Source organism: Leuresthes tenuis, unplaced genomic scaffold, assembly GCF_036924035.1.
Source record: "Leuresthes tenuis unplaced genomic scaffold, fLeuTen1.0.hap1 SCAF_18, whole genome shotgun sequence".
Taxonomy (NCBI): Eukaryota; Metazoa; Chordata; class Actinopteri; order Atheriniformes; family Atherinopsidae; genus Leuresthes; species Leuresthes tenuis.
The window spans coordinates 29,243,429-29,303,929 of NW_027325372.1; the positions used below are offsets into that span (position 1 = coordinate 29,243,429).

Sequence of the window (60,501 nt, forward strand, 5' to 3'; positions counted from 1 at the left end):
TTCGAATATCCAACCAAACATAATCAAAAGCGGGAGCAGAGCTGTTCGACTGCAAGTAGGTGTGAATGTCAGATCATAATTTGCAAAAAGCTGTTGAGAAAGGGTGAGAATGCCCGACTATACATCATCAAATGCGGGAGCGGAGTTGTTCGGCTGTGAGTAGGTGTGAATCTCCGACCATAATTGCTGAAAAATGTGTTAGAAAAGGTAAAAATGCCGGTCCATACATCATCAAAAGCGAGAGAGGTTGTGTTCGACTGCAAGTAGGTGTGAATGTCCAGCCATAATTACTCACAAACGTGTAAGAAAAGGTAGTAGCCAGACCATATATGATCAAAACAGGGAGCGGAGGTGGTTCAGCTGCAAGAAGGTTTGAATGTCAAACTAAAGTTCAAATATATTAACAAAAGCGGGAGGAGAGGTCTTCGGATGAGAGTGGTTGAAAATTTCCGACCATAATGTATGTATGCGGTGAAAAAAAGGTGTGATAGAACACTAAAAGGTGGAGCGGAAGTGTTCGGCTGCAAGAAGGTGTGAATGTCCGACTATATTTGGTGAAAAGCAGGTGAAGCAAGGTCTGAATGCCCAACCTTACATCATCAAAAGCGAGATCAGAGGTGTTTGGCTGCAAGAAGGCCATAGTTTGCCAAAAGCGGGTAAGGTGCGAATGTCCGACTAAATATCAACAAAATTTGGGGCGGAGGTCTTCGGATGCAAGTGGGTGTGAATATCCCACCATACAAGTATGGTGGAGAGGAAGCTGTGAATAGTCGACCATAGTTTGGAAAAAGCGGGTAAGAAAAGGTTTGAATGCCCGAACATACACCATCAAAAGAGGGAGCGGAGGTGTTCCGCTGTACGAAGGTGTGAATGTCCGACCATACTTGGTAAAAAGCGGGTAAGAAAAGGTTAAAATACCCGACTGTACACAATCAATAGCGGGAGCGGATGTGTTCGGCTACAAGAAGATGTGAAAGTCCGACCATGGTTTGTAAAAAGCGGGTAAGAAAAGGTGCGAATGTCCGACAATGTATGATCAAAAGAGAGAGCGGAGGTTTTCGGATACAAGAAGGTTTGAATGTCCCACCATAGTTTGTAAAAAGCGGGTAAGAAAAGGTTCGAATGCCCGACTATACACCATCAAAAGCGGGAGCAGAGGTGTTCCGCTGTAAGACGGTGTGAATGTCCGACCATAGTTGGTAAAAAGCGGGTAAGAAAAGGTTAAAATACCCGACTGTACACAATCAATAGCGGGAGCGGAGTTGTTCGGCTACAAGAAGGTGTGAAAGTCCGACCATGGTTTGTAAAAAGCAGTTAAGAAAAGGTTCGAATGCCCAACCAAACATAATCAAAAGCGGGAGCAGAGCTGTTCGACTGCAAGTAGGTCCAACTGAATGTCCAACCATAATTTGTAAAAACCGGGTAAGAAAAGTCTCGAAAGCCCGACTATACATCATCAAAAGCGGGAGCGGAGGTGTTCAGCTGCAAGAAGTTGTGAATGTTCGACTAAAATTTGTAAAAAGCTGGTAAGACAAGGAGCGATGTCCCGACATTGTATGATCAAAAGCGGGAGCGGAAGTGTCCAGCTGTGAGTAGGTGTGAATGTCCGACCATAATTGCTGAAAAATGTGTTAGAAGAGGTAAGAATACTGAACCATACATCATCAAAAGCGGTAGAGGTGGTGTTCGGCTGCAAGAAGGTGTGAAAGTCCGACAATGTTTTGTAAAAAGCGGGTAATAAAAGGTTCGAATGCCCGAATATACATCATCAAAAGCGGAAGCGGAGGTGTTCGGATGCAAGAAGGTGTGAACGTCCGACCAAAGTTTGTAAAAAGCAGTGAAAAGCGAGAAAAAGCTTTTGGTGAGTTCTGCATGATTTGGGATTTTGCTTATAAAATGCATTACTTCACTCAAACTATGTTAAAACTTATTTGTCCTTCATATTAACCATGTCTAGAAAGATTTAAACAAAAAAACAACGTTGTACTTTGCAGTAAAAGAAAGAGCAAATCTAAAGTTTCAGGAATCCGAGTATAAGCCTGCTTTCATGAGTTCTGCACGATTTCGGATTTTGCTATAAAATGAATTGCTTTGCTCAAACCAAGTTAAAACTGCTTTGTCCTTCCATATTCATCAATGTCTAGATCGACTTCAACAAAGAAAAACATTGGACTTTGCAGTAGAAGAAGTTGAAATCCATCTACACATTGATAAATATGAAGGACAAAGCAGTTCCCACTTGCCCATAAGAAAATAAGCTTATTCTCGGATTCCTGATCCTTCAGTTTTGCTCTTTCTTCTACTGCAAAATACAATGTTGTTCTTTGTTGAAGTCGATCTAGACATTGATAAATATGAATGAAAAAGCAGTTTTAACTTGGTTTGAGTGAATGAATTCATTTTATACATAAAATCCGAAATCGTGCAGAACTCATGAAAAAAAGCTTATTCTCGGATTCCTAAAACTTTTGATTGGCTCTTTCTTTTACTGCAAAGTACAACGTTGTTTTTTTGTTTAAATCTATCGAGACATTGATAAATATGAAGGTAAAAGCCGTTTTAACATAGTTTGAGTGAAGGAATTGATTTTATAGATAAAATCCCAAATCATGCAGAACTCCTCAAAAGGGGCGTATGGCTTAATCACAAGTGTGGCTATTTCTCATTCAGGGTAGTATGAGGAAGTTTATGCTTGAAATATATGTAGAAATGGGTACATATGAAGGACAAAGCAGTGTTAACTTAGTTTGAGTGAAGGAATTCATTTTATACATAAAATCCCAAATCATGCAGAACGTATGAAAAGAAGCTTATTCTCGGATTCCTGATCCTTCAGTTTTGCTCTTTCTTCTACTGCAAAATACAATGTTGTTCTTTGTTGAAGTCGATCTAGACATTGATAAATATGAAGGAAAAAGCAGTTTTAACTTGGTTTGAGTGAATGAATTCATTTTATACATAAAATCCGAAATCGTGCAGAACTCATGAAAATAAGCTTATTCTCGGATTCCTAAACCTTTTGATTTGCTCTTTCTTTTATTGCAAAGTACAACGTTGTTTTTTGTTGAAATCTATCTAGACATTGATAAATACCAGCCGAAACTCTGCTGCCGCTTTTCATAATTTATGGTTGGGCATTCTTACCTTTTCTTACCCGCTTTTTACAAATTATGATCTTACATTCACACCTACTTGCAGTCGAACACCTTCTCATCCACTTATGATCATGTGCGGTTGGGCTTTCGCACCTTTTCTTACCCATTTTTCAGTAATTATGGGTGGACATTCAGACCTTCTTGCAGCCGAAAACCTCCGCTCCTCTTTTGATCATACATTGTCGGGCATTCACACCTTGTCTTACCCGCTTTTTACAAACTTTAGTCGGACATTCAAACCTTCTTGCAGCTGAACCACCTCCGCTCCCTGTTTTGATCATATATGGTCTGGCAATAGTACCTTTTCTTACCCGTTTGTGAGTTATTATGGCTGGACATTCACACCTACTTGCAGCCGAACACAACCTCTCCCGCTTTTGATGATATATGGTCCGGCATTCTTACCTTTTCTAACACATTTTTCAGCAATTATGGTCGGACATTAACACCTACTCACAGACGAACACCTCCGCTCCCACATTTGATAGTGTATAGTCGGGCATTCTCACCCTTTCTCAACAGCTTTTTGCAAATTATGATCTGATATTCACACCTACTTGCAGTCGAACAGCTCTGCTCCCGCTTTTGATTATGTTTGGTTGGATATTCGAACATTTTCTTAACTGCTTTTTACAAACTTTGGTCGGACGTTCACACCGTCTTGCAGCCGAACACCTCCACTTCCGCTTTTGATGGTATATAGTCGGGCATTCGAGCCTTTTCTTACCCGCCTATTACTTACTATGGTTGGACATTCAAACCTTCTTGTAGCCGAACACACCCGCTCCTGCTTTTGATGATGTATGATTTGGCATTCGCACCTTTTCTTACCCATTTTTCAGTAATTTTTGGTCGGACATTCAGACCTTCTTGCACCTGAACACCTCTGCTCCCGCTTTTGATGGTGTATAGTCGGGCTTTCGAGCCTTTTCTTCCCCGATTTTTACAAATTGTGGTTGGACATTCAGACCTTGCAGCCGAAAACCTCCGCTCCCTCTTTTGATCATACATTGTCGGGCATTCGCCCCTTGTCTTACACGGTTTTTACAAACTTTAGTCAGACATTCACACCTTGCAGCTGAACCACCTCCATTCCCTGTTTTGATCATGTGTGGTCTGGAAATACTACCTTTTCTTCCCCCGTTTGTGAGTAATTATGGCTGGACATTCACACCTACTTGCAGCCGAAAAACCACCTCTCCCGCTTTTGATGATGTATTGTCCGGCATTCTAGTCTTTTCTATCACATTTTTCAGCAATTATGATCTGACATTCACACCTACTTGCAGTCGAACAGCTCTGCTCCCGCTTTTGATTATGTTCGGTTGGATATTCAAACCTTTTCTTACCCGCTTTTTACCAACTATGGTCGGACATTCACACCTTCTTACAGCGGAACACCTCCGCTCCCTCTTTTGATGGTGTATGTTTGGGCATTCGAACCTTTTCTTACCCGCTTTTTACAAACTATGGTCGGACATTCAAACCATCTTGTAGCCGAATACATCCACTCGTGCATTTGATGATGTATGGTTGGGAATTCGCATCTTTTCCTACCCATTTTTCAGTAATTATGGTTGGACATTCACACCTTCTTGCATATGAACACCTCCTCTCCCGCTTATTATCATGTGCGGTTTGATATTCGAAAATTCTCTTTCATGTTTTCTAGCAATTATTGATGGACATTCAGACCTTCTTGCAGCTGAACACCTCCGCTCCAGCTTTTGATGGTGTATAGTCGGGCTTTCGAGCCTTTTCTTCCCCGGTTTTTATAAATTATGGTTGGACATTCAGACCTTCTTTCAGCCGAAAACCTCCGCTCCCTCTTTTGATCATACATTGTCGGGCATTCGCACCTTTTCTTACCCGCTTTTTACAAACTTTAGTCGGACATTAACACCTTCTTGCAGCTTAACCACCTCCGCTCCCTGTTTTGATCATATATGGTCTGGCAATACTACCTTTTCTTACCCGTTTGTGAGTAATTATGGCTGGACATTCACACCTACTTGCGGCCGAACACCACCTCTCCCGCTTTTGATGATGTATGGACCGGCATTTTTACCTTATCTAACACATTTTTCAGCAATTATGGTTGGAGATTCACACCTACTCACAGCCGAACACCTCCGCTCCCGCATTTGATGGTGTATATTCGGGCATACGAACCTTTTCTTACCCGCTTTTTACAAACCATGGTCGGACTTTCACACCTTCTTGTAGCTGAACAACTCCGCTCCCTCTTTTGATTGTGTACAGTCGGTTATACAAACCTGTTCTTACCCGCTTTTTACAAACTATGGTCGGACAGTCAAACCTTCTTGTAGCCGAACACATCCACTCCTGCTTTTGATGATGTATGGTTGGGCATTCGCACCTTTTCTTACCCATTTTTCAGTAATTATGGGTGGATATTCACACCTTCTTGCAGCGGAACACCTCCTCTCCCGCTTATGATTATGTGCGGTTTGATATTCGAAAATTTTCTTTCATGTTTTATAGCAATTATTGATGGACATTCATACCTTCTTGAAGCCGAACACATCCACTCCTGCTTTTGATGATGTATGGTTGGGCATTCGAACCTACTTGTTGCCCGTTTTTCATTAATTATGGGTGGACATTCACACCTTGTCGCAGCCAAACACCTCCGCTCCCTGTTTTGATCATGTATGTTTTGACATTCGCACCTTTTCTCACCTGCTTTTTACTATTGTCGGCCAATCACAGCTTCCTCTCCACCATACTTGTATGGTAGGAAATTCCACTCTCATCCGAAGACCTCTCCTCCCGCTTTTGTTAATATTTAGTCGGGCATTCGAACCTTTTCTTACCCACTTTTTACAAATTATGTTCCTACTTGGTCAGCCGAGGAGCAAGGGGGGGGAGCAAGCGTCTCAACCAAGCAAAGCTCACCATGGGGAAGGTGGCTATGCCAACTAGCCTGATGCCCTGCTCCCGCAGTGATGGATAATCATACTCTGGTTTCTCTTCATAACGTACAAGTCTTTCGCCTTTTACTAAAGATTTCTGTGGAGAGCAGCACTAATGAGTTGTTTCTATTTTTGGCAGGCTTTACCTTTGCGGGTGAAGCCCTTTCTGTCTGTGCAAAAGAAATCTTCTTACTGTGCAGAGTGACTTCTCTGAGTAGAGTCGCCTTACTTGTTGCGACTGTGCCGATGTTCAAAGCTGGAGTGCAAAGTTGCTGCTTGAATGGTGCTTGCTGGAGCGTGCGGGAGTGCAAAGTTATACCATTTAAAAGGGCTGAAGAGTGCTCAGTGCAGCGGGTGGGCGACACTCTGGCCACCTTGAAAACCGAGGTTACATCCACTACCAGGGGCAGCCCAAGTTCTGCCGCAAGTGTGGTGAGCATGGGCACCTGGTTGAGGCTTGTACCAAGGTGTTAAGTGGGAAGAGCAGAGAAATTGGGCAAACTTTTGGAGAGTGTCCAAATGGCAGTAAATGTAATCTCTGTGGAGAATTAAATCACCTCTTCAGAGATTGCCCTAAATCTTTTGCAAACAAATTAAAGACGGTAAAGCCACAGTCAAGCCAACAAAGAGAAGGACCAAAGGTGGCAGTTGGTGAACAAAGTGAAGAGGTTGACCCAATAAATTCAAACTTCCCGCCAAAAGCTTGGATTGGAAGTGAGGAGCAAAAAGGGGAGGGGCCTGTAGAGGCCTCACCACTCAGTGTTGAAGTCTGTGAGAATTCACAGGCAGAGGGTGGAGCTACGCTAAATGAGGAGGAAGAGCAGACAGGTGAGTCTAGTGAAGATACTCACCTCCCCGAAGGTCAACAGAAGGTCAATTTGTTGATAGGCATTCATTTATTTCTTCACTTCTGATGAAGTTTCAACAATAAACAACAAACTTTGTATTATGAGAAAGAACCAGAATCATTCTTCAGAATCCGAAAATAAGCTCTATTTTATGAGTTATGCACGAATTCGGATTCTCCTATAAAACGAATTCCTTAACTCAAACCATGTTAAGACTGCTTTGTCCTTCATATTTATTCATGTCTAATCAAGTTTCAACGATAAACAACGTTGTACTTTGTAGAATGAGAAAGAACTTCTTCAGCAATAAGCATCTCTCGACATATGACGAAGTACAGATTTTGCTATAAAATGAATTCCTTCTATCAGCCTGACTTAAAACTGTTTGTCCTCCTTATTTATCCACTTCAAATCAAGTTTCAACAAATAAAAAAATGTTGTAGTTTGAGAAAGTACAACTTAATCTTCAGCAATCAGTATAAAAAGAGGTGCAAATCCCAACCATACATACCTAAAAGGTGGAGCGGAAGTATTCAGCTGCAAGTAGGTGTGAATGTTCGACTATAATTTGTAAAAAGCGGGTAAGAAAAGGTTCGAATGCCCGACTATATATTAACAAAAGCGGGAGGAGAGGTCTTCGGATGAGAGTGGGTGAGAATTTCCAACCATAATCTATAAAATACGGTGAAAAAAAATATGTGAATGCCTCATAGAACACTAAAAGCGGAAGTGTTCGGCTGCAAGAAGGTGTGAATGTCCGACTATATTTGGTGAAAAGCAGGTGAAGCAAGGTCTGAATGCCCAACCTTACATCATCAAAAGCGAGATCAGAGGTGTTTGGCTGCAAGAAGGCCATAGTTTTCCAAAAGCGGGTAAGGTGCGAATGTCCGACTAAATATCAACAAAATTTGGGGCGGAGGTCTTCGGATGCAAGTGGGTGTGAATATTCCACCATACAAGTATGGTGGAGAGGAAGCTGTGAATAGCCGACCATAGTTTGGAAAAAGCGGGTAAGAAAAGGTTTGAATGCCCGAACATACACCATCAAAAGAGGGAGCGGAGGTGTTCCGCTGTACGAAGGTGTGAATGTCCGACCATAGTTGGTAAAAAGCGGGTAAGAAAAGGTTAAAATACCCGACTGTACACAATCAATAGCGGGAGCGGAGTTGTTCGGCTACAAGAAGGTGTGAAAGTCCGACCATGGTTTGTAAAAAGCGGGTAAGAAAAGGTGCGAATGTCCGACAATGTATGATCAAAAGAGAGAGCGGAGGTTTTCGGATACAAGAAGGTTTGAATGTCCCACCATAGTTTGTAAAAAGCGGGTAAGAAAAGGTTCGAATGCCCGACTATACACCATCAAAAGCGGGAGCAGAGGTGTTCCGCTGTAAGACGGTGTGAATGTCCGACCATAGTTGGTAAAAAGCGGGTAAGAAAAGGTTAAAATACCCGACTGTACACAATCAATAGCGGGAGCGGAGTTGTTCGGCTACAAGAAGGTGTGAAAGTCCGACCATGGTTTGTAAAAACCGGGAAGAAAAGGCTCGAAAGCCCGACTATACACCATCAAAAAGAAGGTTTGAATGTCCATCAATAATTGCTTTAAAACAAGAAAGTAAATTTTCGAATATCAAACCGCACATGATCATAAGCGGGAGAGGAGGTGTTCGGCTGCAAGAAGGTGTGAATGTCTACCCATAATTCATGAAAAATGGGTAAAAAAAAGGTGCAAATGCCTAACAATACATTATCAAAAGCAGGTGTGAATGTCAGTTCATAATTTGTAAAAAGCTGATGAGAAAGGGTGAGAATGCCCGACTATACACCATCAAATGCGGGAGCGGAGGTGTTCGGCTCTGAGTAGGTGTGAATGTCCGACCATAATTGCTGAAGAATGTGTTAGAAAAGGTAAGAATGCTGGACCATACATCATCAAAAGCGGGAGAGGTGGTGTTCGGCTGCAAAAAGGTGTGACTGTTCGACTAAAGTTTGTAAAAAGTGGGTAAGACAAGGTGCGAATGCCTGACAATGTATGATCAAAAGCGGGAGCGGAGGTGTTCAGCTGCAAGAAGGTCTACATGTCCATCAATAATTGCTAGAAAACATGAAAGAAACTTTTCGAAAATCAAACCGCACATGATCATAAGTGGGATAGGAGGTGTTCAGCTGCAAGGTGTGAATGTCCACCCATAATTCCTGAAAAATGGGCAAAAAAAAGGTGTGAATGCCCAACCATACATCATCAAAAGCAGGAGTGGAAGTGTTCGGCTACAAGAAGGTGTGAACGTCCAACCAAAATATGTAAAAAGAAGTTAAGAAAAGGTTCAAATATCCAACCAAACATAATCAAAAGCGGGAGCAGAGCTGTTCGACTGCAAGTAGGTGTGAATGTCAGATCATAATTTGCAAAAAGCTGATGAGAAAGGGTGAGAATGCCCGACTATACACCATCAAATGCGGGAGCGGAGTTGTTCGGCTGTGAGTAGGTGTGAATCTCCGACCATAATTGCTGAAAAATGTGTTAGAAAAGGTAAGAATGCCGGTCCATACATCATCAAAAGCGAGAGAGGTTGTGTTCGGCAACGTGGATTCATGCCAGTCACTGTAAGAAGGTACCAGAACCAGTAGATGACTTCCACCCTGACATACATCAGCCTAACCAACACGCCCGGAAGGACAAAGATAAGAGTCAGCAGTAAAAGCTGTACTCCACCGGTGTGTTAAGTGCTAGTAACCTCTGACACCGAAGATTGAAACATCCTTACTGAGACCTGCGATGAAGATGATCATACACATGCTGTGAACCATGGAAGAAACTGTTTGTTGTTTGTATTTTCTTATTTGTAACCAGCATGTGCACATTGTATCTTGATTTCACAGGAAGCAATAATACAGGGCTGCTGTATTTTTCCCTGTGTGAAAGGCCTCATTGTATGTATCTCACCAAATGATTCAAATGACTCAAAGAACTTTTTTGCTTTCAAAATTTTTCCTCTAGTGACGCTGACTTAGAGAGGCATGAAGATAATCATATTTAATTGTTCATGTTTTGATTTGATTTGATTCACGAGTTCTACACAATTCTGGATTTTGATATAAAATGAATTCCTTCACTCAAACTAAGTTAAAACTGCTTTGTCCTTCATATTTATCCATGTCCAAATAGCTTTAAACAAAAAAGACCGTTGTGCTTTGCAGGATAGGAAAGAACAACACTAAACCTTTTCAGGAATCCGAGAATAAGCGTCGTTTGACGAGTTCTACACAATATCGGATTTTGATATAAAATTAATTCCTTCACTCAAACCAAGTTAAAACTGCTTTGTCCTTCATATTTATCCATGTCTAAATAACTTTAAACAAAAAAGAACGTTGTACTTTGCAGGATAGGAAAGAACAACACTGAACCTTTAGGAATCCGAGAATAAGCTTATTTTCACGAGTTGTACACAATTTCAGATTTTGTTATAAAATGAATTCCTTCACTCAAACCAAGTTAAAACTGCTTTGTCCTTCATATTTTTGCATGTCTAAATAGGTTTCAGGCATAAAATTCTTCATATTACCCTGTATGTGAAAGAAGCATACTTGTGATGGAGCAATACACTCCTTTTGGGTAACCTAAACTGATGGTTGGGGAGGAAAGTTAGAAGAACAATCAACTATCAACCAAAGACAGATGACGTGATGAGCGGGCAATATAACTATGTGTTTTTGCTTCAGTGGTCAGAGCAACTCTGTATTCTGTACTGTGTTGTTCTCTCTTTCAAGATATTATTATTAAAGCCTCTTATCTCCTCAGAAGAAAATAACTGACTCTGTGCGTTACTAAATTTCCACCACAATTTTGGCGTCACGAACAGGATCCCTCGACTGGTGTCTCTGGACCGGATCGCAGTGCATGGCCAGCCTGGACTGAAGTAGCTGTTCCAGCCTCATACCTCCAAGGCCTTTTCTGAGAGAGAGGACTGGCAGGTCCTTTTCTTGAATACCAGCGCTGGGATCATTTTTGAAATATGATAGTCTGAGACGATAGGACTGCTTTTTAGTTTTTATTTGAATAAAAGAGGGTTTCCCGGTTGTGTCATTAGTGAGACAGAGATTTCATGGGTAAGTGAAACTTTTGAAGCAGTCCGAAGAAGTGTGAAGTACTCCGAAGAAGTGTGAGTACAGATTAAGGTCCTCATTGGAGACGTCCTTTGAGTGAAGGAATATATTTCCCCATTCCAAGTCTGAGAATTGGAAACAGTAGGTCTCAGACTTTTGACCCTACCGGGGGACCTAAGCATGATGAAATGAAAAAGACATATGGTCCAGAGGTTTTCCACCAGAAGGTTCTTTTAGTATGTTAGAAATAAGAAAATTAGAAGAAAAGTTTTGTAAATATGAGAAAGAGATGAAGCAAAAAAAAAGAAAATTAAGTTTAAATAAGAAGTAAGAAAGGTAAAAATAAAGTGTATTAAGAGAAAGAAAGGAAAATGTTAAACAAATGCCATGACGGAATGATGATAATAATTTAGTATTAGCTGTGCCGGATCCAGACCTGGACTCCTGCCCTCCACGACGCCTGCAACAACAACAGCCAGCCCTGCCACAAGCCTCTGGCTCTCGGGAAGAAGGGACTTCTTCCATCCTCCCTTGGGAAGAAATTCCATCATTCTCACAACATCAGCTACATAGGTCTGATGATGAGGAAAAGGAAGACGTTTGGGTCTCCAGCGTACCTGCCCAAGAACTTTTAACGCAAGTGACAAAAGTCCTTTACCCACAATCTGGACTTCAGAGATCTAAACGTGAGAAAAAAACATTCTTTGCAGCTGAACACCTCCTCTCCCACTTATGATCATGTGCGGATTGATTTTCGAAAATTTTCTTTCATGTTTTCTAGCAATTAAAAATGGACATTTAGACCTTCTTGCAGCTGAACACCTCCGCTCCCGCTTTTGATCATACATTGTCAGGCATTCACACCTTGTCTTACCCGCTTTTTACAAAATTTAGTCAAACATTCACACCTTTTTGCAGCCGAACACAGTTTTTTGCAGCCGAATTTGGGCATTCGAACCTTTTCATACCCACTTTTTACCAACTATGGTCGGACATTCACACCGTCTTACAGCGGAACACCTCCGCTCCCTCTTTTGATGGTGTATGTTCGGGCATTCGAACCTTTTCTTACCCGCTTTTTACAAACTATGCTCGGACATTCAAACCTTCTTGTAGCCGAACACATCCACTCCTGCTTTTGATGATGTATGGTTGGGCATTCGAACCTACTTGTTGCCCGCTTTTCATTAATTATGGGTGGACATTCACACCTTGTCGCAGCCAAACACCTCCGCTCCCTGTTTTGATCATGTATGGTTGGACATTCGCACCTTTTCTCACCCGCTTTTTGCAAACTATGGTCGGCCATTCACAGCTTCCTCTCCACCATACTTGTATGGTGGGATATTCACACCCACTTGCATCCGAAGACCTCCGCCCCCACTTTTGTTGATATTTAGCCGATCATTCGCACCTTACCCGCTTTTGGCAAACTATGGCCTTCTCTCAGCCAAAAACCTCTGATCTCGCTTTTGATGATGTAAGGTTGGGCATTCAGACCTTGCTTCACCTGCTTTTCACCAAATATAGTCGGACATTCACACCTTCTTGCAGCCGAACACTTCCGATTCACCTTTTAGTTTTCTATGGGGCATTCACACCTTTTTTTACACCGCATTTTATAAAAACACCACAGGAACACCGTATTGAGGCTTTGTTCTGACCGCTCATTCGGTGTCGCGTTTCTTTCAAGCAATTCTCCTGGTTAGCCCGCACTCGGCTCGCTCCCAGAGCCGTGTTAAAGTCTGCTTCGCATTCACTCTCTTTTCTCAGCAGATTAAAAGAAACTTCCATCCTGCACCGCTGTTTGCTTTTTCACAAGAGCAGAGGAGAGCGCACCGTTCCCAACGGCACTGCAGTACCGGGTCGATGCTTGGAGTGAACGGAGCAAGCTCCTTTTTCAACTCCTATTGATAAAAATCCATTTAATATGTAGTCCTCGCATAGACATATCACATATTAAACTGATAAGTACAGATACTACACTTGATCTTAGCCAAAAGGCCGAGAAGCGATATCTGTCCACTGGTTCACGTCCGAGGGCCCTTCCTGGCACAATGCGCACTTGTAGCGGTGTTCTTTTTATGGCCATAGTGTCACTTTGCACCTCCGCCCACCCGCTGCACTGAGCACTCTTCAACCCTTTTAAATGGTATAACTTTACACTACCGCACGCTCCAGCGAGCACCATTCAAGCAACATCGGCACAGTCGCAACAAGTAAGGCGACTCTACTCAGAGAAGTCACTCTGCACAGTAACAAGATTTCTTTTGCACAGACAGAAAGGGCTTCACCCGCAAAGGTAAAGCCTGCCAAAAATAGAAACAATTCATTAGTGCTGCTCTCCACGGAAGTCTTTAGTAAAAGGCGAAAGACTTGTACATTATGAAGAGAAACCAGTGTACGATTATCCATCACTGCGGGAGCAGGGCATCAGGCTAGTTGGCATAGCCACCTTCCCCATGGTGAGCTTTGCTTGGTTGAGACGCTTGCCCCCCCCCCTTGCTCCTCGGCTGACCAAGTAGGAACAATCGGGCCCTATTCGATGGCAGCCTTGTCTTTTACTCTGTGCAAAAGACAAGGCAGCCACAAACAACACGGGAACACCGTATTGAGGCTTTGTTCTGACTGCTCATTCGGTGTCGCGTTTCTTTCAAGCAATTCTCCCGGTTAGCCCGCACTCGGCTCGCTCCCAGAGCCGTGTTAAAGTCTGCTTCGCATTCACTCTCTTTTCTCAGCAGATTAAAAGAAAGTTTCATCTTAGGCTCCCTGAAACTTCCATCCTGCACCGCTGTTTGCTTTTTCACAAGAGCAGAGGAGAGCGCACCATTCCCAGCGGCACTGCAGTACCGGGTCGATGCTTGGAGTGAACGGAGCAAGCTCCTTTTTCAACTCCTATTGATAAAAATCCATTTAATATGTAGTCCTCGCAAAGAGGACATATCAGACATTAAACTGATAAGAACAGATACTACACTTGATCTTAGCCAAAAGGCCGAGAAGCGATAACTGTCCACTGGTTCACGTCCGAGGGCCCTTCCTGGCATAATGCGCACTTGTAGCGGTGTTCTTTTTATGGCCATAATGTCACTTTGCACCTCCGCCCACCCGCTGCACTGAGCACTCTTCATCCCTTTTAAATGGTAAAACTTTACACTACCACACGCTCCAGCGAGCACCATTCAAGCAACAACTTTTGCACTCCAGCTTCGAACATCGGCACAGTCGCAACAAGTAAGGCGACTCTACTCAGAGAAGTCACTCTGCACAGTAACAAGATTTCTTTTGCACAGACAGAAAGGGCTTCATCCGCAAAGGTAAAGCCTGCCAAAAATAGAAACAACTCATTAGTGCTGCTCAACGTTGTACTTTGCAGTAAAAGAAAGAGCAAATCTAAAGTTTCAGGAATCCGAGAATAAGCTTACTTTCATGAGTTCTTCACGATTTCGGATTTTGCTATAAAATGAATTCCTTCACTCAAACTAAATTAAAACTGCTAAACCGCTAATCTGTTACATACAAGGCAGATGTCAAATTCACCGAAATAGGATCTAAGGGTATTTGGCCAATCGAGCTGTAGCAGCTTCGGTAAAAGAGTATAAGTTGAAGAGTTTGTGAATAAAGGTGTGCGCACACATAGTGAGTTGTAGGAAAATAGGCAGGGAGCAATGCTGGCTGGGGTATAGGTTCTTGTATGTTGTCTGACTGTTTGATTTGAATGTGTTGTGTAAGTGTCCTGTTGAATGTTACATGTTTGGGCTTTGACACGCTTCACTGTGGTTGTTAACTGTGTGGTGTGTCCTGAAATGTTATATGTTTGGGCTGTGTGACATGCTTAATGCTTTTCAGTAGCAACCCACTTATTCATATATAGCAACTGACAACATAAGAAGTCCGGACATACTTTGATAGTAGTTGTAGAAGTATCCTTATTGATAATAGATAAACTAATTCATAGTGATAGAACAGTGGATGAACAGGTGCCTGCACATGTCTCATGAAAATAAAATGGGTGTATGATTGCTGACGGCGGAGCAATACTGCCAAACTTATGAGTTCTTGTGGCAAACTTGATTCAGTGTCTTGACGTGTATACGCTGTTTGGCTGACTTGTCACAAGAAACAAAGTGTGTTTGATAAGATCCGACCATTTTATTACGGGAGGATCAGTATGTATGGATTCTGATGTGACTGATAAACCCATTCGTATCTTAAGCATAATCTAATACGTGAGACAACGCCCTGGCACACAATCAAAAAAAAAAAGAGAGAGAGCGGTTTTGTGTCCCCACAGTCCATAATGTAGAAAAGAGAGAAAAAAGCCTTTCTGATTTGGTGTGTGTGCTCACAGTGCACAGTGCACACGGTGCACAGTGCAGAGTGTAGAAAAAAGAGAGAAAAGAAAGCCGTTTTGGTGTCACGGGTGTTGTGACTTACACACACACATTTCTGAATTGAGAAAGGAAATTATTTTAGAGAAAGCACTAGAGTTTAGATCCCACATTTGTTGATAGGCATTCATTTAATTTTTCTTTTAATTAGTTTTAAAGTGAATACTAACTGAGAAATGAAAAAGGTGAAGAGTTTAGAAGCTTGGTTCAAGAGCAAAACTTGGTTTATGATCAGCTGAGTCTCTAAACAGAACAGCAAAGGGCTTCATCGAACATTTAAAAAAGATTCAGATTGTTAGAATATCCAGAATTTATAGGAATGGTGGTGATTACTCTTATTTTCTAGAATGGAAATAACTGCACCATGTCTGTTTTATGAATTTAAGGGGCTAAAAAGTTTTGTTCTCGTTTTTCTATGATTAACCGAATGTATGTGAGAGTCCAAACAGACAGAAGGGTTACGGCCGAGCGCTGGACCTTCCAAAAAAGATGAGACAGGCTGGACCTGTGCCATACTAGTTAAGACCTGCCTGTGGATAACAGGTTCTTTAAACTCTCACACACACAAACTCACACACGTTCGCACACATACACCCATACACACACATTCTTGAACTTGCTGCAAGATTAAACATTTGCATTAACTGACTCCAGCAACTCTGAGTCTCATTGAGAGACTTTTCTCAACAATTGGGTCCTCAAACCAGATCTCAACGTTTTTTCCGCTTTCCAGGGTCGGAGCTGAAACCGTGCACGGGGGAGTCCAGTACTCCTAATGAAAGACCCCCTGCTGAATTGCGGTAATTAGGGGCCAGTGTCCACTGAAAGGGGGAAAAAGGGACGAGATCGTACTTTTGAATCAATGGCCAGAAGCCATTGGCAGTGCAGGCATCAACAATAATGGTGTTATTTCACCCATTAACACTTAAGGTACCTCATGCAGTGGCTGTGATATGGTTACTTAACAAAATATCTTTACCAGACATCTCTCCTACATAACAGTTCTTCTTTCACAGCCACACCTTGTTGTCGAGAGATGTGCTACACTTAATCCATCCACACTGCTACCTACCCCACAGATGGAAAGCCTCATGATTGCATGTCAGAAATAACCATCAGTGTTTTACCCAGGCCAGACTTAACTGATATACGTTATGAAAATGCAGAAATAACTATATTTATTCAACAGGTCAAGCAAAAAACCCTGATGGCACAAATGCTACAGGATTTGCAGTAGTAACAGAAACTGAAGTTTTCTTAAAACAACCACTACCAAAAAATTACTCTGTTCAAGCAGTCGAATTGGTAGCTTTAACTGAAGCTTGTAAATTAAATAACAAAAAGGTTGTTAACGTTTACACTGACAGTCAGTATGCCTTCTCAACTGTACATGTGTTAACACAGCATTGGAAAAACAGGTATGTTGACATCCACAGCTAAATGTATAAACTACAAATATTTTAGCATTATTAGATGTTATTCAATTGCCATCTACAATAGACTCGTATGAATGACCGGAAGGAAAACCATACTGCCAAAGAATTTGTTTAAATATGCTGCAGTATTGAGCCACGGACCATGTCATGTCTCAACAGGAGGGATGGAAGCAATAATGAACAAGGTTTTTACAGCATATGGTTTTACTAATTATTGAATTTTTTTTTTTAGAATAAATAAATGAATAAAGTTTTGTCTAGCAGGTCAAATATGTGCAAAATACATTCCACATGGCAATCTAAGACCAAAACGAAGATAATTCCCTAAGCCAGTGTATCTTTTTCAACATATTTGTTTGGATTTCATTATTTCATTATTGTGTAGATTTCATTGAACTAAATTAATGTTAAGGGAAACGATTCTGCTCAGTGACAACAGAGGTTTTTACCAAATGGTCTGAAATATTTCCATGTGCACAAGCAGATGCACTCTCAGTAGCAAAATCACGCGTAAAATAACTCATTTCTAGATTTGAAATACCTGAAAAGATCTTCAGTGATAATTTGACACACTTTGTAAACTGTGTCATCTCACTGATGGCAAAGAACTTAAAATAGATCTTAGAAACCACTGTGATATAGAAGGTTTCGCTAACACATTGGAATTGTTTTACTATTTACATATGCATGTGCAGTGAAGAATTGCTTGCTGCTGATAAATGCAAAGAAGAACAGCTTACACATAGATGCTCACATATAGGCTGCTGAATGCAATGAAGACCTGCTTATCCAGTAAAGTTCAATGTCAATGTGTAATATTCAATTAGGATTTGCAAAACAGTGAAGTTAAACAATGAATGGGTCCATAGTCGGTATGAGAAGACTACAGGAATATTTACCTGGGTGTACGTTCAAACAGAGATGAGAAAATTGCGATAATTATATTGTTTGTTTGTTAGTATGTATATGAATGTTATGTGTATAAACTGTGTTGAGTTGTAGTTACTCAGTAGTGTCTCAGTGAAACAACCGACGGGGGAAGCCTTGCGGTGACAACAAAAGCAGTGTTTTACTGATCAGTCAAGTTGCTCCAGTGTACTCCATACAAACTGGTTGGCTACTGAAGGGATAGAAAATGGGGAATACTTGTTTTAAAGCAAAAAAGGAATTAGATGGGAAAAATACATGTTTTAACGGGACCCAGACAATATTATATAGATGTCGCCACTGAAGTAAAGAACATTTACGTGGGATGGTGTGAGGGTCCTCGTTTGGCTGACGTTCGCCGATATGCTCGCCATGCTCAGAACCAAGTTGAGACGCGTAAGACAACCAAAAGGGACAAGTGTGAAAAGGAGCTGCATTTGGCAACCATGACCATGTATTACGCAGTGGGTGTAAACAGAGGACGAGGCCGAAGTCGAAGACGTGGACGTGTGGGAGAGGAGGTCGAAATGGGCCACGCCAGAGCTATGATCCGAATATTTGTTTTTACTGTGGCCAGACTGGACACTGGAAGAAGGACTGTCCACAGCTAAAAAGTGATGAATTTGGGCAAAAGGCTGACTGAGGGTGGGAGGCAGGTTCTGGACGTCACGCGGCAGCGGAGCCTCCACTAATGGGTGATAGCACAAACACACTCACACATTTTTCCTGCTCTGTGTAGTGAAGCAACGCTTGCCGACTGTGATTCACGTAGTAAAGTTTTGCATGCTATTTCCGTCCTAGAGCAAAGATATATATATCTCAGAATATAGGAAATTATGTTCATCAGTAGTGACGTCAGGGGAGTTTGATTGTCCTCCAAAGTTAAGTGGAAACCACGTTTACTGTATGTCTGCATCAGGCCAGGTTGTGAAGGAGAAAATGACAATGCCCATTGCGTGTTGTCACTCCCGATGAGCTCTCCTTCAAACACTCATTTTTGTTATCAGAGTTGTGTCCCATTAACCTGATGGGCTGTGATCTCATGTGTAAATTAGGCATTATTTTAACTTCTACACCAGAGGGTGTTAAGGTTATGTTACAGCCTGACAAAGTTTTCACAGCAGTGCAGTTTGATTCATCGGCACTTACATATGCTTATGAGTGGAAACTTCCCAGCTCTCCTTTTTCACAACAACTAGTGGAAGAAGCAAAAGCGTTAGTTTCACCCCTTTCTGATTTCATGCAACCTACTGATTTGCACTGCACATCACACATTTCTTTGGGGCCTGACAATGACTATGAGAAGAAGTGAAAAAATATGTGCGCCTACTTTATTGGCTGTGTCGCTCACTCCAGAGCACTTCGATTTTTTTAATGTTTGTGGTACTCGCCCTCACATTTCCTTGGCCAAACGTACACACTGGCAGTGACAAGGTGTGGGAGAGTTTGTTGCTACATGTCAGATAGAAATGGAGTGGACTGTTTCACCTGCTGATCCAAATTTGATGTTTTCTGAACGATTGTCAGCATACAAAAAAACATTTTTGAGTACAATGCATTGTCAAAGAACTGTGGACTTAATTCCTACCACAGAATCACATTTTGAAGCATGTTTTTTATCTGAAACAGATTTGTCTTCGATACCCATGTTGGCTGAAGTGCCCAATGATCTTTGGGCTAAGAGCAAATATGATGTGGGGTTGATAAAAGGCTGTGAACCAGTAATTGTCACCCCTAAATCAGACTTTTGTCCATGTAAAAAACAATACCCTTTTAAGCCTGAAGCAATTAAAGGGATTAAACCTGTTTTTCAATCTTTTCAGAAAACAGGCGTTATTGTTCCTTTTGAAAATTCACCTGTGCTTACTCCATTGTTTCCTGTTAAAAAGATTAAAGATGCTGGCCAGCCAGATGAATGGTGTTTTGTACAGGACCTCCAAGCGGTGAATGCTGCAGTTCAGCCACATGCTCCTACTGTGCCCAACCCACACACTATTTTGTCTCAAATTACATCAGATGCACAGTTTTTCTCAGTGGTTGACTTGTCGCCAGTGCACCCTGATAGCCCATTTTGGTTTGCTTTTTAGTTTGAACAGAGATCTTGGACTTTTACCCCTTTATGACAGGGGTACTGTGAAAGTCCCACTATTTACAATGCTGCCCTCAAAGCTAGTCTGGATTAACTTCAATCAACCACAGGCTCTGCTCTTTTGCAGTATGTGGATGACATCCTTTTATGTAGTCCATCTAAACAACAGTGTGAAAAAGACCAAATGACTCAAATAACTTTCTTGCTTTCAAAATTTTTCCTCTAGTGACGCTGACTTAGAGAGGGATGAAGATAATCATATTTAATTGTTCATGTTTTGATTGTTTATCTTTGGACCCTTTATCACTATGATGCCTGCATTTTAAACTCACGTTGTGTGCAAATGCAGGCTGATGTTTTACAGATAAAGTTATTATTTTCCTTGTTTCTTTTGGGTTGATTAATATAATGGTATTATTATAATCAAAAGGGAGGAATGTAATGGAAAATAATTCTTATATGCATTGTATTGAGTGTTACTGTGTATAACCTGCAAATGACTGAGCTGCAAGGTACCACCCTGCCCTGTTTTCTTAAATTCCTCTTTACAATGGTGGGCTTGTTAATATGAGATAGCTGCACTTTAGGGGGGACAGGGTTAGGCTGGTATTTACGAGTGTGTCTGGGTAACCTCAACTAATGGTTGGGGAGGAAAGTTAGAAGAACAATCAACTATACCCAAAAACAGATGACGTGATGAGCGGGCAATATAACTGTGTGTTTTTGCTTCAGTGGTCAGAGCAACTCTGTATTCTGTACTGTGCTGTTCTCTCTTGCAAGATATTATTATTAAAGCCTCTTATCTCCTCAAAAGAAAATAACTGACTCCCCAAGTGCAAGTGTCAGGACAAATGATCAAACTTCTCCAAGCTTCAGTCTGCAGAGAGGTACAAGACAGGGTTGCCCACTTTCGCCCTCACTTTTTGCTATTTTCATCGAACCTTTAGCAGCTGCTATCAGACAAGATAGAAATATTAAAGGCATCCAACCCCAAAATATTGAGCATAAAATAAGTCTTTATGCTGATGATGTATTACTTTTCCTTCAGAACTCACAGACATCTCTCACTCACACGATCACACTCATAAATAAATTCTCAGCACTTTCTGACTACTCTATCAATTGGTCTAAGACCACAGTTCTGCCCATTAACTATAGGGACCAGAATATACCTGCGATCACTTTACAGTGAGGAAATATTAGATATTTAGGCATAAACATTTCCTCCAGGCTCTCAGAGCTAACAAAGCTAAATTATGTGCAATTATTAAAGACAGTAGAGGACGATCTCTCTCGTTTGAAGTCCTTACCTATATCACTTATGGGGAGAGTTACAACCATTAAAATGATGATACTACCAAAAGTTAACTATTTGTTCTCAATGATCCCCATAAAACCATCTGCTACTTGGTTTAAGTCACTAGGTTCATGCATCTCCAAATTTCTGTGGAAAAACAAACCACCACGTATTAGTTTAAAAACCCTACAGAAGACCAAGGACAGTGGTGGATTAGATTTACCTAATTTTCAGCACTATTCCTTAGCCAATAGGTTACAGTATATATCAAAATGGTTTAAACCTAGCCCAATAGATGAACCATGGATAAATATAGAACAAGCATTGTGTGATAATCTGGAAATCTCTGACCTGCCACTTATTAGTCAAAACGTAAAAAATCACAAATGTTTCAAAAGCATTAACATCAGCACCTCTCTGACAGCCTGGTGGGAATTTCTTAAAATAACAAAGTCTTCACTTGTCCCGTGTAAGCTTACACCCATCTGGAACAATCCTGACATCCTGCAAAACAAAAAAATGCTAAACTTTACTCTGTGGAAGATCAAAGGAATCAAACATCTGGAACATATAATCCAAAATGGACATTTTATTTCATTTGATGAGCTCATATCACAACATGAGATAGGCAGCAATAAATTCCTAGAATATCAACAACTTAAGTCTATAATAACAAAGAAATATATCCTCCACCAACCAGACTTACAACTCCCGATTAGGGTAGTAGAATTTCTAAGCATCTGCACCCCAAAACTACTATCAAAAATATATAAATTATTGTCTAAGATAGATGACACAATGTCTCTACCGTCCTCAAAATGGGAGGCACATTTATCCATCAGTTCTAGTCATAGCTTCTGGCCACATATATGTTTGAACACCTTCAGAATGACTCAAAATCCTAATTTAGAGCTCATACAATACAAAATTCTTCATAGAACACACTATACAGGACAAAGGATGTTCAGGATGGGTCTAACACACTCAAACATCTGCTCACATTGCACAGATAACACACCTGATGATTATGCACACGCTTTGTGGTTTTGTGCGCCTGTCCAGAGGTTCTGGCTTGAAGTCTGTGCGGACCTATCAACATGACTAAAGTGTAGCATTCCTGCATGCCCCACACTGTGCATACTGGGTGACTTAGACAACATCAATGTGGAATTTAGCTTAGCACACATGATCCTCACAGTGTTATGTATAGCAAAGAAAACTATTCTCATGAACTGGAAAGCGAAGAACAATCTGTGTATTAACCAGTTTAGAAATTTTCTTTTAGATTATATTAGCATGGAAACAATGTCTGCTTCCTCAAAACATCAATTGGCTGAATTTAATTCTCTCTGGTCCCTTCTGATTAGCTTGATCACATAGTGGTGGTGGTGGGTTGCTGTCCCGTCGCTCTGGGCGGTTGGGTGTGTGCTGGGGGGGGCTGTGTGGCTTCGGGCGTCTGGTGGTCTCTCGGGTCGTGGGAAAATACAGCAGCCCTGTATTATTGCTTCCTGTGAAATCAAGATAAAATGTGCACATGCTGGTTACAAATAAGAAAATACAAACAACAAACAGTTTCTTCCATGGTTCACAGCATGTGTATGATCATCTTCATCGCTGGTCTCAGTAAGGATGTTTCAATCTTCGGTGTCAGAGGTTACTAGCACTTAACACACCGTTGGAGTACAGCTTTTACTGCTGACTCTTATCTTTGTCCTTCCGGGCGTGTTGGTTAGGCTGATGTATTTCAGGGTGGAAGTCATCTACTGGTTCTGGTACCTTCTTACAGTGACTGGCATGAATCCAGGTTGCTCTCTCTGCAACTTTAACAGGGTGTGAATGTCCTACCATAATTGCTGAAAAATGTGTTAGAAACGGTAAGAATGCCGGACCATACATCCTCAAAAGCTAGAGAGGTGGTGTTCGGCTGCAAGTAGGTGTGAATGTCTGACTAAAGTTCAAATATATTAACAAAAGCGGGAGGAGAGGTCTTTGGATGAGTGGTTGAGAATTTCCAACCATAATCTATAAAATGCGGTGAAAAAAAAGGTGTGATAGATACCTAAAAGGTGGAGCGGAAGTGTTCGGCTGCAAGAAGGTGTGAATGTTATATATATAGTTGGTGAAAAGCAGGAAAAGAAAGGTCTGAATGCCCAATCTTACATCATCAAAAGCGAGATCAGAGGTGTTTGGCGGCAAGAAAACGGGTAAGGTGTGAATGACCGACTAAATATCAACAAAAGTGGGGGCGGAGGTCTTCGGATGCAAGTGGGTGTGAATATCCCACCATACAAGTATGGTGGAGAGGAAGCTGTGAATGGCCGACCATAGTTTGCAAAAAGCGGGTGAGAAAAGGTGCGAATGTCCAACCATACATGATCAAAACAGGGAGCGGAGGTGTTTGGCTGCGACAAGGTGTGAATGTCCACCCATAATTAATGAAAAGCGGGCAACAAGTAGGTTCGAATGCCCAACCATACATCAACAAAAGCAGGAGTGGATGTGTTTGGCTACAAGAAGGTTTGATTGTCCGAGCATAGTTTGTAAAAAGCGGGTAAGAAAAGGTGCGAATGCCCGACAAAGTATGATCAAAAGAGGGAGTGGAGGTTTTCGGCTACAAGAAGGTTTGAATGTACGACCATAGTTTGTAAAAAGCGGGTAAGAAAAGGTGCGAATGCCCGAACATACACCATCAAAAGAGGGAGCGGAGGTGTTCCGCTGAAAGACGGTGTGAATGTCCGACCATAGTTGGTAAAAAGCGGGTAAGAAAAGGTTCGAATGCCCGAATATATACCATCAAAAGCGGAAGCGGAGGTGTTCGGCTGTAAGAAGTTGTGAACGTCCGACCAAAGTTTGTAAAAAGCAGTTAAGAAAAGGTTTGAATATCCAACCAAACATAATCAAAAGTGGGAGCAGAGCTGTTCGACTGCAAGTAGGTGTGAATGTCCACCCATAATTCCTGAAAAATGGGTAAGAAAAGGTGCGAATGCCCAACCATACATCATCAAAATAAGAAGTGGATGTGTTCTGCTACAAGAAGGTTTGAATGTCCGACCAAAGTTTGTAAAAAGTGGGTAAGAAAATGTTCGAATGCCCGAACATACACCATCAAAAGAGGGAGCGGAGGTGTTCCGCTGTAAGATGCTGCGAATGTCCGACCATAGTTGGTAAAAAGCGGGTAAGAAAAGGTTAAAAAACCCGACTGTACACAATCAATAGCGGAAGCGGAGTTGTTCGGCTACAAGAAGATGTGAAAGTCCACCAATAATTACTGAAAAATGGGTAAGAAAAGGTGTGAATGCCCAACTATACATCATCAAAAGCAGAAGTGGATGTGTTCGGCCACAAGAAGGTTTGAATGTCCGACCATAGTTTGTAAAAGGCGGGTAAGAAAAGGTTTGAATGCCCGTACATACACAATCAAAAGAGGGAGCGGACGTGTTTCGCTGCAAGAAGGTGTGAATGTCCGAGCATAGTTTGTAAAAAGTGGGTAAGAAAAGGTTCGAATGCTAGAACATACACCATCAAAAGAGGGAGCGGAGGTGTTCCGCTGTAAGGTGTGAATGTCCGACCATAGTTGGTAAAAAGCGGGTAAGAAAAGTTCGAATGCCAAAATATACACCATCAAAAGCGGAAGCCGAGGTGTTCGGCTGCAAGTAGGTGTGAATGTCAGATCATAATTTGCAAAAAGCTGATGAGAAAGGTGTGAATGACCGACAATAATTGCTGAAAAATGTGTTAGGAAAGGTAAGAATGCCGGACCATTCATCATCAAAAGCGGGAGAAGAGGTGTTCGGCTGCAAGAAGCTGTGAATGTCCAGCCATAATTACTCAAAAACGGGTACGAAAAGGTAGTATTGCCAGACCATAAATGATCAAAAAAGGGAGCGGAGGTTTTCCGCTGTAAGAAGGTGTGAATATCCGACCATAATTGGTAAAAAGCGGGTAAGAAAAGGTGCGAATGCCCGACAATGTATGATCAAAAGAGGGAACAGAGGTTTTCGGCTGCAAGAAGGTCTAAATGTCCAACCATAATTTGTAAAAACCGGGGAAGAAAAGGCTCGGAAGCCCAACTATACACCATTAAAAGCGGGAGCGGAGGTGTTCAGCTGCAAGAAGGTCTGATTGTCCATCAATAATTGCTAGAAAACATGAAAAAAAAATTTCGAATATCCAACCGCACATGATCATAAGTGGGAGAGGAGGTTTTCAGCTGCAAGAAGGTGTGAATGTCCACCCATAATTCCTCAAAAATGGGTAAAAAAAAAGGTGCGAATGCACAACCATACATCATCAAAAGCAGGACTGGATGTGTTAGGCTACAAGAAGGTTTGAATGTCCGAGCATAGTTTGTAAAAAGCGGGTAAGAAAAGGTTCGAATGCCCGAACATACACCATCAAAAGAGGGAGCGGAGGTGTTCCGCCATAAGAAGGTGTGAATGTCCGACCGTAGTTTGTTAAAATACCCGACTGTACACAATCAATAGCGGGAGCGAATGTGTTCGGCTACAAGAAGGTGTGAATGGCCGACCATTTTTTGTAAATAGCGGGTAAGAAAAGGTGCGAATGCCCGACAATGTATGATCAAAAGAGGGAGCGGAGGTTTTCGGCTAAAAGAAGGTCTGAATGTCCAACCATAATTTGTAATAACCGGGGAAGAAAAGGCTCGAAAGCCCGACTATGCAACATCAAAAGCGGGAGCAGAGGGGTTCAGCTGCAAGAAGGTCTGAATGTCCATCAATAATTGCTAGAAAACAAGAAAGAAAATTTTCGAATATCAAACCGCACATGATCATATGCGGGAGAGGAGGTGTTCAGCTGCAAGAAGGTGTGAATGTCCACCCATAATTCCTGAAAAATGGGTAAAAAAAGGTGCGAATGCCCAACCATACATCATCAAAAGCATGTGTGAATGTCAGATCATAATTTGCAAAAACCTGATGAACACATCAAATTTGGATCAGCAGGTGAAACAGTCCACTCCATTTCTTTCTGACATGTAGCAACAAACTCTCCCACACCTTGTCACTGCCAGTGTGTACGTTTGGCCAAGGAAATGTGAGGGCGAGTACCACAAACATTAAAAAAATCGAAGTGCTCTGGAGTCAATAAAGTAGGCGCACATATTTTTTCACTTCTTCTCATAGTCATTGTCAGGCCCCAAAGATATGTGTGATGTGCAGTGCAAATCAGCAGGTTGCATGAAATCAGAAAGGGGTGAAACTAACGCTTTTGCTTCTTCCACTAGTTGTTGTGAAAAAGGAGAGCTGGGAAGTTTCCACTCATAAGCATATGTAAGTGCAGATGAATCAAACTGCACTGCTGTGAAAACTTTGTCAGGCTGTAACATAACGTTAACACCCTCTGGTGTAGAAGTTAAAATAATGCCTAATTTACACATGAGATCACAGCCCATCAGGTTAATGGGACACAACTCTGATAACAAAAATGAGTGTTTGAAGGAGAGCCCATCTGGAGTGACACACGCAATGGGCGATGTCATTTTCTCCTTCACAACCTGGCCTGATGCAGACATAGAGTAAACGTGGTTTCCACTTAACTTTGGAGGACAATCAAACTCCCCTGACGTCACTACTGATGAACATAAGTTCCTATATTCTGAGAGAAATATCTTTGCTCTAGGACGGAAATAGCATGCAAAACTTTACGACGTGAATCACAGTCGGCAAGCGTTTCTTCACTACACAGAGCAGGAAAAATGTGTGAGTGTGTTTGTGCTATCACCCATTAGTGGAGGCTCCGCTGCCACGTGACGTCCAGAACCTGCCTCCCACCCTCAGTCAGCCTTTTGCCCAATTTCATCACTTTTCAGCTGTGGACACAGCCACAGTAAAAACAAATATTCGGATCATAGCTCTGGCGTGGCCCATTTCGACCTCCTCTCCCACACGTCCACGTCTTCGACTTCGGCCTCGTCCTCTGTTTAAACCAACTGCGTAATACATGGTCATGGCTGCCAAATGCAGCTCCTTTTCACACTTGTCCTATATCTTACGCGTCTCAACTTGGCTCTCAGCATGGCGAGCATATCGGCGAACGTCAGCCAAACGAGGACCCTCACACCATCCCACTTAAATGTTCTTTACTTCAGTGGCAACATCTGGCATGAGGCCTTTAATTATTGCATTGCATGCAATACTCTCCCATGGTCCTGATTCATTACCCAAATCCCTTGGTCTCTGATGACCGCTGTGCTTGCTGACTTCCTCAAGGATGCGGTGTACAAAATCATCAGTCCCTTCACCGGGTTTCTGTTTGCAGGTGTAAATGTGGGACATATTGATTTTGGTTGGAAATTGAGTGGTGATGGCTTGACACAGTGTTTGGATGGCTGCTTCATATTGAGCATTATCATTATGTCCTCGTTCACTGTTGGTAGGTCGCAAATCCAGTTGTAGCATACTGGCCTCTATTTTGCAGAGGTCGGTCAGTTTGAACTTTTTTGCCAATATGCGACGCAATTCAACCCCGGTCGGGCAGAATTGTGCGCAGAAATCTCGCAACTCGTCAGCAAAATGGGGTCCAGAAATCTCTGGATCTGGTAAGCATTGTTATGCTTCCATGATGTCAGTCTCAGTCCAGGGTCGATAAACCAGTAATGGTCCAGTGGGAACTGCAACTTTAACCATAGGCATGGTTTGAATCTGGTTTTGTTTTTTCTCACGTTTAGATCTCTGAAGTCCAGATTGTGGGTAAAGGATTTTTGTCACTTGCGTTAAAAGTTCTTGGGCAGGTACGCTGGAGAACCAAACGTCTTCCTTTTCCTCATCATCAGACCTATGTAACTGATGTTGTGAGAATGATGGAATTTCTTCCCGAGGGAGGATGGAAGAAGTCCCTTCTTCCCGAGAGCCAGAGGCTTGTGGCAGTGCTGGCTGTTGTTGTTGCAGGCGTCGTGGAGGGCAGGAGTCCAGGTCTGGATCCGGCACAGCGAGAGCGCTCAGGGTGGGGTAAAGAGGTGCAGAAGGAGAAAAAGTGTTATCAGTGGAATATGGTGATGGTTTAAAAGAAGATTCAGTCTTAATCAGAGCTGAATTATCTTTTCGTCCACATACTAAATTATTATCATCATTCCGTCATGGCATTCGTTTAACATTTTCCTTTCTTTCTCTTAATACACTTTATTTTTTCCAACATTCTATACCTTTCTTACTTCTTATTTAAACTTAATTTTCTTTTTTTTTTGCTTCATCTCTTTCTCATATTTGCAAAACTTTTCTTCTAATTTTCTTATTTCTAACATACTAAAAGAACCTTCAGGTGGAAAACCTCTGGACCATATTTCTTTTTCATTTCAACATGCTTAGGTCCCCCGGTAGGGTCAAAAGTCTGAGACCTACTGTTTCCCATTCTCAGACTTGGAATGGGGAAATATATTCCTTCACTCAAAGGACGTCTCCAATGAGGACCTTAATCTGTACTCACACTTCTTCGGAGTACTTCACACTTCTTCGGACTGCTTCAAAAGTTTCCCTTACCCATGAAATCTCTGTCTCACTAATGACACAACTGGGAAACCCTCTTTTATTCAAATAAAAACTAAAAAGCAGTCCTATCATCTCAGACTATCATATTTAAAAAATGATCCCAGCGCTGGTATTCAGGAAAAGGACCTGCCAGTCCTCTCTCTCAGAAAAGGCCTTGGAGGTATGAGGCTGGAACAGCTACTTCAGTCCAGGCTGGCCATGCACTGCGGTCCGGTCCAGAGACACCAGTCGAGGGATCCTGTTCGTGACGCCAAAATTGTGGACATAGAAGGGCATGTTGAAGGTGTGAATGTCCGACCATAGTTGGTAAAAAGCGGGTAAGAAAAGGTTAAAATACCCGACTCTACACAATCAATAGCGGGAGCGGAGTTGTTCGGCTAAAAGAAGGTGTGAAAGTCCTACCATGGTTTGTAAAAAGCGGGCAAGAAAAGGTTCGAATGCCAAAATATACACCATCAAAAGCGGAAGCCGAGGTGTTCGGCTGCAAGTAGGTGTGAATGTCAGATCATAATTTGCAAAAAGCTGATGAGAAAGGTGTGAATGATCGACAATAATTGCTGAAAAATGTGTTAGAAAAGGTAAGAATGCCGGACCATTCATCATCAAAAGCGGGAGAAGAGGTGTTCGGCTGTAAGATGGTGCGAATGTCCGACCATAGTTGGTAAAAAGCGGGTAAGAAAAGGTTCGAATGCCCGAATATATACCATCAAAAGCGGAAGCGGAGGTGTTCGGCTGCAAGAAGGTGTGAACGTCCGACCAAAGTTTGTAAAAAGCAGGTAAGAAAAGGTGCAAATGCCCGAACATACACCATCAAAAGAGGGAGCGGAGGTGTTCCGCTGAAAGACGGTGTGAATAGCCGACCATAGTTGGTAAAAAGCGGGTAAGAAAAGGTTCGAATGCCCGAATATATACCATCAAAAGAGGGAGCGGAGGTGTTCCGCTGAAAGACGGTGTGAATGTCCGACCATAGTTGGTAAAAAGCGGGTAAGAAAAGGTTCGAATGCCCGAATATATACCATCAAAAGCGGAAGCGGAGGTGTTCGGCTGCAAGAAGGTGTGAATGTCCGACCAAAGTTTGTAAAAAGCAGTTAAGAAAAGTTTCGAATATCCAACCAAACATAATCAAAAGTGGGAGCAGAGCTGTTCGACTGCAAGTAGGTGTGAATGTCCACCCATAATTCCTGAAAAATGGGTAAGAAAAGGTGCGAATGCCCAACCATACATCATCAAAAGAAGAAGTGGATGTGTTCTGCTACAAGAAGGTTTGAATGTCCGACCATAGTTTGTAAAAAGTGGGTAAGAAAAAGTTTGAATGCCCGAACATACACCATCAAAAGAGGGAGCGGAGGTGTTCCGCTGTAAGATGGTGTGAATGTCCGACCATAATTGGTAAAAAGCGGGTAAGAAAAGGTTAAAATACCCGACTGTACACAATCAATAGCGGGAGCGGAGTTGTTCGGCTACAAGAAGGTGTGAAAGTCCGACCATGGTTTGTAAAACGCGGGTAAGACAAGGTGCGAATGCCCGACAATGTATGATCAAAAGAGGGAGCGGAGGTGTTCGGCTGCAAGGTCTGAATTTCCAACCATAATTTGTAAACACCGTTGAAGAAAAGCCTCGAAAGCCCGACTATACACCATCAAAAGCGGGAGCAGAGGTGTTCAGCTGCAAGAAGGTCTGAATGTCCACCAATAATTACTGAAAAATGGGTAAGAAAAGGTGTGAATGCCCAACTATACATCATAAAAAGCAGAAGTGGATCTGTTCGGCCACAAGAAGGTTTGAATGTCCGACCATAGTTTGTAAAAGGCGGGTAAGAAAAGGTTCGAATGCCCGAACATACACAATCAAAAGAGGGAGCGGAGGTGTTTCGCTGCAAGGTGTGAATGTCCGAGCATAGTTTGTAAAGAGTGGGTAAGAAAAGGTTCGAATGCCAGAACATACACCATCAAAAGAGGGAGCGGAGGTGTTCCGCTGTAAGAAGTTGTGAATGTCCGACCATAGTTGGTAAAACGCGGGTAAGAAAAGGTTAAAATACCCGACTCTACACAATCAATAGCGGGAGCGGAGTTGTTCGGCTAAAAGAAGGTGTGAAAGTCTACTTCGCATTCCGCACCTCCGCCCACCCGCTGCACTGAGCACTCTTCAGCCCTTTTAAATGGTATAACTTTACACTACCGCACGCTCCAGCGAGCACCATTCAAGCAACATCTTTGCACTCCAGCTTCGAACATCGGCACAGTCGCAACAAGTAAGGCGACTCTACTCAGAGAAGTCACTCTGCACAGTAACAAGATTTCTTTTGCACAGACAGAAAGGGCTTCACCCGCAAAGGTAAAGCCTGCCAAAAATAGAAACAACTCACTAGTGCTGCTCTCCACGAAAGTCTTTAGTAAAAGGCGAAAGACTTGTATGTTATGAAGAGAAACCAGAGTACGATTATCCGTCACTGCGGGAGCAGGGCATCAGGCTAGTTGCCATAGCCACCTTCCCCATGGTGAGCGTTGCTTGGTTGAAACGCTTGCCCCTGTGCAATCGACAAGGCAGCAACAAAAACACCACGGGAACACCGTATTGAGGCTTTGTTCTATCCGCTCATTCGGTGTCGCGTTTCTTTCAAGCAATTCTCCCGGTTAGCCCACACTCGGCTCGCTCCCAGAGCCGTGTTAAAGTCTACTTCGCATTCACTCTCTTTTCTCAGCAGACTCTTGGGATTTTATCTATAAAATGAATTCCTTCACTCAAACTATGTTAAAACTGCTTTGTCCTTCATATTTACCATGTCTAGAAAGATTTAAACAAAAAAAAAACAACGTTGTACTTTGCAGTAAAAGAAAGAGCAAATCTAAAGTTTCAGGAATCCGAGAATAAGCTTACTTTCATGAGTTCTTCACGATTTCGGATTTTGCTATAAAATGAATTCCTTCACTCAAACTAAATTAAAACTGCTAAACCGCTAATCTGTTACATGTAAGGCAGATGTCAAATTCACCGAAATAGGATCTAAGGGTATTCGGCCAATCGAGCTGTAGCAGCTTTGGTAAAAGAGTATAAGTTGAAGAGTTTGTGAATAAAGGTGTGCGCACACATAGTGTGCTGTACGAAAATAGGCAGGGAGCAATGCCGGCTGGGGTATATGTTCTTGTATGTTGTCTGACTGTTTGATTTGAATGTGTTGTGTAAGTGTCCTGTTGAATGTTACATGTTTGGGCTTTGACACTTCACTGTGGTTGAAAAGGTTAAAATACCCGATTGTACACAATCAATAGCGGGAGCAGAGTTGTTCCGCTACTAAAAGGTGTGAAAGTCCGACCATGGTTTGTAAAAAGCGGGTAAGAAAAGGTGCGAATGCCCGACAATGTATGATCAAAAGAGGGAGCGGAGGTTTACGGCTGAAACAAGGTCTGAATGTCCATCCATATTTTGTAAAAATCTGGGAAGAAAAGGCTCGAAAGCCCGACTATACACCATCAACAGCTGGAGCGGAGGTGTTCAGCTGCAAGAAGGTCTGAATGTCCATCAATAATTGCTAGAAAACATGGAAGAGAATTTTCGAATATCAAACCGCACATGATCATAAGCGGGAGAGGAGGTGTTCAAATGCAAGAAGGTGTGAATATCCACCCATAATTACTGCAAAATGGGTAAGAAAAGGTACGAATGCCCAACCATACATGATCCTAACAGGGAGCGGAGGTGTTTGGCTGCGACAAGGTGTGTATGTCCACCCATAATTAATGAAAAGCGGGCAACAAGTAGGTTTGAATACCCATCATCAAAAGCAGAAGTGGATGTTTTCGGCTACAAGAAGGTTTGAATGTCTGACCATAGTTTGTAAAAGGCGGGTAAGAAAAGGTTCGAATGCCCGAACATACACCATCAAAGGAGGGAGCGGAGGTTATCGGCTGAAAGAAGGTCTGAATGTCCATCCATAATTTGTAAAAATCGGGGAAGAAAAGGCTCGAAAGCCCGACTATACACCATCAACAGCTGGAGCGGAGGTGTTCAGCTGCAAGAAGGTCTGAATGTCCATCAATAATTGCTAGAAAACATGGAAGAGAATTTTCGAATATCAAACCGCACATGATCATAAGAGGAGAGGAGGTGTTAAAATGCAAAAAGGTGTGAATGTCCACCCATAATTACTGCAAAATGGGTAAGAAAAGGTACGAATGCCCAACCATACATCATCAAAAGCAGGAGTGGATGTGTTCGGCTACAAGAAGGTTTTAATGTCCGACCATAGTTTGTAAAAAGCGGGTAAGAAAAGGTTCGAATGCCCGAACATACACCATCAAAAGAGGGAGCGGAGGTGTTCCACTGTAAGAAGGTGTGAATGTCTGACCATAGTTGGTAAAAAGCGGGTAAGAAAAGGTGAAAATACCCGACTGTACACAATCAATAGCGGGAGCGGAGTTGTTCGGCTACTAAAAGGTGTGAAAGTCCGACCCCGGTTTGTAAAAAGCGGGTAAGAGAAGGTGCGAATGCCCGACAATGTATGATCAAAAGAGGGAGCGGACGTTTTCGGCTGCAAGAAGGTCTGAATGTCCAACAATAATTTTGTAAAAACCGGGGAAGAAAAGGCTCGAAAGCCCGACTATACATCATCAAAAGCGGGAGCGGAGGTGTTCAGCTGCAAGAAGGTCTGAATGTCCATCAATAATTGCTCGAAAACATGAAAGAAAATTTTCGAATATCAAACCACACATCATCATAAGCGGGAGAGGTGTTCAGGTGCAAGAAGGTGTGAATGTCCGACCATAGTTTGTAAAAAATGGGTAAGAAAAGGTGCGAATGCTCAACCATACATCATAAAAAGCAGGTGTGGATGTGTTCGGCTAAAAGAAGGTTTGAATGTCCGACCATAGTTCGTAAAATGCGGGTAAGAAAAGGTTCAAATGCCCGAACATACACCATCAAAAGAGGGAGCGGAGGTGTTCCGCTGTAAGACGGTGTGAATGTCCAACAATAGTTGGTAAAAAGCGGGTAAGAAAACTTTAAAATACCCGACTGTACACAATCAATAGCGGGAGCGGAGTTGTTCGGCTACAAGAAGGTGTGAAAGTCCGACCATTGTTTGTAAAAAGCGGGTAAGAAAAGGTTCGAATGCCCGAATATATACCATCAAAAGCGGAAGCGGAGGTGTTCGGCTGCAAGAAGGTGTGAACGTACGACCAAAGTTTGTAAAAAGCAGTGAAGAAAAGTTTTCGAATATCCAACCAAACATAATCAAAAGCGGGAGCAGAGCTGTTCGACTGCAAGTAGGTGTGAATGTCAGATCATAATTTGCAAAAAGCTGATGAGAAAGGGTGAGAATGCCCGACTATACACCATCAAATGCGGGAGCGGAAGTGTTCGGCTGTGAGTAGGTGTGAATGTCAAACCATAATTGCTGAAAAATGTGTTAGAAAAGACTAGAATGCCGGACCATACATCATCAAAAGCGGGAAAAGTGGTGTTCGGCTGCAAGTAGGTGTGAATGTCCAGCCATAATTACTCACAAACCGGTAAGAAAAGGTAGTATTGCCAGACCATACATTATCAAAACAGGGAGCGGAGGTGGTTCAGCTGCAAGGTGTGAATGTCTGACTAAAGTTTATAAAAAGCGGGTAAGACAAGGTGCGAATGCCTGACAATGTATGATCAAATGAGGGAGCGGAGGTTTTCGGCTGCAAGGTCTGAATGTACAACCATAATTTGTAAAAACCGGGTAAGAAAAGGCTCGAAAGCCCGACTATACATCATCAAAAGCGGGAGCGGAGGTGTTCAGCTGCAAGAAGGTGTGAATGTTCGACTAAAGTTTGTAAAAAGCTGGTAAGACAAGGAGCGATGTCCCGACATTGTATGATCAAAAGCGGGAGCGGAGGTGTCCAGCTGTGAGTAGGTGTGAATGTCCGACCATAATTGCTGAAAAATGTGTTAGAAAAGGTAAGAATACTATACACCATCAAAAGCGGGAGCGGAGGTGTTCGGCTGCAAGTAGGTGTGAATGTTCGACCATAATTTGTAAAAAGCGGGTAAGAAAAGGTTTGAATGCCCGACTATATATTAACAAAAGCAGGAGGAGAGGTCTTCGGATAAGAGTGGGTGAGAATTTCCAACCATAATCAATAAAATGCGGTGAAAAAAAAGGTGTGAATACCCCATAGAACACTAAAAGGTGGAGCAGAAGTGTTCGGCTGCAAGAAGGTGTGACTGTTCGACTATATTTGGTGAAAAGCAGGTGAAGCAAGGTCTGAATGCCCAACCTTACATCATCAAAAACGAGATCAGAGGTGTTTGGCTGCAAGAAGGCCATAGTTTGCCAAAAGCGGGTAAGCTGCGAATGACCGACTAAATATCAACAAAAGTGGGGGCGGAGGTCTTCGGATGCAAGTGGGTGTGAATATCCCACCATACAAGTATGGTGGAGAGGAAGCTGTGAATGGCTGACCATAGTAAAAAGCGGGTGAGAAAAGGTGCGAATGTCCAATCATACATGATCAAAACAGGGAGCGGAGGTGTTTGGCTACGACAAGGTGTGTATGTCCACCCATAATTAATGAAAAGCGGGCAACAAGTAGGTTTGAATACCCATCATCAAAAGCAGGAGTGGATGTGTTCGGCTACAAGAAGCTTTGAATGTCTGACCATGTAAAAAGCGGGTAAGAAAAGGTTCGAGTGCCCGAACATACACCATCAAAAGAGGGAGCGGAGGTGTTCCGCTGTAAGACGGTGTGAATGTCCAACAATAGTTGGTAAAAAGCGGGTAAGAAAAGGTTAAAATACCCGACTGTACACAATCAATAGCGGGAGCGGAGTTGTTCGGCTACAAGAAGGTGTGAAAGTCCGACCATGGTTTGTAAAAAGCGGGTAAGAAAAGGTGCGAATGCCCGACAATGTATGATCAAAAGAGGGAGTGGAGGTTTTCGGCTGCAAGAAGCTCTGAATGTCCAACCATAATTTGTAAAAACCGGGGAAGAAAAGGCTCGAAAGCCCGACTATACACCATCAAAAGTGGGAGCGGAGGTGTTCAGCTTCAAGACGGTTTGAATGTCCATCAATAATTGCTAGAAAACATGAAAGAAAATTTTCGAATATCAAACTGCACATGATCATAAGCAGGAGAGGAGGTGTTCAGCTGCAAGAAGGTGTGAATGTCTACCCATAATTACTGAAAAATGGGTAAGAAAAGGTGCGAATGCTTAACCATACATCATCAAAAGAGGGAGCGGAGGTGTTCCGCTGTAAGACGGTGTGAATGTCCAACCATAGATGGTAAAAAGCGGGTAAGAAAAGGTTAAATTACCCGACTGTACACAATCAAAAGAGGGAGCGGAGATGTTCAGCTACGAGAAGGTGTGAAAGTCCGACCTTGGTTTGTAAAAAGCGGGTAAGAAAAGGTTCGTATGCCCGAATATACACCATCAAAAGCGGAAGCGGAGGTGTTCGGCTGCAAGATATTGTGAACGTCCGACAAAAGTTCGTAAAAAGCAGTTAAGAAAAGGTTCGAATATCTAACCAAACATAAGAATGAGTCTTTTCCGCTGTAGAATGCCCGACTATAGACCATCAAATGCGGGAGCGGAGGTGTTCGGCTCTGAGTAGGTGTGAATGTCCGACCATAATTGCTGAAGAATGTGTTAGAAAAGGTAAGAATGCTGGACCACACATCATCAAAAGCGGTAGAGGTGGTGTTCGGCTGCAAAAAGGTGTGACTGTTCGACTAAAGTTTGTAAAAAGTGGGTAAGACAAGGTGCGAATGCCTGACAATGTATGATCAAAAGCGGGAGCGGAGGTGTTCAGCTGCAAGAAGGTCTACATGTCCATCAATAATTGCTAGAAAACATGAAAGAAACTTTTCGAAAATCAAACCGCACATGATCATAAGCGGGAGAGGAGGTGTTCAGCTGCAAGAAGGTGTGAATGTCCACCCATAATTCCTGAAAAATGGGCAAAAAAAAGGTGTGAATGCCCAACCATACATCATCAAAAGCAGGAGTGGAAGTGTTCGGCTACAAGAAGGTGTGAACGTCCAACCAAAATATGTAAAAAGAAGTTAAGAAAAGGTTCGAATATCCAACCAAACATAATCAAAAGCGGGAGCAGAGCTGTTCGACTGCAAGTAGGTGTGAATGTCAGATCATAATTTGCAAAAAGCTGATGAGAAAGGGTGAGAATGCCCGACTATACATCATCAAATGCGGGAGCGGAGTTGTTCGGCTGTGAGTAGGTGTGAATCTCCGACCATAATTGCTGAAAAATGTGTTAGAAAAGGTAAAAATGCCGGTCCATACATCATCAAAAGCGAGAGAGGTTGTGTTCGGCTGCAAGTAGGTGTGAATGTCCAGCCATAATTACTCACAAACGGGTAAGAAAAGGTAGTATTGCCAGACCATATATGATCAAAACAGGGAGCGGAGGTGGTTCAGCTGCAAGAAGGTTTGAATGTCAAACTAAATTTGAAATATATCAACAAAAGCGGGAGGAGAGGTCTTCGGATGAAAGTGGTTGAAAATTTCCAACCATAATGTATAAAATGCGGTGAAAAAAAAGGTGTGATAGAACACTAAAAGGTGGAGCGGAAGTGTTCGGCTGCAAGAAGGTGTGAATGTCCGACTATATTTGGTGAAAAGCAGGTGAAGCAAGGTCTGAATGCCCAACCTTACATCATCAAAAGCGAGATCAGAGGTGTTTGGCTGCAAGAAGGCCATAGTTTGCCAAAAGCGGGTAAGGTGCGAATGTCCGACAAAATATCAACAAAATTTGGGGCGGAGGTTTTCGGATGCAAGTGGGTGTGAATATCCCACCATACAAGTATGGTGGAGAGGAAGCTGTGAATAGCCGACCATAGTTTGGAAAAAGCGGGTAAGAAAAGGTTTGAATGCCCAAACATACACCATCAAAAGAGGGAGCGGAGGTGTTCCGCTGTACGAAGGTGTGAATGTCCGACCATACTTGGTAAAAAGCGGGTAAGAAAAGGTTAAAATACCCGACTGTACACAATCAATAGCGGGAGCGGATGTGTTCGGCTACATGAAGGTGTGACAGTCCGACCATGGTTTGTAAAAAGCGGGTAAGAAAAGGTGCGAATGTCCGACAATGTATGATCAAAAGAGAGAGCGGAGGTTTTCGGATACACGAAGGTTTGAATGTCCTACCATAGTTTGTAAATAGCGGGTAAGAAAAGGTTCGAATGCCCGACTATACACCATAAAAAGCTGAGCGGAGGTGTTCCGCTGTAAGACGGTGTGAATGTCCGACCATAGTTGGTAAAAAGCGGGTAAGAAAAGGTTAAAATACCCGACTGTACACAATCAATAGTGGGAGCGGAGTTGTTCGGCTACAAGAAGGTGTGAAAGTCCGACCATGGTTTGTAAAAAGCAGTTAAGAAAAGGTTCGAATATCCAACCAAACATAATCAAAAGCGGGAGCAGAGCAGTTCGACTGCAAGTAGGTGTGAATGTCCAGCCATAATTACTCACAAACGGGGGAAGAAAAGGTAGTATTGCCAGACCATACATGATCAAAACAGGGAGCGGAGGTGTTCGGCTGCAAGGTCTGAATGTCCAACCATAATTTGTAAAAACCGGGTAAGAAAAGGCTCGAAAGCCCGACTAAACATCATCAAAAGCGGGAGCGGAGGTGTTCAGCTGCAAGAAGGTGTGAATGTTCGACTAAAGTTTGTAAAAAGCTGGTAAGACAAGGAGCGATGTCCCGACATTGTATGATCAAAAGCGGGAGCGGAGGTGTCCAGCTGTGAGTAGGTGTGAATGTCCGACCATAATTGCTGAAAAATGTGTTAGAAAAGGTAAGAATACTGGACCATACATCATCAAAAGCAGGAGAGGTGGTGTTCGGCTGCAAGAAGGTGTGAAAGTCCGACAATGGTTTGTAAAAAGCGGGTAAAAAAAGGTTCGAATGCCCGAATATACATCATCAAAAGCGGGAGCGGAGGTGTTCGGATGCAAGAAGGTGTGAACGTCCGACCAAAGTTTGTAAAAAGCAGTGAAAAGCGAGAAAAAGCATTTCGTGAGTTCTGCATGATTTGGGATTTTGCTTATAAAATGCATTACTTCACTCAAACTATGTTAAAACTGATTTGTCCTTCATATTTACAATGTCTAGAAATATTTAAACAAAAAAACAACGTTGTACTTTGCAGTAAAAGAAAGAGCAAATCTAAAGTTTCAGGAATCCGAGTATAAGCCTGCTTTCATGAGTTCTTCACGATTTCGGATTTTGCTATAAAATGAATTGCTTTGCTCAAACCAAGTTAAAACTGCTTTGTCCTTCCATATTCATCAATGTCTAGATCGACTTCAACAAAGAAAAACATTGGACTTTGCAGTAGAAGAATTTGAAATCCATCTACACATTGATAAATATGAAGGACAAAGCAGTTCCCACTTGCCCATAAGAAAATAAGCTTATTCTCGGATTCCTGATCCTTCAGTGTTGCTCTTTCTTCTACTGCAAAATACGATGTTGTTCTTTGTTGAAGTCGATCTAGACATTGATAAATATGAAGGAAAAAGCAGTTTTAACTTGGTTTGAGTGAATGAATTAATTTTATACATAAAATCCGAAATCGTGCAGAACTCATGAAAATAAGCTTATTCTCGGATTCCTAAAACTTTTGATTTGCACTTTCTTTTACTGCAAAGTACAACGTTGTTTTTTGTAGAAATCTATCTAGACATTGATAAATACCAGCCGAAACTCTGCTGCCGCTTTTGATAATTTATGGTTGGGCATTCTTACCTTTTCTTACCCGCTTTTTACAAATTATGATCTTACATTCACACCTACTTGCAGTCGAACACCTTCTCATCCACTTATGATCATGTGCGGTTGGGCTTTCGCACCTTTTCTTACCCATTTTTCAGTAATTATGGGTGGACATTCAGACCTTCTTGCAGCCGAAAACCTCCGCTCCTCTTTTGATCATACATTGTCGGGCATTCACACCTTGTCTTACCCGCTTTTTACAAACTTTAGTCGGATATTCAAACCTTCTTGCAGCTGAACCACCTCCGCTCCCTGTTTTGATCATATATGGTCTGGCAATAGTACCTTTTCTTACCCGTTTGTGAGTAATTATGGCTGGACATTCACACCTTCTTGCAGCCGAACACAACCTCTCCCGCTTTTGATGATATATGGTCCGGCATTCTTACCTTTTCTAACACATTTTTCAGCAATTATGGTCGGACATTCACACCTACTCACAGACGAACACCTCCGCTCCCACATTTGATAGTGTATAGTCGGGCATTCTCACCCTTTCTCATCAGCTTTTTGCAAATTATGATCTGATATTCACACCTACTTGCAGTCGAACAGCTCTATTCCCGCTTTTGATTATGTTTGGTTGGATATTCGAACATTTTCTTAATGCTTTTTACAAACTTTGGTCGGACGTTCACACCGTCTTGCAGCCGAACACCTCCGCTTCCGCTTTTGATGGTGTATAGTCGGGCATTCGAGCCTTTTCTTACCCACCTATTACTTACTATGGTTGGACATTCAAACCTTCTTGTATCCGAAAACCTCCACTCTCTCTTTTGATCATACATTGTCGGACATTCGCACCTTTTCTTACCCGCTTTTTACAAACCATGGTCGGACTTTCACACCTTCTTGTAGCCGAACACATCCGCTCCCGCTATTGATTGTGTACAGTCGGGTATTTTAACCTTTTCTTACCCGCTTTTTACCAACTATTGTTGGACATTCACACCGTCTTACAGCGGAACACCTCCGCTCCCTCTTTTGATGGTGTATGTTCGGGCATTCGAACCTTTTCTTACCCGCATTTTACGATCTATGGTCAGACATTCACACCTTCGTACAGCGGAACACCTCCGCTCCCTCTTTTGATGGTGTATGTTCGGGTATTCAAACCTTTTCTTACCCGCTTTTTCCAAACTATGGTCGGCTATTCACAGCTTCCTCTCCACCATACTTGTATGGTTGGATATTCACACCCACTTGCATCGGAAGACCTCTGCCCCAAATTTTGTTGATATTTAGTCGGACATTCGCACCTTACCCGCTTTTGGCAAACTATGGCCTTCTTGCAGCCAAACACCTCTGATCTCGCTTTTGATGATGTAAGGTTGGGCATTCAGACCTTGCTTCACATGCTTTTCACCAAATATAGTCGGACATTCACACCTTCTTGCAGCCGAACACTTCCGCTCCACCTTTTAGTGTTCTATCACACCTTTTTTTCACCGCATTTTATACATTATGGTCAGAAATTTTCAACCACTCTCATCCGAAGACCTCTCCTCCCGCTTTCTTTAATATATTTGAACTTTAGTCGGACATTCAAACCTGCTTGCAGCTGAACCACCTCCGCTCCCTGTTTTGATCATATATGGTCTGGCAATACTACCTTTTCTTACCCGTTTGTGAGTAATTATGGCTGGACATTCACACCTACTTGCAGCCGAACACAACCTCTCTCGCTTTTGATGATGTATGGACCGGCATTCTTACCTTTTCTAACACATTTTTCAGCAATTATGGTCGGAGATTCACACCTACTCACAGCCGAACAACTCCGCTCCCGCATTTGATGGTGTATAGTCGGGCATTCTCACCCTTTCTCATCAGCTTTTTGCAAATTATGATCTGACATTCACACCTACTTGCAGTCGAACAGCTCTGCTCCCGCTTTTGATTATGTATGGTTGGATATTCGAACCTTTTCTTAACTGCTTTTTACAAACTTTGGTTGGACGTTCACACCTTCTTGTAGCTGAACACATGCACTCCTGCTTTTGATGATGTATGGTTGGGCATTCGCACCTTTTTTTTACCCATTTTTCAGGGATTATGGGTGGACATTCACACCTTGCAGCTGAACACCTCCTCTCCCACTTATGATCATGTGTGGTTTGATTTTCGAAAATTTTCTTTCATGTTTTCTAGCAATTATTGATGGACATTTAGACCTTTTTGCAGCTGAACACCACCTCTCCCGATTTTGATGATGTATGGACCGGCATTTTTACCTTTTCTAACACATTTTTCAGCAATTATGGTTGGAGATTCACACCTACTCACAGCCGAACAACTCCGCTACCGCATTTGATGGTGTATAGTCGGGCATTCTCACCCTTTCTCATCAGCTTTTTGCAAATTATGATCTGACATTCACACCTACTTCCAGTCGAACAGCTCTGCTCCCGCTTTTGATTATGTTTGGTTAGATATTCGAACCTTTTCTTAACTGCTTTTTACAAACTTTGGTCGGACGTTCACAATATCTTGCAGCCGAACACCTCCGCTTCCGCTTTTGATGGTGTATATTTGGGCATACGAACCTTTTCTTACCCGCTTTTTCCAAACTATGGTCGGCTATTCACAGCTTCCTCTCCACCATACTTGTATGGTTGGATATTCACACCCACTTGCATCCGAAGACCTCTGCCCCAAATTTTGTTGATATTTAGTCGGACATTCGCACCTTACCCGCTTTTGGCAAACTATGGCCTTCTTGCAGCCAAACACCTCTGATCTCGCTTTTGATGATGTAAGGTTGGGCATTCAGACCTTGCTTCACCTGCTTTTCACCAAATATAGTCGGACATTCACACCTTCTTGCAGCCGAACACTTCCGCTCCACCTTTTAGTGTTCTATCACACCTTTTTTTCACCGCATTTTATACATTATGGTCAGAAATTTTCAACCACTCTCATCCGAAGACCTCTCCTCCCGCTTTCTTTAATATATTTGAACTTTAGTCGGACATTCAAACCTGCTTGCAGCTGAACCACCTCCGCTCCCTGTTTTGATCATATATGGTCTGGCAATACTACCTTTTCTTACCCGTTTGTGAGTAATTATGGCTGGACATTCACACCTACTTGCAGCCGAACACAACCTCTCTCGCTTTTGATGATGTATGGACCGGCATTCTTACCTTTTCTAACACATTTTTCAGCAATTATGGTCGGAGATTCACACCTACTCACAGCCGAACAACTCCGCTCCCGCATTTGATGGTGTATAGTCGGGCATTCTCACCCTTTCTCATCAGCTTTTTGCAAATTATGATCTGACATTCACACCTACTTGCAGTCGAACAGCTCTGCTCCCGCTTTTGATTATGTATGGTTGGATATTTGAACCTTTTCTTAACTGCTTTTTACAAACTTTGGTTGGACGTTCACACCTTCTTGTAGCTGAACACATGCACTCCTGCTTTTGATGATGTATGGTTGGGCATTCGCACCTTTTTTTTACCCATTTTTCAGGGATTATGGGTGGACATTCACACCTTGCAGCTGAACACCTCCTCTCCCACTTATGATCATGTGTGGTTTGATTTTCGAAAATTTTCTTTCATGTTTTCTAGCAATTATTGATGGACATTTAGACCTTTTTGCAGCTGAACACCACCTCTCCCGATTTTGATGATGTATGGACCGGCATTTTTACCTTTTCTAACACATTTTTCAGCAATTATGGTTGGAGATTCACACCTACTCACAGCCGAACAACTCCGCTATCGCATTTGATGGTGTATAGTCGGGCATTCTCACCCTTTCTCATCAGCTTTTTGCAAATTATGATCTGACATTCACACCTACTTCCAGTCGAACAGCTCTGCTCCCGCTTTTGATTATGTTTGGTTAGATATTCGAACCTTTTCTTAACTGCTTTTTACAAACTTTGGTCGGACGTTCACAATATCTTGCAGCCGAACACCTCCGCTTCCGCTTTTGATGGTGTATATTCGGGCATACGAACCTTTTCTTACCCGCTTTTTACAAACCAAGGTCGGACTTTCACACCTTCTCTTAGCTGAACAACTCCGCTCCCTCTTTTGATTGTGTACAGTCGGGTAATTTAACCTTTTCTTACCCGCTTTTTACCATCTATGGTCGGACATTCACACCGTCTTACAGCGGAACACCTCCGCTCCCTCTTTTGATGATGTATGGTTAGGCATTCGCACCTTTTCTTACCCATTTTTCAGTAATTATGGGTAGACATTCACACCTTCTTGCAGCTGAACACCTCCTCTCCCGCTTATGATCATGTGCAGTTTGATATTCGAAAATTTTCTTTCATGTTTTCTAGCAATTATTGATGGACATTCAGACCGTCTTGCAGCTGAACACCTCCGCTCCCACATTTGATGGTGTATAGTCGGGCTTTCGAGCCTTTTCTTCCCCGGTTTTTACAAATTATGGTTGGACATTCAGACCTTCTTGCAGCCGAAAACCTCCACTCCCTCTTTTGATCATACATTGTCGGGCATTCGCACCATTTCTTACCCGCTTTTTACAAACCATGGTCAGACATTCACACCTTGCAGCTGAACCTCCGCTCCCTGTTTTGATCATGTATGGTCTGGCAATACTACCTTTTCTTCCCCTGTTTGTGAGTAATTATGGCTGGACATTCACACCTACTTGCAGTCGAACTGCTCTGCTCCCGCTTTTGATTATGTTTGGTTGGATATTCGAACCTTTTCTTAACTGCTTTTTACAAACCATGGTCGGACTTTCACACCTTTTAGTAGCCGAACAACTCCGCTCCCGCTATTGATTGTGTACAGTCGGGTATTTTAACCTTTTCTTACCCGCTTTTTACCAACTATGGTTGGACATTCACACCTTCTTACAGCAGAACACCTCCGCTCCCTGTTTTGATTATGTATGGTTTGACATTCGCACCTTCTCTCACCCGCCTTTTACTATGGTCGGCCATTCACAGCTTCCTCTCCACCATACTTGTATGGTGGGATATTCACACCCACTTGCATCCGAAGACCTCCGCCCCCACTTTTGTTGATATTTAGTCGGTCATTCGCACCTTACCCGCTTTTGGCAAACTATGGCCTTCTTGCAGCCAAACACCTCTGATCTCGCTTTTGATGATGTAAGGTTGGGCATTCAGACCTTGCTTCACCTGCTTTTCACCAAATATAGTCGGACATTCACACCTTCTTGCAGCCGAACACTTCCGCTTTTAGTGTTCTATGAGGTTTTCACATATTTTTTTCACCGTATTTTATAGATTATGGTTGGAAATTCTCACCCACTCTCATCCGAAGACCTCTCCTCCCGCTTTTGTTAATATATAGTCGGGCATTCGAACCTTTTCTTACCCGCTTTTTACAAATTATGGTCGAACATTCACACCTACTTGCAGCTGAATACTTCCGCTCCACCTTTTAGGTATGTATGGTTGGCATTTGCACCTCTTTTTATACTGATTGCTGAAGATTAAGTTGTTCTTTCTCAAACTACAAATTTTTTTTAATTGTTGAAACTTGATTTGAAGTGGATAAATAAGGAGGACAAACAGTTTTAAGTCAGGCTGATAGAAGGAATTAATTTTATAGCAAAATCTGTATTTCGTCATATGTCGAGAGATGCTTATTGCTGAAGAAGTTCTTTCTCATTCTACAAAGTACAACGTTGTTTATCGTTGAAACTTGATTAGACATGAATAAATATGAAGGACAAAGCAGTCTTAACTTGGTTTGAGTTAATGAATTCGTTTTATAGGAGAATCCGAATTCGTGCATAACTCATAAAATAGAGCTTATTTTCGGATTCCTGAAGAATGAGTCTGGTTCTTTCTCATAATACAAAGTTTGTTGTTTATTGTTGAAACTTCATCAGAAGTGAAGAAATAAATGAATGCCTATCAACAAATGTGGGATCTAAACTCTAGTGCTTCCTCTAAAATAATTTCCTTTCTCAATTTAGAAATGTGTGTGTGTAAGTCACAACACCCGTGACACCAAAACGGCTTTCTTTTCTCTACACTCTGCACTATGAGCACACACACCAAATCAGAAAGGCTTTTTTTCTCTCTTTTCTACATTATGGACTGTGGGGACACAAAACCGCTCTCTCTCTTTTTTTTTTTTTATCGTGTGCCAGGGCGTTGTCTCACGTATTAGATTATGCTTAAGATACGAATGGGTTTATCAGTCACATCAGAATCCATACATACTGATCCTCCCGTAATAAAATGGTCGGATCTTATCAAACACACTTTGTTTCTTGTGACAATCAAGTCAGCGAAACAGCGTATACACGTCAAGACACTGAATCAAGTTTGCCACAAGAACTCATAAATTTGGCAGTATTGCTCTGCCGTCAGCAATCATACACCCATTTTATTTTCGTGAGACATGTGCAAGCACCTGTTCATCTACTGTTCTATCACTATGAATTAGTGATCTATTATCAATAAGGATACTTCTACAACTACTATCAAAGTATGTCCGGACTTCTTATGTTGTCAGTTGCTATATATGAATAAGTGGGTAGCTACTGACAAGCATTAAGCATGTCACACAGCCCAAACATATAACATTTCAGGACACACCACACAGTTAACAACCACAGTGAAGCGTGTCAAAGCCCAAACATGTAACATTCAACAGGACACTTACACAACACATTCAAATCAAACAGTCAGACAACATACAAGAACATATACCCCAGCCGGCATGGCTCCCTGCCTATTTTCGTACAGCACACTATGTGTGCGCACACCTTTATTCACAAACTCTTCAACTTATACTCTTTTACCGAAGCTGCTACAGCTCGATTGGCCGAATACCCTTTGATCCTATTTCGGTGAATTTGACATCTGCCTTACATATAACAGATTAGCGGTTTAGCAGTTTTAATTTAGTTTGAGTGAAGGAATTCATTTTATAGCAAAATCCGAAATCGTGAAGAACTCATGAAAGTAAGCTTATTCTCGGATTCCTGAAACTTTAGATTTGCTCTTTCTTTTACTGCAAAGTACAACGTTGTTTTTTTTGTTTAAATCTTTCTAGACATGGTAAATATTAAGGACAAAGCAGTTTTCACATAGTTTGAGTGAAGGAATTCTGGTTTCTCTTCATAACGTACAAGTCTTTCGCCTTTTACTAAAGATTTCTGTGGAGAGCAGCACTAATGAGTTGTTTCTATTTTTGGCAGGCTTTACCTTTGCGGGTGAAGCCCTTTCTGTCTGTGCAAAAGAAATCTTCTTACTGTGCAGAGTGACTTCTCTGAGTAGAGTCGCCTTACTTGTTGCGACTGTGCCGATGTTCGAAGCTGGAGTGCAAAGTTGTTGCTTGAATGGTGCTTGCTGGAGCATGCGGGAGTGCAAAGTTATACCATTTAAAAGGGCTGAAGAGTGCTCAGTGCAGCGGGTGGGCGACACTCTGGCCACCTTGAAAACCGAGGTTACATCCACTACCAGGGGCAGCCCAAGTTCTGCCGCAAGTGTGGTGAGCATGGGCACCTGGTTGAGGCTTGTACCAAGGTGTTATGTGGGAAGAGCAGAGAAATTGGGCAAACTTTTCGAGAGTGTCCAAATGGCAGGAAATGTAATCTCTGTGGAGAATTAAATCACCTCTTCAGAGATTGCCCTAAATCTTTTGCCAACAAATTAAAGACGGTAAAGCCACAGTCAAGCCAACAAAGAGAAGGACCAAAGGTGGCAGTTGGTGAACAAAGTGAAGAGGTTGACCCAATAAATTCAAACTTCCCGCCAAAAGCTTGGATTGGAAGTGAGGAGCAAAAAGGGGAGGGGCCTGTAGAGGCCTCACCACTCAGTGTTGAAGTCTGTGAGAATTCACAGGCAGAGGGTGGAGCTACGCTAAATGAGGAGGAAGAGCAGACAGGTGAGTCTAGTGAAGATACTCACCTCCCCGAAGGTCAACAGCCGAAGAGGACGGCATCTGAGCCTCTGATTCCCCAGTGGTATCAGAGAAGAGGGGAAGGGTTAGGTCCCTTTCAGACAGTTCTTCAGTGGAAGAACCTAGAGTCTTCCCCTCCGACTCACCAAATGAGGTCTCCTTTTTAACTTCAGCTCTGCAATCAACCCCCAGGGACTCAAAGTTAAATGCAACATTGCGTCAGAGGCCAACACCGAGAGTCCGAAAAGGAAATATAGATCACCCTACTCACTTTTCACCTAAAGAAATGAAGGAAGAGCTAGTTTCCCAAGAAATAACCTGTGTGTAATTTGTTTTGATAACTTAGAAAAACGAAAATGACATACCTACTTTCCTTTATGCTTTTAATGGTTCTCACCTTCTCAACACTAAATGTGAGAAGTGTGAAATCAAAGACAAGAGCCCAGAGTATTTTATCCTTCTTAGACTCCATAAAATCAGATGTTTTTAATACAAGAATGTGGACTACCTTTTTTAAAAAACCATAGACAATGGGAGGAAATGTGGCCCCATTTATCGATATGGAGTGGCTCAAATCAAAATAAAAATGATGGTGTGGCCATTCTAATTAAAAATCTGCATGTTCTGGTGAAAGGTAGCACAGTGGTGAGAGACGGACGGGCACTTTTAGCACACTTGAATTTTATGGGGCAAGACTTTAACCTCTTAAATATTTATGGTTTCAATGGAAAAAATGAAAGGTATGACCTTTTAGAAGATATACAGCTTTACATGCTAGGGCAAGTACCTTTAGTTGTAGGAGGGGATTTTAACTGTATCTTGAGCAGGAAAGATAGAAAAAGAGCAGGGGTAGATTTTAAAGTGGATAAGACTTCGATTTTACTTCAGGGCATATGCAGGGATTTTAAGCTTACTGACTGTTTTAAAACCATGCATCCCAGAGAGGAGGGCTTCACCTGGTTTAGTCATGATGGCACCAGAGCTTCTCGCATTGATTATTTCTTTACTAGAGATTGCCCACCCACTGATGTTAGATTAACCCCTGTTTTCTTTTCAGACCACCTTATGCTCTCCTGCACCCTTTCACCCCCTTCTGGTGTGACGGTAGGAAGTGGTCTGTGGAAACTCAACTGTTCCCTGTTGGAGGATGAAATCATAGTCAGTCAGTACAGGGAATGTTATAAAGAGTGGCAGACCCTTCAAGACCTCTACGAAACACATGCACAATGGTGGGAAATGGTGAAGGAAACGACCCAGACTTTTTTTAAACAGCAAGGTAAACGTAAAAAAAGGAAAGAGAATAGATGTATGATGGGACTACATAAACGCTTACAGCACTACTTTAAACTAAATCAGTGTGGCATAGACTTTAAAGAAGAAATCAAAGATGTCAAAAAGGAAATGTCAGTTTTAGCAGAAATAAAGAGTAAAGGAATTTTTGTAAGAAGCAGGGAGCAGGAAATTGAGGAAGGTGAAAAAGAAAGAAAGTTATAAATAAAAAGGAGTGTATTCAAAATCTAAAAAGAGAAGATGGGTTTTTAACAAAATCCACACAAGAGATGATTGAAACTGTACATACCTTTTATAGTAACATGTACAAAGAGAAACCAGTGCACTTGGAAACATCGGCAGAAATCTTAAAATTCGTTGACAAAACCGTAAAAGAGAATGCACACTTGACACAGAATTTTACTGCTTTAGAGTTAAAAAAATGCCTAACAGGTTTTAAGAGAAGTCGAGCTCCGGGTTTAGATGGGCTTCCTGCAGAATTCTATCTGACCTATTGGGACCTTTTATCATCAGACATTTTAGATGTTTTTAAAGATTTTGAAAAACTCGACCGACTGCCTGACAGTTTTAGAGTGGGAATAGTGACTCTACTTTATAAAAAAAAATGATAAGACTGACCTAAAGAATTGGAGGCCCATCACACTTTTAAACTTTGACTGTAAACTTTTTAGCAAGGTTTTAGCGACACGGATGTCCTCTGTTTTAGAGGAGGTAATTCACCCAGACCAAGCTTGTGCCATCTCAGGGAGACAACTCACCGACAGCCTCGTACTGATTCGAGACATCATTGATTACGCTAGAGACAGAAACACCCGGCTTGTCATCTTAAATTTAGACTTTGAAAAAGCATTTGATCGGGTCTCGCATCAATATCTCTTTCAGGTGTTGCAGCCATCGAAAAGGGCCCGATTGTTCCTACTTGGTGAGCTTTGCTTGGTTGAGACGCTTGCCCCCCCCCCCCCCCCCCCCCCCCCCCCCCGCTCCTCGGCTGACCAAGTAGAAACAATCTATTCGATGGCTGCCTTGTCTTTTACTCTGTGCAAAAGACAAGGCAGCCACAAACACCACGGGAACACCGTATTGAGGCTTTGTTCTGACCACTCATTCGGTGTCGCGTTTCTTTCAAGCAATTCTCCCGGTTAGCCCGCACTCGGCTCGCTCCCAGAGCCGTGTTAAAGTCCACTTCGCATTCACTCTCTTTTCTCAGCAGATTAAAAGAAAGTTTCATCTTGGGCTCCCTGAAACTTCCATCCTGCACCGCTGTTTGCTTTTTCACAAGAGCAGAGGAGAGCGCACCGTTCCCAGCGGCACTGCAGTACCGGGTCGAGGCTTGGAGTGAACGGAGCAAGCTTCTTTTTCAACTCCTATTCTTAAAAATCCATTTAATATGTTGTCCTCGTATAGAGGACATATTAAACTGATAAGAACAGATACTACACTTGATCTTAGCCAAAAGGCCGAGAAGCGATAACTGTCCACTGTTTCAGGTCCGAGGGCCCTTGCTGGCACAATGCGCACTTGTAGCAGTGTTCTTTTTATGGCCATAGGTGGCCAGAGTGTCACGTTGCACCTCCGCCCACCCGCTGCACTGAGCACTCTTCAGCCCTTTTAAATGGTATAACTTTGCACTCCCGCATGCTCCAGCAAGCACCATTCAAGCAACAACTTTGCACTCCAGCTTCGAACATCGGCACAGTCGCAACAAGTAAGGCGACTCTACTCAGAGAAGTCACTCTGCAAAGTAGCAAGATTTCTTTTGCACAGACAGAAAGGGCTTCACCCGCAAAGGTAAAGCCTGCCAATAATAGAAACAACTCATTAGTGCTGCTCTCCACGGAAGTCTTTAGTAAAAGGCGAAAGACTTGTATGTTATGAAGAGAAACCAGAGTACGATTATCCGTCACTGCGGGAGCAGGGCATCAGGCTAGTTGGTATAGCCACCTTCCCCATGGTGAGCTTTGCTTGGTTGAGACTATTGCCCCCCCTTGCTCCTCGGCTGACCAAGTAGGAACAATCGGGCCCTATTCGATGGCTGCCTTGTCTTTTACTCTATGCAAAAGACAAGGCAGCAACAAAAACACCACGAGAATCCCGTATTGAGGCTTTGTTCTGACCGCTCATTCGGTGTCGCGTTTCTTTCAAGCAATTCTCCCGGTTAGCCGACACTCGGCTCGCTCCCATAGCCGTGTTAAAGTCTACTTCGCATTCACTCTCTTTTCTCTGCAGACTCTTGGGATTTTATCTATAAAATGAATTCCTTCACTCAAACTATGTTAAAACTGCTTTGTCGTTCATATTTACCATGTCTAGAAAGATTTAAACAAAAAAAACAACGTTGTACTTTGCAGTAAAAGAAAGAGCAAATCTAAAGTTTCAGGAATCCGAGAATAAGCTTACTTTCATGAGTGCTTCACGATTTCGGATTTTGCTATAAAATGAATTCCTTCACTCAAACTAAATTAAAACTGCTAAACCGCTAATCTGTTACATGTAAGGCAGATGTCAAATACACCGAAATAGGATCTAAGGATATTCGGCCAATCGAGCTGTAGCAGCTTCGGTAAAAGAGTATAAGTTGAAGAGTTTGTGAATAAAGGTGTGCGCACACATAGTGAGCTGTAGGAAAATAGGCAGGGAGCAATGCCGGCTGGGGTATATGTTCTTGTATGTTGTCTGACTGTTTGATTTGAATGTGTTGTGTAAGTGTCCTGTTGAATGTTTGGGCTGTGACACTTCACTGTGGTTGTTAACTGTGTGGTGTGTCCTGAAATGTTATATGTTTGGGCTGTGTGACATGCTTATTGCTTGTCAGTAGCTACCCACTTATTCATATATAGCAACTGACAACATAAGAAGTCTGGACATACTTTGATAGTAGTTGTAGAAGTATCCTTATTGATAATAGATAAACTAATTCATAGTGATAGAACAGTAGATGAACAGGTGCCTGCACATGTCTCACGAAAATAAAATGGGTGTATGATTGCTGACGGCAGAGCAATAATGCCAAACTTATGAGTTCTTGTGGCAAACTTGATTCAGTGTCTTGACGTGTATACGCTGTTTCGCTGACTTGATTGTCACAAGAAACAAAGTGTGTTTGATAAGATCCGACCATTTTATTACGGGAGGATCAGTATGTATGGATTCTGATGTGACTGATAAACCCATTCGTATCTTAAGCATAATCTAATACGTGAGACAACGCCCTGGCACACAATCAAAAAAAAAAAGAGAGAGCGGTTTTGTGTCCCCACAGTCCATAATGTAGAAAAGAGAGAAAAAAGCCTTTCTGATTTGGTGTGTGTGCTCATAGTGCAGAGTGTAGAGAAAAGAGAGAAAAGAAAGCCGTTTTGGTGTCACGGGTGTTGTGACTTACACACACACATTTCTGAATTGAGAAAAGAAATTATTTTAGAGGAAGCAGTAGAGTTTAGATCCCACATTTGTTGATAGGCATTCATTTATTTCTTCACTTCTGATGAAGTTTCAACAATAAACAACAAACTTTGTATTATGAGAAAGAACCAGACTCATTCTTCAGGAATCCGAAAATAAGCACGAATTCGGATTCTCCTATAAAACGAATTAATTAACTCAAACCAAGTTAAGACTGCTTTGTCCTTCATATTTATTCATGTCTAATCAAGTTTCAACGATAAACAACGTTGTACTTTGTAGAATGAGAAAGAACTTCTTCAGCAATAAGCATCTCTCGACATATGACGAAATACAGATTTTGCTATAAAATTAATTTCTTCTATCAGCGTGACTTAAAACTGTTTGTCCTCCTTATTTATCCACTTCAAATCAAGTTTCAACAATTAAAAAAAAATTGTAGTTTGAGAAAGAACAACTTAATCTTCAGCAATAAGTATAAAAAGAGGGTAACAAAAGGTGCAAATACCAACCATACATCACTAACAGGTGGAGCGGAAGTATTCAGCTGCAAGTAGGTGTGAATGTTCGACCATAATTTGTAAAAAGTGGGTAAGAAAAGGTTCGAATGCCCGACTAAATATTAACAAAAGCGGGAGGAGAGGTCTTCGGATGAGAGTGGGTGAGAATTTCCTACCATACAAGTATGGTGGAGAGGAAGCTGTGATTGGCCGACAATAGTAAAAAGCAGGTGAGAAAAGGTGCGAATGTCAAAACATACATGATCAAAACAGGGAGCGGAGGTGTTTGGCTGCGACAAGGTGTGAATGTCCACCCATAATTAATGAAAAACGGGCAACAAGTAGGTTCGAATGCCCAACCATACATCATCAAAAGCAGGAGTGGATGTGTTCGGCTTCAAGAAGGTATGAATGTCCATCAATAATTGCTATAAAACATGAAAGAAAATTTTTGAATATCAAACCGCACATAATCATAAGCGGGAGAGGAGGTGTTCCGCTGCAAGAAGGTGTGAATATCCACCCATAATTACTGAAAAATGGGTAAGAAAAGGTGCGAATGCCCAACCATACATCATCAAAAGCTGGAGTGGATGTGTTCGGCTACAAGGAGGTTTGAATGTCCGACCATAGTTTGTAAAAAGCTGGTAAGAACAGGTTTGTATGCCCGACTGTACACAATCAAAAGAGGGAGCGGAGTTGTTCAGCTACAAGAAGGTGTGAAAGTCCGACCATGGTTTGTAAAAAGCGGGTAAGAACAGGTTCGTATGCCCGAATATACACCATCAAATGCGGGAGCGGAGGTGTTCGGCTGTGAGTAGGTGTGAATCTCCAACCATAATTGCTGAAAAATGTGTTAGAAAAGGTAAGAATGCCGGTCCATACATCATCAAAAGCGGGAGAGGTGGTGTTCGGCTGCAAGTAGGTGTGAATGTCCAGCCATAATTACTCACAAATGGGTAAGAAAAGGTAGTATTGCCAGACCATACATGATCAAAACCGGGAGCGGAGGTGGTTAAGGTGCAAGAAGGTGTTAATGTCCGACTAAGGTTTGTAAAAAGCGGGTAAGAAAAGGTGCGAATGCCCGACAATGTATGATCAAAAGAGGGAGCGGAGGTTTTCGGCTGCAAGAAGGTCTGAATGTCCAACCATAATTTGTAAAAACCGGGGAAGAAAAGGCTCGAAAGCCCGACTATACACCATCAAAAGCTGGAGCGGAGGTGTTCAGCTGCAAGAAGGTCTGAATGTCCATCAATAATTGCTAGAAAACATGAAAGAGAATTTTCGAATATCAAACCGCACATGATAATAAGCGGGAGAGGAGGTGTTCAGCTGCAAGAAGGTGTGAATGTCCACCCATAATTACTGAAAAATGGGTAAGAAAAGGTGCGAATTCCCAACCATACATCATCAAATGCACGAGTGGATGTGTTCGGCTACAAGAAGGTTTGAATGTCCGACCATAGTTTGTAAAAAGCGGGTAAGAAAAGGTTCGAATGCCCAAACATACACCATCAAAAGAGGGAGCGGAGGTGTTCCGCTGTAAGAAGGTGTGAATGTCCGACCATAGTTGGTAAAAAGCGGGTAAGAAAAGGTTAAAATACCCGACTGTACACAATCAATAGCGGGAGCGGAGTTGTTCGGCTACTAAAGGGTGTGAAAGTCCGACCCTGGTTTTAAAAAGCGGGTAAGAAAAGGTTCGAATGCCCGAACATACACCATCAAAAGAGGTAGCGGAGGTGTTCCGCTGTAAAACGGTGTGAATGTCCGATCTTAGTTGGTAAAGAGCGGGTAAGAAAAGGTTAAAATACCCGACTGTACACAATCAAAAGAGGGAGCGGAGTTGTTCAGCTAAGAGAAGGTGTGAAAGTCCGACCATGGTTTGTAAAAAGCGGGTAAGAAAAGGTTCGTATGCCCGAATATACACTATCAAAACCGGAAGCGTAGGTGTTCGGCTGCAAGAAGGTGTGAACGTCCGACCAAAGTTTGTGAAAAAGCAGTTAAGAAAAGGTTCGAATATCTAACCAAACATAATCAAAAGCGGGAGCAGAGCTGTTCGACTGCAAGTAGGTGTGAATGTCAGAGAATAATTTGCAAAAAGCTGATGAGAAAGGGTGAGAAATCCCGACTATACACCATCAAAAGCGGTAGCGGAGTTGTTCGGCTGTGAGTAGGTGTGATTCTCCAACCATAATTGCTGAAAAATGTGTTAAAAAAGGTAAGAATGCCGGTCCATACATCATCAAAAGCGGGAGAGGTGGTGTTCGGCTGCAAGTAGGTGTGAATGTCCATTAATAATTGCTTTAAAACATGAAAGAAAATTTTCGAATATCAAACCTTACATGATCATTAGCGGGAGAGGAGGTGTTCAGCTGCAAGAAGGTGTGAATATCCACCCATAATTACTGAAAAATGCGTAGGAAAAGATGCGAATGTCCAACCATAAATCATCAAAAGCAGGAGTGGAGTTGTTCAGCTACAAGAAGGTATGAAAGTCCAACCATGGTTTGTAGAAAGCGGGTAAGAGAAGGTTCGAATACCCGAATATATACCATCAAAAGCGGAAGCGGAGGTGTTCGGCTGCAAGAAGGTGTGAACGTCCGACCAATGTTTGTAAAAAGCAGTTAAGAAAAGGTTTGAATATCCAACCGAACATAATCAAAAGCGGGAGCAGAGCTGTTCGACTGCAAGTAGGTGTGAATGTCAGATCATAATTGCTGAAAAATGTGATAGAAAAGACTAGAATGCCGGACAATACATCATCAAAAGCGGGAGAGGTGGTTTTTCGGCTGCAAGTAGGTGTGAATGTCCAGCCATAATTACTCACAAACGGGGGAAGAAAAGGTAGTATTTCCAGACCACACATGATCAAAACAGGGAATGGAGGTGGTTCAGCTGCAAGGTGTGAATGTCTGACTAAAGTTTGTAAAAACCGTGTAAGAAAAGGCTCGAAAGCCCGACTATACACCATCAAAAGCGGGAGCAGAGGTGTTCAGGTGCAAGAAGGTCTGAATGTCCGACCAAAAATTACTGAAAAATGGGTAAGAAAAGGTGCGAATGCCAAATCATACATCATCAAAAGCAGGAGCGGATGTGTTCGGCTACAAGAAGGTTTGAATGTCCAACCATAGTAAGTAATAGGCGGGTAAGAAAAGGCTCGAATGCCCGACTATATACCATCAAAAGCGGAAGCGGAGGTGTTCGGCTGCAAGACGGTGTGAACGTCCGACCAAAGTTTGTAAAAAGCAGTTAAGAAAATGTTCGAATATCCAACCAAACATAATCAAAAGCGGGAGCAGAGCTGTTCGACTGCAAGTAGGTGTGAATATCAGATCATAATTTGCAAAAAGCTGTTGAGAAAGGGTGAGAATGCCCGACTATACACTATCAAATGTGGGAGCGGAGGTGTTCGTCTGTGAGTAGGTGTGAATGTCCGACCATAATTGCTGAAAAATGTGTTAGAAAAGGTAAGAATGCCGGACCATATATCATCAAAAGCGGGAGAGGTTGTGTTCGGCTGCAAGTAGGTGTGAATGTCCAGCCATAATTACTCACAAAGGGTAAGAAAAGTCACTATTGCCAGACCATATATGATCAAAACAGGGAGCGGAGGTGGTTCAGCTGCAAGAAGGTTTGAATGTCCGACTAAAGTTTGTAAAAAGCGGGTAAGACAAGGTGTGAATGCCCGACAATGTATGATCAAAAGAGGAGCGGAGGTTTTCGGCTGCAAGAAGGTCTGAATGTCCACCCATAATTACTGAAAAATGGGTAAGAAAAGGTGCGAAAGCCCAACCGCACATGATCATAAGTGGATGAGAAGGTGTTCGACTGCAAGTAGGTGTGAATGTAAGATCATAATTTGTAAAAAGCGGGTAAGAAAAGGTAAGAATGCCCAACCATAAATTATCAAAAGCGGCAGCAGAGTTTCGGCTGGTATTTATCAATGTCAAGATAGATTTCAACAAAAAACAACGTTGTACTTTGCAGTAAAAGAAAGTGCAAATCAAAAGTTTTAGGAATCCGAGAATAAGCTTACTTTCATGAGTTCTGCACGATTTCGGATTTTATGTATAAAATGAATTTCTTCACGCAAACTAAGTTAACACTGCTTTGTCCTTCATATGTACCCATTTTTACATATATTTCAAGCATAAACTTCCTCATACTACCCTGAATGAGAAAGAGCCACACTTGTGATTAAGCCATACGCCCCTTTTGAGGAGTTCTGCATGGTTTGGGATTTTATCTATAAAATTAATTCCTTCACTCAAACTATGTTAAAACAGCTTTTACCTTCATATTTATCAATGTCTCGATAGATTTAAACAAAAAAACAACGTTGTACTTTGCAATAAAAGAAAGAGCAAATCAAAAGTTTTAGGAATCCGAGAATAAGCTTATTTTCATGAGTTCTGCACGATTTCGGATTTTATGTATAAAATGAATTCATTCACTCAAACCAAGTTAAAACTGCTTTTTCCTTCATATTTATCAATGTCTAGATCGACTTCAACAAAGAACAACATTGTATTTTGCAGTAGAAGAAAGAGCAAAACTGAAGGATCAGGAATCCGAGAATAAGCTTATTTTCATACGTTCTGCATGATTTGGGATTTTATGTATAAAATGAATTCCTTCACTCAAACTAAGTTAACACTGCTTTGTCCTTCATATGTTTGGAACTTTATCCTGTTCCTTTATTCCTAACAATACTTCCGCAGATGGCAGAATCACAAAGAGGGACTCGCCTCACTCTCTGCAGAGCTGATAGAAAATCAACGACCCCTTCACTGACATGATGGAGAAGTGGTTTGGTCTCTGTCTGTTGTCACAGCCATAGTAGCCACCTGTGCTTGATGTTGTATCACATGCTTGACAGGACTGTCCCAAAGACTGATTGAAACCACCCTTACCTGCATAATGTATCAACAGATAGAGGGAGATGATGACAACGAGCTACACGTGGACGATGGAGACGATGATAACCTTTAAAGTTCAAAGTACTTTGAATGACCCCGAGTGAATTCTAAATGATTTCTTTAATGATTATTTTTGCGTTCATATGAAAGACCATGGAACATGGGAATTGGACCTAATAAAAGGCAATTCCTGAATGTAGAGCATTGTAAAGATGATATGGTGCTTCTTCCTGCTAACATTTGTCCACAGTTTGATGAACTGCATCAGCAGCAGAACCACTACAGGACTCAAAGTCAGGTAACTGAACAGGTTTCTGGAATTCTGGAATTCCCATCATGCCAAGATGATGGCGGAACAATCACAAATTTTTATCCACATGTGTACAAAAGGGTGGACGGTGAAGCTAAGCGCTCCACCCCAACTGAATGAAAAGCTGATTTGAAGAGTTCATTCCACCAAGTAACGTCTAACAATCTACAGCCTCCAACCACTGTATGGCTGAATTATATCCTGAAGTGTCCTAAAAGAGGATTAGTTAGGGAATAAGAGGTGGTAAAGACCTCTTCCGGGAAGTGAAGTGCTAGTAACCTCTCCTTCCAAGATAGCTTAGCAGTTCCAGACCCAGCCGGACTGATGTTCGGCCAGAAGCAGACGATTGCAGAGTGGACTGAATAAACTGCATTGTATTATTATTATTATTATTGTTTGACTGTTCTTGATTTTCATTTATTATTATTTTTCATTTTATTAATTTTCCATTTAATATCAATTTCATATTATTTATTAATTGCATATAATCATATTTTCATTTATTTTATTATTTTCATTTCATTAATTTTTTGTTTGTGTCACATTTTGTCCATTAATCATTTAGTCATAGTTTTATTGATTTTTGTCCTTATTTCCATGTATTTTTGGTTGTATCCGTTTTGTGTTTGCTGGTCACACCTAGGTCCATCACCATTCATTGAAATTAACGGTTCGGAGTGCGACCTTTGATACTGAGTGAGTGACTAAGCGGTCGGTCGCCAAGGAGAGAATGGGGCCATAGGAGAATTTTCCCGTAAATAAAGCAAATGGGTTTTTCGCTCCTATGCACTGCGAACGATAGAAATACATTCAATGTTAATTGTACAGTTTTAATACTTCATAGCATAAACAGGAGGGAATGTTGGAAAAATTATATAGTTATACTATGACAGAAGAGTCCCTCCATCTGTTCACCTTCTATGATTCAAGCAAAAGAGTTTTGACTCTGGTACTAGTCTTTCCCATAATATTAACTGGTGAGAAGCACCTCTTATGTTCCTTCCCATAACAAGGAATGGGGAGAGAAGCACCTTTCCCCATAACATTGAATATTCCTTCCCTTAATAATGAATGGTGAGAAAAGCGCCTTTTCTCATAACATTGTGTGATCAGCAAGCATAAACAACATAAATAGCTGGAGCACCATTTGGTCGGGAGACAACTCTGAGCGGTCTTCCCGACAGGTTGTGTGGATTTGTGCGGACTTGTCTCTTTCTTGCAAGAAATAAATGTTTTGTGTTAATTAATCGTATCCAGCGACTCTGAGCCTAATTTTACAGAGAATTTTTCTAACATAATGGTCCTTCGAGCCGGATTCTAAGTCCTTTCCACCTTCCAGAATCGGAGCTGAAACCGTGCACGGGGGAGTCCAGGATTCCTAACTGAAGTCCTCTCAGCACAGTTTCTGATAGAGGCCGGCTGCCACTGGCTGGAGGAAAGGTGACAGAATCTATTTTTGAATCAGTGGACAGACTCGCTGGATTCTACGTTGTTTAACTTACCAGTGGATTTATGGTAAGGAACCCTTTGTATTACTATTGTTGGTTGGAAATAGTGTGATTATTAGGGAAAATTTTAATTAAGTAACTAGCAATTGATATAAAAATGGTGCTCCAGTTATAGTCATAGAAAATGGAGGCCTTTAAATAGATTGAGTCGTTGTTATTTTCCTAAGAATATTACTATTTCGAATGCAACCTAGTAAAGAAGCCTTTTAACTGATAACTGTGTATAAGTTATGTTGGAACACTCACAATTGAAGCAGTCAGAAAACGTTAGCCTTTTAACTGGTAACCGTGTGTAGGTTGTGTTGGATTAACCCATAAAAGAAGCAGTCAGAAAAGGTCAGCCTTTTAACTGGTAACTGTGTATAGGATTAACCCATAGAAACCTAATAGCGGTCAGAAAAGGTCATCTTTTTAACTGGTAACTGTGTGTAAATTGTGCTGGATGAACCCATAAAAGAAGCAGTCAGAAAAGGTGAGGCAAAGGAAAAAAGCCTTTTAACTGGTACCTGTATGTTGTGTTGGATAACCCACAAATGAAACGATCAGAAAATGTCAGCCTTTTAACTGGTAACCGTGTGTAGTGGTGGGATTAACCAAGGACAACAAAAATGCAGGCAGAAAAGGTTAGTCCATAGTCTGTGTGAGAAGACTACAGGAATAAATAACTCCGCGCAGCGCGTTAGAAAACGGAATCTTTCTTAAGAGAGTTTGCGATGGAAGATCGCAAGTTTTAAATCCATGTTAGTTTTTGTTAGTGTTATACGTCTAAGCGTTTGTTTGTTAAATGGCCTGATTGTTGAATCGTTAGTTTGTGAAATTAATTTGCTTGTTTGTAAAAAGGGGCTGGTTGTTAAATAGTTTGTTTGTCGAATTGTTTGTTAAAGTCTTTGCCAACCTCCGAAGGTTGTTAAAGTCTTTGCTGCAGTGTTGTTTTATTTGCTATGTATGTATGGGAGTAAAACAGCTGTGTGTGTGTGTGTGTATTGTTGCTGAAGGTATAGGTCATTGTTGAACTGTTGCTTTGTGATAGAATTGTTGGTTTGCTAAAAGGGCTGGTTGCTGAATTATTTGTTTGTTAAATTGTGATTTTTTCCTTCTTTGCTACAGTGTTGTTTTATTTGCTATGTATGTATAAGAGTGAAACAGCTGCTGGTGTGTGATGTTGCTGATGGTGACGACAGAAAAAATGTATTACTGACTAATTGAGTGAAGTGAACATTGGAATCTGGTT

The 60,501-nt window shown here is 41.9% G+C and overlaps 8 non-coding genes across 8 annotated transcripts; 2 read left to right on the plus strand and 6 right to left on the minus strand.

The window, feature by feature from the left end:
* Positions 1 to 6,134: 6,134 nt before the first annotated feature.
* LOC140276324 (U5 spliceosomal RNA) lies at positions 6,135 to 6,248 on the plus strand. The gene has a single exon (XR_011908927.1). It is a non-coding gene; the product is annotated as a U5 spliceosomal RNA (small nuclear RNA).
* Positions 6,249 to 12,871: 6,623 nt separating this feature from the next.
* LOC140276001 (U2 spliceosomal RNA) lies at positions 12,872 to 13,059 on the minus strand. Its single transcript, XR_011908694.1, has one exon. It is a non-coding gene; the product is annotated as a U2 spliceosomal RNA (small nuclear RNA).
* A 275-nt stretch (positions 13,060 to 13,334) lies between these two features.
* On the minus strand, positions 13,335 to 13,448 carry LOC140275828 (U5 spliceosomal RNA). Its single transcript, XR_011908540.1, has one exon. It is a non-coding gene; the product is annotated as a U5 spliceosomal RNA (small nuclear RNA).
* A 411-nt stretch (positions 13,449 to 13,859) lies between these two features.
* On the minus strand, positions 13,860 to 14,050 carry LOC140275814 (U2 spliceosomal RNA). Its single transcript, XR_011908527.1, has one exon. It is a non-coding gene; the product is annotated as a U2 spliceosomal RNA (small nuclear RNA).
* A 16,961-nt stretch (positions 14,051 to 31,011) lies between these two features.
* LOC140275767 (U5 spliceosomal RNA) lies at positions 31,012 to 31,125 on the minus strand. The gene has a single exon (XR_011908484.1). It is a non-coding gene; the product is annotated as a U5 spliceosomal RNA (small nuclear RNA).
* A 15,419-nt stretch (positions 31,126 to 46,544) lies between these two features.
* Positions 46,545 to 46,658, plus strand: LOC140275779 (U5 spliceosomal RNA). The gene has a single exon (XR_011908495.1). It is a non-coding gene; the product is annotated as a U5 spliceosomal RNA (small nuclear RNA).
* Positions 46,659 to 49,919: 3,261 nt separating this feature from the next.
* LOC140276082 (U2 spliceosomal RNA) lies at positions 49,920 to 50,103 on the minus strand. Its single transcript, XR_011908769.1, has one exon. It is a non-coding gene; the product is annotated as a U2 spliceosomal RNA (small nuclear RNA).
* A 308-nt stretch (positions 50,104 to 50,411) lies between these two features.
* Positions 50,412 to 50,525, minus strand: LOC140276343 (U5 spliceosomal RNA). Its single transcript, XR_011908944.1, has one exon. It is a non-coding gene; the product is annotated as a U5 spliceosomal RNA (small nuclear RNA).
* Between the last annotated feature and the right edge of the window lie 9,976 nt (positions 50,526 to 60,501).